This window comes from Sturnira hondurensis, unplaced genomic scaffold, assembly GCF_014824575.4.
Source record: "Sturnira hondurensis isolate 20B ecotype Veracruz unplaced genomic scaffold, ASM1482457v3 Scaffold0006413, whole genome shotgun sequence".
Classification (NCBI taxonomy): Eukaryota; Metazoa; Chordata; class Mammalia; order Chiroptera; family Phyllostomidae; genus Sturnira; species Sturnira hondurensis.
In genome coordinates, this window is record NW_028079044.1 from 22,523,743 (window position 1) to 22,595,831 (window position 72,089).

Below are 72,089 nucleotides of genomic sequence, written 5' to 3' on the forward strand. Positions count from 1 at the left end.
AGTCTGGAATATTCTGGTCAACACTGATGAGGTGTTCAATCTGTCAGGTGTGCCCTCTCCACGCCACCCATAGGCAGAGAGGCATCTGTACAATAAAATCTTTGCATTCCCTTCCACCTGCAAAAGAAGCTGTCATGGGCTAAAATAATTCCTTCCTTCCTCTGGAAATAGCTCCCTTGCTCTACCTTCTTCTGTAAAAGCCTTCCATTTTGTACAGCCCCCAGAGCCCGTCTATTGAAATAGTTGTTAGATGGGATGCTGCCCAGCTCATGAATTGTTTAATAAAGCCAATTAGGTCTTCAAATTTGCATGGTTGCATTTTGTTCTTTAACAGACTTCATGACATGTTGGGACCAAAGCAAACTTCCAACGGCATTCTGGACAAAGTGAAGCACAAGCATGACTCCCACAAACTCTGTCACGAAGTCACGGTGTTTCTAGCCATTTTGGAGAGCTGTGGGTAAATCCCTCTCAGTTTGGACCTTTCTGTCTCTTTTCATCAAAGCTCCCAATCTAACTGGCTCTACTTTACAGGCAAGTCAGCTGGACTTGGCAGATAGTTCCACCAGGAGCCAAGCCTTTAGCCTTTTGGACTGTAGTGCCCCCAGCAGAAAACGCAAGCTCTTAACTCTGTTCCTGGATTCCACATTAGGAAGAGATGATTGGCTAGTCTACAAGCTCCCATTTGCTTGGAATCAGCCCCCAGATTCCGTTTTGGGAACTGCTGGTGGCAGCTGAAGTTCTCCATTTTGTTTGGAATCTGTGTCCTTATTCTTTGGGTTTGTTGATTCAGTCCTTTTCTCAACCCAAACTTCCATAGGAATTGTCTGTGGTTATTGTCTGGGATTGAACTGGGGCTGGCAGGAGGCCTCAGGTGACTATTGAGAAATGGGATTTATTAGAGCCAAAGAATCGAGCATGCTACCTTCCGGCAGACCTGCTTACTTTATGTTTAAGGATGATAGATCTTTGAATCTGTAGAGATTTGCAAAGAAGGCAAAATTTGCTGGAGACAGCCTAGAGTTATAATGGCCATTATGAGGAACATTCCAATTAGGCAATAACATTAAAACAGTGCACTTGAAATTACAGGTTCCCAATTGAGCAAACAGAATGAGATACTTATTTATTTATTTTAAATGATTGATTTTTAGAGAGAGAAACATCAGTTTCATGTTCCACTTATTTACATTCACTGGCTGCTTCTTGTATGTGGTCTGACCAAAGATGGAACCCATAACCTTGGCATATCAGGGTAGGCAACACTCTAACCAACTGAGCTACCTGGCCAGGGAGAGACACTTATTTTAATCGGCATGTAGAAGCTTACAAAAGTTTTCGAAATTCCACAGTAGCTTCATTGAAAGATTTGTTGCAAAAGACCAATGAAAAATTACATTTTGACTGGAATGTCATGATTGAGAGAGATGTGCCTGGACTCTGGATGTCACCAGAAGGCTTTACTTTGAAGGCATTGAGAGTCCTGTTGAGAAAGAGCCTGGTACACTGCTTATTCACATGGTTCATGGCAGCCTTTCCAGGTAAGGAGTGAAGGTTGCTTTTCTGGGAGGTGGCAAAGAAAGGACCTCATGATATTTTGGGTACCTTGAGAACTTGAAGAACCCACCCGAATCTATAGTTATTGCAGGCAAAGCCAAATGACATCTATGTGGCTGGACTTCTTTTGCCCTGGGGGGGGGGCTAATTAAAACTCAATCTGATGATTATTCATGATACTCCAGCAAAGCAGACTTAAAAGAGCCTATATGATCAATTACTATTCTTGTGTTTATGCACATATCAGATCAAATCAAAACTGAATTTCATACAGTAAATGGTATTTAAAAAATATTTTTATTGATTATGTGTGAAGTTGTACCATCCCCGCCCCCGCTCCTTAGTTCATGTCCCTAGGTCATACACGTAAGTTCTTTGCCTTCTATATTTCCTATACTATTCTTAACTTCCCCCCTGTCTATTTTGTACCTACCATTATGTTTCTTATTTCCTGTACCTCTTCCCCTATTTTCCCCCTTCACCCTCCCTGCTGATAATCCTCCATGTCTTGATTTATCTATCTTTGATAAAAATGAGGGTGACTTTAAGGGAAAAATTGTGTTTCAATAGAATTTATAGTACGTGGTTATGGATATTAGACTCTAATTCAGTTCATTGTCTTCAAAATTTTATTTTTCACCTATAAACTAAACTGAATCCTGAATTTTTCTAGTTTCTTAAATATTTGGCTACAAGTCTCCAAACTAATGTCTCATTTTTCTTCCATCCTTTGACTTGGAATTATTGAAAACTACTGATGAAGTGTAAGCCATACTGAATTTACCTGAGCACCTGATAACATCACCAGAGATATTCAATTGCAGATAAAGAGCATCTATCAGACTGTTACTGTTTGCTTTTATTCCAGTAAGCGAAACTTAAAGCCTTCTTGACTGACAGTCTTACAGATTCAGAAACTGATTTATAATTTGCTGTGATCATTAACCTTTGTTTTTTCTTCTGTTCTCATAGAAACACTCCGTATTAAATACCTGATTGCTTGTTTACATAATATAGGTCTCACTCCGGAAGCCCGTCTGCATCCCTGCCTCCTCGCATGAGACTCAACCATTTAACTGAACTGACTTCTTTCAGGACTAAGTAATTGAGCCAACGATATGGAACACTCTATCACACTTTGCTTCTGGAGTAACACAACGCTAGCTTCTTGACCCTGTGGCTGGGGAAGGAGAAGCCTCTTGGCCATGTAGCAGCAGTGTGGGGTCTTGGCCATGTGGTTTGAAAGGATACAGGGGGACTCCCACTGGCTTGCCATGAAGAAGTGCCACGCAGCTTTGGATTAAGAAAAAGATGGCGCAAGAAGAACTCAAAGTCCCAGAGCTGATAACTCTAAGCGACCAAGAGATTGCCAGCCTCTCAGACGCACAGTTCAAGACACTGTTTATCAGGATGCTCACAGAACTGGTTGATTATAGTCACAAATTAGAGAAACATATGAAGGCTAAACTAATTGAAATGAAGGGAGATGCACAGGAAACCAATAGTGATGGAAAAGAAACTGGGACTCAAATCAATGGAATGGACCAGAAGGAAGAACAAAACATCCGACCAGAAAGGAATGAAGAAATGAGAATTCAAAAAAATGAGGAGAGGCTTAGGAACCTCCAAGACATCTTTAAACGTTCCAACATCCAGATTATAGGGGTACCAGAAGGGGGAAGGAAACAGCCACAAATGGAACACTTATTTGAACAAATAATAAAGGACAACTTCCCCCGTCTGGCAAAGGAAGTAGACTTCCAGGAAATCCAGGAAGCTCAGAGAGTGCCAAAGAAGTTGGACGGAAGAAGGAACGCACCAAGGCACATCATAATTACATTAGCCAAGATTAAAATGAAGGAGAGAATCCTAGAAACAGCAAGGGATAAGGGGACAGTCACCTACAAAGGAGTGCCCATCAGACTGTCAGCTGATTTCTCAAAAGCGACCTTACAGGCGAGAAGGGGCTGGAAAGAAGTATTCCAAGTCATGAAATCCAAAGACCTACAGCCAAGATTGCTTTATCCAACAAAGCTTTCATTTAGGATGGAAGGACAGATAAAGTGCTTCTCAGATAAGGTCAAGTTCAAGGAGTTCATCATCACCAAGCCCTTATTATATGAAATGCTAAAGGGACTTATATAAGAAAAAGAGGATGAAAAATATGAACAGTGAAAGGACAGCAAACTCACAGTTATTAACAACCACACCTAAAACAAAAGCAAAGCAAGAGGACAGCTAGATCAGGAGTGGAACCATAGAAATGAAGAACACATGGAGGGTTAGCAACAGGGGAGTGGGAGAAGAAGAAGGGGGGAGAAGGTACAGAAAATAGGATAGATGGTAGGTAGAAAATAGATAGGGGGGGCAAGAATAGTGGGGGAAAATATAGAATCTAAAGAACTTGAGACACGTGGTTATAAACTAAGGGGGGGAGAATGGTGGGGGAGGGAGTTTGCGGGTGGAAGGGAATGAAGGGGGGGAATAGAACAACTGTAATGGTATAATCAATAAAAACAAAACAAAACAAAACAAACAAACAAACAAAAGAATAGGAGCCGAGTTGAGCTATAGACTTCTATTTTCTTTTCCTGAGATACAGTACCCCTGACTGGCCTGGTTTGGCAAGGGGAGGCAGGATTGTGTGTGTGTGTATGTGTGCTTGTAGGTGTTTTAAAGGGACTTTGGGATTTATTGGCAACATTCTGCCATTATTCTGAACCTGTATAACTTTTGAATAAATAGTTCCTTTCCTTTTTACCAAGCTCTGGTTGAGAGCCACAATTCTTATCTGCGGTAGGCAGAAGGAACCACTGAGCAATTGACTCACAGGGGCGTTTCTGTAACAAAAGATCCCCCTCCCAGGAGCATGCCGTCCCTTTCCCGTCTCCTTTTTCTTCCCTCACAGGTGTGCGTCTCTGAAACTCTAAGGGACCCCATGAGACTAGCAACCGGGAAGAAATGGGCAGCAGCAGCTTGTCCCGAGCTAACCCCCTGACCCTGTCCCCAAGGCTCCCTTTTCTCTGACTTCTTAGTGAGCTAAACCAGACCGGCCAAGGCTCTTCTCTTTCCTATGACGTTTCCAGAGAGCCGAGGCAGCCTTGCTTTGACTCTTCAGTTGCTTCCAATGTACTAAGTCCTTCTTGGTCCCCAGCTTTAATAAACATCCTCTAAAAATAAAAAAAAGAGAAAAATTAGAGATAAAAGATACCTAAAATGAAAGACTGATCGACACAACCTCATTGCTCCCATCTATCCTCCTTTATTTCAGTATTCACCTTAGTAGTCCGCTGTCAAACTGCTTTTCCACCCCGAAAAGACTACGAGACAGTTACCATTTAAAGTAAAACTACCCAGCATTGCAGATGAACCCCTTTAGAGATCCCTCACCCTTGGTCACAGACTGAACCAAGAGTCATAGTTAAGGAATTTCCCAGACCCAGAGAGAAACCTCCAAAGTTTTTATTTTTAAAACAATTTTTTTTCCTAGAAAAAGAAGAATTCAGAGTTTTCATTGGAGCCTAAGACCACAGGCTTCCATATATTTGTAAAGACGTGTAGTTCAAAAACTATTGGTAAGACGTGAAGTTCAAAAAAATGGATGCAGAAAGTACTGTTGCTTCTGGAATTGCTTCAGCAATTCCGTACCAACAGGATGATGCTTTGGGGATTCCAGCCTATCCTTAGTTTGGAAGAATCAGCTAAGGCCTCTCTCTTCCGCTCTCAAATCCCATTCCCTTGTCTCCCTCCCTTAAGGGATCCTGGCCCAGAAGGGCTCACGAAATAGCAACTGATCTTTTACAAAAAATAGTCTGGGAGGCCACAGGCCTGATGAGCTCATACTACAGCTGACGGCACCCTGGAGGAAGATTACAAACAAAAATATACCAAGTTCACAGCTTTACAGCCACAACAGCTCAAGAGCCAGAGACCACCCCCGACCCCACCAAATAACACCTAGGCTTCTCCCATTATCCCCTTCATCATCAAAACACTGGCCCAGAAACTGATGTCTCAATGAGATCAACTGGGGCAATGGAAAGATGTTAGATGGGATGCTGCCCAACTCCTGCATTGCTTCATAAAGTCAATTGACGCTTCAGAGTTACTTGGCTGAATTTTGTTCTTTAACAGTAAGGAGCCTGAGAATTGAACCAACCCAGAGGGAGCAGAACCAAGAGATGGTTCCTAGTGACCAATATTTAAGCTCTGAATCAAGCTGTATCTAAAGCCAACTCTATCCTTGTACCTTTCGGTTATGAGAGCCAACCAATTCCCTTTTGAAACACAAACCCATTTCAGTTGGATTTGCTGTCAGTTGCAAATGAAATAATCTAAGCGAAAGCCTTGGGTTATGTTGTCTCCCTTTTGCCACGAACCCAGGGACTAACTACATCTATGTCCTCAGGGCCTGGTCAGTGCCTGCCCCGTAGGAATATTCAACAAATGGATCAACCAGTGAAGAGAGGGGTCTCAGAGCTTCTCCAGCTCCGCGACTTCTTCCTTTGAGACCTGGAAATGAGGCGGCTGGTTGTGGTTCTTCCTGGTGGTGTAGAGTCCCACTGGAACCAATTTTCTACAGAGCAGGAAACTTCAACTACATGGCAGCCACTTACAAGTCCTGACCAGGGGTCCTGGGAAGGACCTGCTGCTCCATGAGATGTTCAGAGTGCTTGAAGTTCTAGTGTTAGCAGGATTAGTGGAGTTCTGAGAACTCTTGAGAATTCTCTGTACATATATATCTGTATCTGCTTATAGGACTGTAAAGAAACTCTGACAAGATACACACAAAAAAAGTAATCACAAAATTGTTACTTTCACGAAGTTGGGGTGGGAACTGGTTCAATGGAAGGCCTACCAGCGTAGGAATGAGAATTTCTGTATTGTTTGAATTTTGAGCCATATGAATGTACTGCCTTTTTAAAAACTAAGTTTAAAAAAGAATACCCCATGGAAGTGCAGAACCGCTAGGAGCTATTATCAGCTCTTAACAGCTGGCACTGTGGGAAGACATTTATCAGCTCTGTTTTCAGCTGGGGGAGTTGGTTTCAGTGGGGGAGCCTCGATAGACTGAACAGGAGGAGCAGCTTGTCTTGGTTGAGGAAGGGGAGGTGAAAAGAAGGATGAAGAACCCTGGGTACCATCTGGAGAGGTCTGGCCTGGGCAGGTCACACTTGACGAGTTGAGATGGGGAAGGATTAGGCCAAAGGGAAGGGCAGGGCAACAAAGATATTCTTCCCCAGGGAACCACCTGCCTCTGGCTGGAGTGATAATTTCCAAGGCTCCTCTTATCTAAAAAAGTTCCTGACACCAGTGGTCCTGGTATCTGTGGGCATGTCCCTTCCACATTCCGAGCCCTTTAATTCATCTGTAAAACAAAAGGGCTGGATTAGTGATCCAGTCCAAAGTCCTTTCCTGTTCTGACACTCTCATTCTAAGATACTGTCTTTTCTCCTGGTGCCCCCTGTCCTAACGCCCTGCCCTATCCAGAAAAGACACAAGTGATAACCCGGGAGATACACGTGTACCTTCATGGCATGCCAAGCTTATACACCGGAGAGAACTTGGAGTCAGAGCATCCAGCAAGGGCATTGATAGTTCCTTCCTGTGTTGAACTGTCCCCATGAAGGTTAAGTGGATGTTAACTGGGTGAGCAGGCGACGAACTGGCCAACTTGCTTTGCTCACCCTGTACACTCTGAGGCTCCCTTAGCAGGCCTTCTGACGCCTACCTGATGCAGTGCATCCCCCCACTGGCCACTGAACTGCTGCAGAGCTGAAAACCTGCAGTGCCAGTGACCATGACCCTGGAAAGGCTGCTGCTGCCCTTCCCCTCTGAGAGAGCATCTGAGAACTTGGAGGGCTCCCACCTAGGGAACACAGCAGTGGCAGTTGCTGATACTGTGTCACCAGCTGGGTGGCAGCAGAAGGGGGACAAGCAGCACTTGGGGAGGACTAAAGGAACGCAGACCTGGAGTGGGGTGATGGCGGGGCACCCAGGGTGGACTGGGGGTGCTGGAGGGTGGGTGTGCACCCGTGGGTGCAGGTCTGTTGAGGAGCAGAAAGAAGGAGGCCCCTGTGGGGACGTTCAGCAAGGGTTCAGGCTTAGATTTTGGTATCACAGTGAATGCGACAGTAAGGACAGGCACAGAAATACAGTGACAGGATTGAAAGATGTTGATCACATCACCTAGAACTGTCAGCTCCTGGCATCCAGCTCTCACGGCAGGACTCTCAGGTGGGAGAACAGAGCAGGGGGTAAAGGCTCCATTCAAGCCCCGTAGGACTCATGGTCTACAGTGCACTGTAAAGGAAAAAGTGTGTGTAGTTCATATATTACATGTAACAATAATATGATATGGGATTAAACCTTCTAATTGTCTTGTTATATGGCCTGTACTTTTGTGTTAACATAGTCATTTGCACTCTGGCTGGTGTGGTTCAGTTGGTTGGAGCCTTATCCTGTAAACGGAAAGAGCGTGGGTTTGATTCTTGGTCATGGCACATGCGTAGGTTGCAGGTTTGGTCCCCAGTCAGCGTGCGTGGAAGAGGCAACCGATCGATGTTTCTCTCTCACATCGATGTTTCTCTTCCTCTCTCTCTCCCTCCCTACTTTTCTCTCTAAAATCAATAAGCATGTCCTCAGCTGGGGATAAAATGTATAGACTCATATATATATAATATTTATATATTTATACATTATATAAATATATCATATATCAAATATGTAACACATATATTATATGTAGTCATCTGCTCAATGTGGTACAGGTGCTCCTCAACTTATGCTGGGGTTACACCCCAATAAACCCACCGTGGGATGAAACCATCACTAAATCAAAAGTGCATTTAACACACCTGCCTACTGAACAGGATGGCTTAGCTTAACCCACCTTTGGTGTGCTCGGAGCGGTCCCACTGGCCTACAGCTGGGCAGAACCGTGTATCCTGATGACTGCTCTGTAGAGTGTGGCTGTTGACCCTTGTGGCACGTGCCTGACCGGGGCTAGGGCTTGATCAAATTCAAAATTCAAAGTATGGTCTTTACTGAATATGCATCACTTCTGCACTGTCGTAAATTAGAAAAATCTTAAGTGGACCACTGCAAACTGGGAACTGGATGTAATTTAAATGATATCAGAATTTTCGTGACTGTGTTTTGAGTCTTTGCTTTCTAACTGGGAGTCATGGCGTGTGCCAGGCTCTTCCCTGGGAGGCTCTGGGGCGGGGTGGGGGTGTCTGGGGGGTGCCGCTGGGCCTGCAGGGCCCTCTGTGGGAGGTGGGCTCCCTTTGCCCAGGCAGTCAGTGGGGAGTTGGCATGGCCGCTGTCTTCTGGCGTCGTGAGCACAGGGCTTGGACATTCATCTCTACCGCTATCACCTGCTCCAGGTGAGAACACCACTGCATACCAGGTGCACTCCACGCCAGGGGCGTCTGCACTGGGAGCTCCGTGGCCCTATCACCAGCTGGCTGGGAAAGGGTAGCCTAAACTCTCTGCCCACGGCTCCTCATTTATACCCCCACCACTTTTTGGAATATGATTTTGGTTCTTCTTCCTTTGCATTTCTCAAAATTATTCATTTCCCTGTTTCTCCAAATCTCCTCTCATTCTCGATCCCTGCCAACAGGAACCTCACAACAAAGTCATGTTCTCCGTCCTTTCCCCTTCTTCCGTGAAGCCGTTAGCAGAAGTCGCTGCTGATTGTGCGGTTAGGACTTACAAGCGTGGCGGTGCCAAGGCAAACAGGGACACCTTACGCTCTGCCAGGGACACAGGTGGACAGACGGGGCTGGCTAGTCTCTGTTCTTCTTTTCCCTTTCAGTTCTGTTCTTCAGCAGCTGCTCAGGCACTATGATCTGAAGTCGTAAGACTTGCACTACCATTTATCTACAATTTGAGTTACACAATATGAAAAGGGAAGTTGGTAAATGAAATGAGTTTGGGCTTTGAAGTTAAATTTGGATTGGGATCTCAGTTTAACAATTTAGCTGAAGTGGACAATTTTCTGGAGAACAACTATTAAATTTGACTCAAGNAACAAAGTCATGCTCTCCCTCCCTTCCCCTTCTTCCATGAAGCCGTTAGCAGAAGTCTCTGCTGATTGTGCAGTTAGGACTTACAAGCGTGGCGGTGCCAAGGCAAACAGAGACACCTTACGCTCTGCCAGGGACACAGGTGGACAGACGGGGCTGGCCAGTCTCTGTTCTTCTTTTCCCTTTCAGTTCTGTTCTTCAGCAGCTGCTCAGGCACTATGATCTGAAGTCGTAAGACTTGCATTACCATTTATCTACAATTTGAGTTACACAATATGAAAAGGGAAGTTGGTAAATGAAATGAGTTTGGGCTTTGAAGTTAAATTTGGATTGGGATCTCAGTTTAACAATTTAGCTGAAGTGGACAATTTTCTGGAGAACAACTATTAAATTTGACTCAAGAAGCCATAAAAATATGTATGAGCCAGTATTTTATCTTATTCTCTGCACTTTCCTGTATATTTGGAATATTTCATAATATATTTTATAAAGTCAATAATGCTCAACAAATATACTCTCATTCCATTCCTCTAGAGAAAAAAGAAGCTAGTCACTCTCACCCATAGTTGGCACTAATCGATAAAATCTTGTGAAAGGATAATTTGGCAGTATCGTCTAAATTACAAATGTACATGCTGTAAGGTTAGGCAATCCTAAATTTTTTTTGGCTTAAAACAATGACCACTTTATTACATCTCACCGTTTTATGGATCATAAATTCAGACAGGGCTTGCTTGGAGCAATTCTGACCTCGGCTGGACAACAGACGGCTGACCCGGAGGGTCTAAGACGGCTTCACTGACTTGGACCCTCTGAAAGCGGGTCCTCTGAAAGGCTGGCCTCTACTGGCACCGTCGCCCAGAGCAGTGCAGCCTGCACGCGGCCTCTTCTGCATGTGGGTCCATCTCAGGTTAGCTGGACTTGTTATGTGATGGACCACTCATGTGGCCTGGATGTTCAACATATGATCTGAAGGCCAGCAGTACAGGCATCACCTGCAAGCTTCTTAGCATGCACAATCTGGCCAGCAATCCCATCTCTTAATAACACCACCCACGGGAATATCTATGTACACAGATAGTCCCTAAACATTGTTCACAGCAGAAAAATATAAAACAGAAATTGCCGTAAAAATGAATAATTCAATAAATCATGGAACATCTGGCCTGGGAAGATGTCTATGATACACTCTTTAGTAAAAAAAAAAGAGCCAATGGCAGGTTAATGTACATAGCAGGACTCCATTTTTATTGGGAAAATAAATTCAGTAAATCTCTCAATCATCCATCCACCCATGCATCCAACCATCCCCAAACCCTGAAGGACGGGTACTGAGCAAACCCTGTGGGACAGTGAAGGGACAGTCACCCTTTTAGATACTGTATTTCGATGCACAAAAAGTGAGATACAAAATAATTTTCCATTTTCTCATTTTTCTGTATGTTTACATAAAAACCCCCCTTAAAAACGATACCAAATCATTGTATTCTGGGAATATTTGCGCTGAACAGTCATGTTCAAAGGTCAGGAAATACAGCTTCCCAGCCTCAGAAAGCCTGTCGGCACAAACTCACTCCCCCTGTCGTTTCCCTCGCCTCCCCTCTGCCAAGCCAGGCACCTAGATTTCTTATCTTTTGTTGTAGGTGAGAAGTTATTTCATCGTTCCTCTCTAACTTTAGATCCTTGAGGTGCTTAAGGAATTGATTTTTGAAGTGAATGAGTTAAAATATTTCAATTTCCTTCTCCAGGTGGGTCTACAAACTCAAGGTGACCAGTGCTTTTGTGTGAGCTTCCTGGGTGAGACTAACCTGATATTTGGGGCTTTTTCTTTAAAAACAGACATGCGGTTTAGCATAGGGAAGACTTCTATATTCAGCCAGATGAAAACATTGAATTCCACCACTGTAGGATATAGTTAACAACAGCAGGCAGATTTTGATGAAAAACAGAATGGAGGATGTTTTGGAAAAATGTTCTGGGCACTTTTCCTAGAGACGAGTGCCCATCAAGGAACTGAGATTGGGTCTTCAGTACTTGCCTGCCCCCTATGGGCTGGATTTTCAATTAGTCTCACCAAATCTGTATGGCTCAGGATGATGGGTCTTTTTAAGTCGCCAAGTCTCTGGAGCCAAATTTGTCCCTTTCTTCTTCAGTGTAACTAGCGAGAGCCCTGGAAAGGCTTCTTCTTCAGTTTTTTCCTTGGCTGAGTCCCTCATGCCCCAGTGATGGCCGACACTGAGTTCAGAATGTGTGACCTGATGACTCAACAGCTGACTTGAATTGCAGGAAGAGTTTTAGACTGTAAAAGGGGAAGTTTCAGCTTTCCTCTCTCCCTTCTGGAAACAATGTATGTTTCTAGCACAAGTATTGACCCACAGGCTAGCAGTTTCCATTTGGGTCACGTTACAATCAATGATGAGCAAGTAGGGGATGTCCAGTGTCGAATTTCACTAGGTTGTGAAATAGCCTCGATGTACCAGCTCTACCCACAGATGTCTGTATTTGGATGTCTGGTGTTGACGAGAATCAAAGACACTTAGGAAATGGTGATGTCTCCTGCCTGACAACTAGTGTCTTTGGGCCCCATCGCCACAAACCCAGCACAGTGCAGGTGGGCACTTTCTGTGAAATGCACCTGTGGTTTGAAGCTCCCTTTAAATGGATCATAAGGTGAAGGCTGGTGGCACTAGAATATGTTTACAGCAAAATAGGAAGAAAGCCGAAGGGGAAAACCTATCTAGAATCAGGGCAGAAGTTGTCTTTAAAGTATGCATTTTTATATTGACAGAGATCTTAGCCAAGAATTCACACTTACTAAATAAACACTTACTGTGAGCCGGGCACTGTGCTAAATGCTTTACATGTATTATTTTATTCACTTCCTCCCAACAATTCTTTGCAGTAAGCATTCTCAGAATCTCTGTTCCACCGGTTCCGGGAAGAGGCTCTGGGAAGATGTGGAACATGGTGTCCCGTCAGTTGTAGAGCCAGCAGCCAAGTCCAGGCAGCCCGACTCCAGGCCTTCGCTCCTACCCTCACCCACCACAGCAGCACGTCTAGGGCACGACTGCTGACTGACAGGAGCAAAGGCAGGAAAGGGCGCGGAGCTCCTGTGCGGAGCGTCACCAGTGCGCACGTCACCTGCGCCTTTCCTCCTCGCTCCCCCAGTGTGCCACTGGGCCTCGGACAGCGCAGGACGAATGTGTGCCAGTAATTAAATGGCAATTTAATTACTGATTTGGTAACGCTTCACACTGTCACCCATTATCTCAAGGCATTTGGGGAAAGTCAGCAAATAAGTTTATCAACCACATGTTTACCTGTCTATCTATATATCCCATACAATCTTTTAAAAGAGGGCACCAAATGGTACCATAAATCCAAATATATATAAAATGTTAAATCTCTAAAGAGATTGTGTATTTTGAATTTTTTTCTTTGCTTCAATAGCTATTTTAGATAATAGATAAAGCTGATTACTAGTAGTAATATGCTGGCTGACAGAGATTTTGTTAAAACACATCAACTGAGGATAATCAACTTTTGAAAGTTACTACTAAGCTTTATCAGAGTACTTACTGGATATAAAGAGTTTTTCAGTTCATCTTTTAAAATATCACATCAGTAAGAAGAGAAAAAGCAATTCGAAATCATAGTCAAATGCCCCTTTCTTTTGCCCAAGGAAAGGAGGACGCTTTCCCGCCCCACCAACATGGCTCGTTCTGTGGCACAAGACCCTGCTCTTCTTTTTTTAAAATAATTTTTAAATTTAATTCTTGTTCAAGTACAGCTTTCTGTCTTATATTCCCAACCCTGCCCGCCCCCCGCCCCATGCTCCCCACCTCCCTCCCATTTACGCCCCCCACCCTTAGTTATTGTCCATGTGTCCTTTATACTTGTTCATGTGAGTCCCTCCCCTTTTCCCCTATGATTCTCTCCCCTCTCCCCTCTGGGCCCTGACAGCCTGTTCCGTATTTGAGTGTCATTGGTCATATTTTGCTTGCTTGCTTGTTTTGTTTAGATTCCTGTTAATGGTGAGATCATATGGTATTTGTCTTTCAACGCCTGGCTTATTTCGCTCAGCATAATGCTTTCCAGTTCCATCCATGATGTTGCAAAGGGTAGTAGTTCCCTCTTCCTTTCTGCAGCATAGAATCCCATTGTGTAAATGTACCATAGTTTTTTGATCCAGTCATTGACCGATGGGCATCTAGGTTGCTTCCAACTCTTGGCTATCGTGAATTGTGCTGCTATGAACATTGGGGTGCACAGGTTCTTTTGGATTGGTGTTTCAGGATTCTTAGGATATACTCCTAAGAGTGGAATTGCTGAAGACCCTGCTCTTTTAAACACCCATGTTCTGCTATACATGCATGCACACACATGCGCACACACAAACATACGGTATGCTTCTCCTCCCCAGGGTAAATAAATTCTCTATTCAATTTGGTGTTTGGAAACATTTTGATATTTTAAAAGAAACGATCTCAGTAGACACAAGATGGCGGAGAAGTGGAAGCTACACCAACCTCCTCCAAGGACCAAACTGAAATTATAACTAAATTATAGAAAAACTGTCCTGAATAACTAACTGAACACTAGCTGGAGAGAAACCTTATAACCACGGACATACAGAAGAAGCCGCATCACCACAACGTGACTGGTAGGGAGTATGGAGGCGGCATGTGAGGGCTGGCTGGGATCCCATGGGCGGCAGCCGAAGTCTGGGAGGGATAGTAGCTGGGGGGTCCCTACCGAGAAGTGTGGGGTCTAAACTTCAATATGGGCTCCCTAGCCTACAGCATCAGAACTGGGAAAGGAACCCAAGTAACGAACAGCTGTGAAGAGCAGCGGGATTTCTGTCTGCCAGGGAGAGACAGCTGGAGACTCCGAGAGCCTCCTAAACGGCTAATGCACAAAATTCTGTTTGCAGCCACTTACCCTGGGCTCCAGGGTAGGGGAAGGGCAGGGTAGACTAGAGATGCTTGAGGAGAGTCTGGGGTTAGTGGCTCTGGGGAGAGAACTTAAAGGTCAGGTGCCAGAATCCTGTGCTGAGTCAACCCCATACTGCAGAGGCCATCCTTCTCCTCTCCAAGTGGCATCTGCCTGAGGGGAAGCAACAGCCCTGCTGGCAGGAATTACTCTGCCTCACCCTTGTTGGTGCTTAAATCCTGCTACTGAGGAGTACAACTGGAAGACTCACTCTTTAACCCTACAGAAAGTCTGCAGGCAGAGGTGGATCACTCGGAGTTCTGAGGCTTCAGATGATGCACCCCAGGACCTGGTGCTTGTAAAAGCAGTCCCTGGTGTGCAGCCTGGTTCTTTCTGCACAAACCCAGGCCCAGCAGAGGGAGCCATGTGCTGTGGATCACTGAGCTCCAAGCCAGTTACCCAGGGCCAGTCACAGGCAGGGTTTCACTTAGACGTGCAGCAGAGTCTTGCAGATCTACCTAATACATAGAAACAAATACTAAGAAGCAGCCAAAATGGGAAGACAAAGAAACAGACCCCAAATTAAAAAACAAGAGAACTCCAGAAGAACTAGATGAAATGGAGGCAAGCAATTGATTCAGATAGAGAGTTTAGAATATTGATACTCAGTATAAGGATACTCAACAGCATGCAAAAAGACGTAAAAAACATAAGAAAGGGCCAGTCAGAAATAAAGAACACAATATTTGAAATAATACACCAGAAGGAATAAACAGTAGATTAGATGAAGCAGAGGACAGAATCAGTGATTTGGAAGACAAGGTAGAAAAAAACACCCAGGCAGAGCAGCAAAAAAAAATGAGGAGAGCTTAAGAAACATTTTGGACAACATGGAACATAACAACATTTGCATATGGGAACATCAGAAGGAGAAGAGAGTAAGCAAGGGGTTGAGAACTTATTTGAAGAAATAATGACTGAAAACTTACCTAATCTGGTGAAGGAAAAAGACACACAAGTCCAGGAAGCTCAGAGAGTCCCAAACAAGTTGAGCCCAAAGAGGCCTACACCAAGACACATTATAATTAAAATGACAAGGCTTAAAGACAAGGAGAGAATCCTAAAAGTCACAAGAAAAAAGCAGGTGATTACATACAAGGGAGTGCCAATTAAGACTGTCATCTGGCCCTGGCTGGTATAGCTCAGTGGATTGAGCGTGGGCCTGTGAACCAGAGGATTGAGGTTCGAATCCCAGTCAGGGTACATGCCTGGGTTGCAGGCCGGTTCCCTGCAGGCCAACTCCCAGCAGGGGACACACGAGAGGCAACCATACATTGATATTCTCTCTCTCTCTCCTTCCCTTCCCCTCTAAATATAAATAAATAAAAAATCTAAAAAAAAAAAGACTGTCATCTGATTACTCAAGAGAAACATTTCAGGCCAAAAAGGTACTGGCATGAAATATTCAAAGTGATGAAAAGCAAGGAACTACAACCAAGACTACTTTACCCAGCAAGGCTATCAGTTAAAATTGAAAGAGAAATAAGGAGCTTCCCAGATGAGAAAAAGCTAAAGAAGTTTGTTAACACTAAACCAGTACTGCAACAAATATAAAAGGACTTGCTTTAAGAAGAAAAAGAGAAATAAAAAAGTCTAACAATAAAATGGCACTAAATATATATCGATCAATAATCACCTTAAATATAAATGGCTTAAACCCTCCCACCAAAAGACATAGGGCAGTTGAATGGATCGGAAAACAAGACCCATATATATGCTGCCTCCTAGAGACCCACCTCAGACCAAAAATACACTCAGACTAAATGTAAAAGGATGGAAAAAGTAATTTCATGCAAGTGGAAATTAAAAAAAAGATGAGCTAGCAATACTTACATACAACAAAATACCCTTTAAAGCAAGGCTATAGTAAGAGACAAGAAGCATACTACACAACGATAAAGGGACCAATCCAAGAAAAGGACCTAACCCTAGAAAACATGTATGTACCCCCAAAAGGAGCACCTAAATATGTAAAGCAAATCTCAATGGACATAAAGAGAGAGATTGACAGAAATACTGTTATAGTTGGGGATTTTAACACTGCTTTGACTTCAATGGATAGATCTTTCATACAGAAAATCAAGGAGACAGCAGCCTTCAATGACACACTAAATCAAATGGATTTAATTTGTATCTCTAGAGAATTTTGGCCTAAAGCAGAATATACATACTTTCAAGTGCACATAGAATGTTTTCTAGGATAGACTACATGTAAGGACACAAACAAGTCTCAATAAATTTAAGAAGACTGAAATTATTTTAAGTATCTTTTCTGACCACAATGTGATGAAACTAGAAATCAGTCACACAAGAACAGTGAAAAACACACAAAGATGTGGAAGGTAAATAACATGTTATTAAACAGTGAATGGGTCAACAATGAGGTCAAGGAAGAAATCAAAAGATACCTTGAAACAAATGAAAATGAGGACACAACAACACCCTACATTTGTGGGACACAGGGAAAGCAATCCTAAGAGGAAAATTCATGGCATTACAGGCCTACCTTACAACACAAGAAAAAGCTCAAATAAAAAATCTTACAGGATCTTGAAAAAGAACAACAAACAAAGCCCAAAGTCAGTAGAAGGAAGGAAATAATGAAGATAAGAACAGAAATAAATGAAATAGCGTCTTTTATGATACAAACAATCAATGAATCCAATAGCTGGTTCTTTGAAAAGATAAACAAGGTTGGCAAACCTTTAACCAGACTCATCAAGAAAAAAAGAGAGGATCTAAATAAATAAAATGAGAAATGAAAGAGGAGAAATAACAACTGACACCAAAGATATACAAAGGGTTGTAAGAAAACATTATGAACAACTTTATGCCAACAAATTGGACCATCTGGATGAAATGGAAAAATTCCTAAAAACATACAATCTTCCAAAACTAAATAAAAAAGAATCAGAGAATCTGAATAGACAGATTACACCTAGTGAATGGAAGCAGTAATTAAAAAACTACCAACAAAAAAAGCCCTGGACTGGATGGCTTCCGGGTGAATTTTATCAAACATTCTGAGAAGAACTAACACCTCTCCTCAAACTATTTCAAAAAATTCAAGACGGGGAAGGCTCCCAAACTCATTTTACGAGGCCTGCATTATCCTAATTCCAAAACCAGATAAAGACACTACAAAGAAAATTATAGGCCAATACTGCTAATGAACATAGATGCCAAAATCCTCAATAAAAAATTAGTAAACTAAATACAATGATACATCAAAAAGATCATACACCATGATCAAATAGGATTTATTCCAGGAATGCAAGGTTGGTACAACATTTGCAAATCAATAAATACGATTCACCACCTAAACAAAGTAAAAGATAAAAACCACATGATCATATCAGTAGATGCAGAAAAAGCCTTTGACAAAGTCCAGCACCCATTTATAATAAATACTCTCAGTAAAGTGGGAATAGAGGGAATGAACATACCCACACATAATAAAAGCCATATATGACAAATCCACTGCCAACATCATACTCAATGGGAGAAAACTCTAAGCATTCCCCTTATTCCCAATGGGAATAAGACAGGGATGTCTGCTTTTATACTCATTCACTATAGTACTGGAAGTCCTAGCCACAGCAATGAGACAAGAAGAAGAAATAAAAGGCATCCAGATTGGAAAGGAAGAAGTAAAACTTCCTGTAGATGACATGATACTGAACATAGAGAACCCCAAAGATTCCACCAAGCAACTACTAGAACTGATAAAAGAGTTCAGCAAAGTAGCAGGATACAAAACTAATATTCAGAAATAAGTTGCATTTTTATATGTCAATAACAAGCTAACAGAAAGGGAAATTAAGAAAACAATCCCATTCACAATTGCTTCAAAAAGAATAAAATACCTAGGAATAAACCTAACCAAGGATGTAACAGACCTGTACTTGGGAAATTATAAGACATTGAAGAAACTGAAGAAGATATGAGTAAGTGGAAGCACATGCCGTCTTCATGGATAGGACGAATTAACATCATTAAAATGTCCATACTATCCAAAGCAACCTATATATTCAATGCAATTCTTTGAAGATTCCAATGACGTATTTCACAGAACTAGAACAAATATTTCAAAAATTTATATGGGACCACAAAAGGCCCCTCATAGCAACAGCGATCCTGAGAAAGAAGAACAATGTTGGAGGAATCATGTTACCTAATATCAAACTATACTATAAGGCCATAGTAATTAAAACAGCATGTACAGGCATAGAAACATACCCATAAGTCAGTGAAACAGAATAGAGGACCCAGAAATAAATCCATACCTTTATAGTCAATTAATATTCAGCAAAGGCAGATCCATTTTTGGAAGTAAGTGTATACAATGGGCTAAAGATAGTTTATTCAATAAATGGTGTTGGGAAAATTTGACAGATAGGTACAGAAAAATGCAACTAGACCACTTTCTTATACCACACACAAGGATAAATACAATATGGATTAAAGACTTAAATGTTAAGCCGGAAACCATAAAAATCATAGAAGAAAACATAGGCAGCAAAATTTTGGATATAGCTCGTAGCAATATTTTATTAGATGTATCTTCCCAGACAAGAGAAACAAAAGAAAAAATAAATAAATGGGACTAAATCAAACTGAAAAGTCCTTGCACAGCAAAGGAAAATGTCAACAAAATACAAAGACAACCTACAGAATGAGAGAACATATTTGCTGGTACTTCTGATAAGGGGTTGATATCCAAAATTTATAAAGAACTTACAAAATTCAACATCAAACAAAACAAACAACTCAATTAAAAAATGGGCAAAGAACTTGAAAGGACACTTCTCCAAAGAGGACATACAGGTGGCCAACAGACATATGAAAAGATGTTCAACGTCACTGATCATCAGAGAAATGCAAATTAAAACCACAATGAGATAGCACCTCACACCTGTCAGGATGGCTATCATCAATAAAATCAACAAACAACAAGTGCTGACAAGGATGTGGAGAAAGGGGCACGCTTCTGCACTGCTGGTGGGGATGCAGATTTGTGCGCCCACTGTGGAAAGCAGTGCGGAGAAACCTCAAAAAATTAAAAATGGATCTGCCTTTTGACCCAGCAATCCTACTTCTGGGACTATATCCAAAGGAACCCAAAACAGTAATTCGAAAGGACGTAAGAACCCCTGTGTTCACTGTAGTGCTATTTACAATCTCCAAGATATGGAAGGAGCCCATGTGTCCATCAGTAGACAAGTGGATAAAACAATCATGGGGCAGTTACACAGTGGAATACTACTTGGCTGTAAAAAATAAGAAAGTTTTACCCTTTGTGACCATATGGATAGACCTGGAGAACACTATGCTAAGTGAAATAAGCCAGTCAGAGAAAGAGAAAGACCATATGCTTTCACTCATATATGGAATCTAATGAACAAACTGAACTAACAAGCAAAACAGAGACAGACTCATGGATAGATAACAGGGTGACAGCTCAGGGCAGGGAGGGTAGGGGGCAGAGCAAAAAAGGAAAAGGGACTCATGGACGACAGTGTGGTGATTGTTGGGGGGATAGTGGGGTATAAGGAAACTAAATGGTAATTAAAATATAATAAAAAGTATTAAACAAAAATAAAAATAAAAAAGAAATTATCAAAATTATTTCAAGTTAATCCCAGTATGAATATTTTACTATACAATAAAAATATAACTAAATACAGAATAAAGCTCTTCATTATTTATTCATTTCAAGGTAGGATAAGGGCAGAGAATATAATACAGTTCAAATAAAGTAGTTACCTGGCTTGACAAAAAATAGATTCTTGCTACAGGCATAAAATTATTACAGACATTGAAAACAAAAGGGCAAAACATCTCATAAGGTTTATAGATTTTGCATTTCAAAATTATAGTTCGTCAGAAACTATGCTTTTCTCCTACACTGATACTAAAGTAATTGCATTTTGGCTTAAATTATGACTGATAATAATTTATACCTCTGTGTACAAACAAAATATTCTTTCTATATTTTAGATTAGAAATTGTACAATATTAAAAAGCTTATAAGGAAAATTGCCCACAAAAATGTGAAGTCATATATACATTTCTGACATTGGGGAATTATTACAATTACTGTTATAAAGTGCCAAACATGGGCAACGTATCCAAGTTACAGGATAGTTATGATGAAATAATAAAAGTCTATATTCAAATTAATAATTCAGTAAATTTGTTCATTTGAATGAAAAACAAACATCACCCTATGACTATGTGCCAAATTCCATGGGGTTCAGAATGTGTGGATTTTGTTGCTGTGCTATTTTTAGGAAATAGGTGACTTCAATCCAAACCCTTCTCTGTTTCTGGAGACACTGCAGTGAGATACAATTTTTATTGGGATTAAACATTTTTATTGAAAGATATCTTCAAAACACATGTTCAATAAATACATTCTTAATCCAAAACAGATTTGTTCTGTTGCAATGCTAGAATTATTAGAGTAAATGTGCAAATGTATGTGTCATGGCTAGGAAAAAGGTTTCAATGACCAGATTTTTCTCCTTTGCTTAGGTGGCTGGATTCAGCATAAGCAGATCGGAACCCTGCTTCCATGACTGCCTTTCGGCATGCCTGTGTCACACCGCTGAACTGTGTATTAGACACATGCACTAAGGCACTTCTGGCAGATTGGGAAGCTCCCAGAATCTCGTGAAGGTGGCTGGGAGCTGGTAATTCTGAGGTAACTAATTTCCTGAGTGCGTTGGTTTGTGGGGTCCTCCAAGTCTCAGTGATGTCAGTGTCAAAAACGAGTCAACAGGTTGGTTCAGCTAAGTTTATTTCTTTTCATACACTCATTTAACAAACGGTAGATCAATCTGATCCTACCAGAAAAATCAACAGGCTGCCTGAGAAAATATCTTACTTGCTGTTCACTTTACTTGATTAGAGTTTTAGGCATTAAAGGCTGGAAAGTACTGAAAAAGCCAACAAATGACATCTGTATTAGGATCTTCCCTTGTGATTGCAGGTGCATCAAAAAAAATTTATATATAAATGGATATTTGCTAAAATTACAAACTAAGTAACTTTTGATATCGAAATGAACAAAGGGCGAGAAGCTAAAATCTGTAATACATACTTATTACTGTACATAGTATCACTTTAAGTGGTTGAGGTAAGATCAGATACGGGCAGTGGACTCACTGACGGGACACCCGCACTCCTGAAAACCCTCCTTCAGTGACTACTCACAGCTTCTGCCACGTCTGCATCAGCATCTTTCCAAGGGCTCTGACTGGACCTCAATGGCGTCTCTGCGCTGGGCGCTTCATCCCCTTACGAGGCATGTTTATGCTAAGTGTTTTGGCAGTCAGTAATACTGCAGTTGTTAATGAGTGGCCACAAACTGGCCTAAAACTGCTTACTTAAATTTCCACTAAACAGAGACAGGCTGTCAAAGAAGATTTGGCTAAGCTGTTACCTTACTTACAAAGTGCAATGTCCATATATCAAACAAGGACTAATTCCAAAACGTTAAATAAAGCACATTATCTTCTTAAGTCCATTTGGTCTTTGAAAATGGGTATAATCGTGAAGTTTCTTGTCTTTTCTGAAAGGGCATGATAGTGCTCCGTACCGTTACCTAGATATTACGATGACTAATGGATGCTGCTCTCATGGATGCACTGGCCTCTGGAAAGTCGTCACTCCTGATGTTTACCACAAACCCAGCGCAGCTGGTGATCCGCCTGGAGGTCAGTCAGTGCTTCGACAGCTCTCCAGCTACACTGGCAGGCATAGGCCCGTGTTCCTTTCTTCTTCACCAACTTTGTTTTCAATTTGTGGAATTCCGGCATGTTGTTCCTATTAGTAAAACATGAATGTTTTAAAATAGTGGCTTTGTCAGTGCTTAATGACTTAAAGAAAGTTCTAATTGCTTGAATTTCCCATCTTTGTCACATCTGAACACTAAACAAGCCTTGGTTCCCCACACACAAAAAACAGAAGATACGCTTCCATGTTCTTCTGGTGGTATTTCCTCAGTAACGAGTACATTTTCTTGGCAATTCACTAGGCCTGTTTACTAAGGCTGTTTAGAACACAATGACCTAAAAAGCTGAAGCATTATTGACTTGTCTTATCAGAGATGATACGACATGAGAATAGAATCAAAAGTATGGTGGTTATTGCCTACCTCACATACTCACTATACCATCTTCTAAAAGCCTATAATATGGCAAATGGAAGGGATATAAGAAGCATGCAAATAATAAGCTTCTGATAGGTTAACTACAGAAATTTTTCATTAATAGAGAAAATGTGCCTGTTATTTCTATATGTGGANTTAAATAAAGCACATTATCTCCTTAAGTCCATTTGGTCTTTGAAAATGGGTATAATCGTGAAGTTTCTTGTCTTTTCTGAAAGGGCATGATAGTGCTCCGTACCGTTACCTAGATATTACGATGACTAATGGATGCTGCTCTCATGGATGCACTGGCCTCTGGAAAGTCGTCACTCCTGATGTTTACCACAAACCCAGCGCAGCTGGTGATCCGCCTGGAGGTCAGTCAGTGCTTCGACAGCTCTCCAGCTACACTGGCAGGCATAGGCCCGTGTTCCTTTCTTCTTCACCAACTTTGTTTTCAATTTGTGGAATTCCGGCATGTTGTTCCTATTAGTAAAACATGAATGTTTTAAAATAGTGGCTTTGTCAGTGCTTAATGACTTAAAGAAAGTTCTAATTGCTTGAATTTCCCATCTTTGTCACATCTGAACACTAAACAAGCCTTGGTTCCCCACACACAAAAAACAGAAGATACGCTTCCATGTTCTTCTGGTGGTATTTTCTCAGTAACGAGTACATTTTCTTGGCAATTCACTAGGCCTGTTTACTAAGGCTGTTTAGAACACAATGACCTAAAAAGCTGAAGCATTATTGACTTGTCTTATCAGAGATGATATGACATGAGAATAGAATCAAAAGTATGGTGGTTATTGCCTACCTCACATACTCACTATACCATCTTCTAAAAGCCTATAATATGGCAAATGGAAGGGATATAAGAAGCATGCAAATAATAAGCTTCTGATAGGTTAACTACAGAAATTTTTCATTAATAGAGAAAATGTGCCTGTTATTTCTATATGTGGAACTGACATTATATCTTTCATTTTTTAAAAGATACTATTCATTTATTTTTAGAGAGAGGGGAAGGGAGGGGGAAAGAGAGAAACATTAATTAGTGGTTGCCTCTCATGCTCTCTGGCACTGGGGACCTGGCCCGTAACCTAGGCATGCGCCCTAGACTGGGAATTGAACTGGTGACGTTTCTGTCCATAGGCTGGCACTCAATCCACTGAGCCACACCAGTGGGGACTCTATCTTTCATTTGTTAAATGATATGTTACTTAATTAGAATATCAGCAACAAAATAAATGCCTATCCTACATTAAATGAAAATAATGTTAAAATAATTAAATCAATTGACAGACCATCATGAAAAATGATAACCATCTGACTTTTTTTAAAAAGATTTTATTTATTTATTTCTAGAGAGAAGAGAAGGGAAGGAGAAAGAGAGGGAGAGAAATATCAATGTGTAGTTGCATCTCACGTAACCTGTTGGAGACCTGGCCCGCAACCTTGGCTCGAACCAGTGACCCTTTGGTTCGCAGTCTGCACTCAATCCACTGAGCTATACCAGCCAGATGATAACCATTTGACTTGATGCAATTATAAAAAAAAGAGACTAGAGAAGTTTAATTAATTGAAATTCAATTATGATTTTCACAATAATTCGTGCCGAAATTTATGTAATTATTCTCTGGCAGAAGAAAAATGGAAAAAATAAAAATAAAAAAAAGAAAAATGTAAAGTGATGAAGTACAGTATAAATATTAAAAAAGAGAGATACAGTCCTATCTTGGCTTTTTATGTCACTCGACGGAAGGCAGGCTATAAAGCGCCCTCTGGTGGCCAATGGACATCACATTCAGTGCTGTGATGTACAAAATCCGGGCACAATTTAGAAGGTCAGAGCCTAACAAAACCTGAGAGATTTTCCAGGTCACTGTCTGATTTCAGGAAACTGAGACTGACTAGCTAACTGACTTAGCTCGGGTTACAGTGAGCCAGGGGAAGGCATGCATCATTGGAGTTGTATTAGAAAGAACCCCCTCCCCCAAACTAAATGTGTTTAATGAAGGCTAAATATTAAATACAAAAAATGTTCTTTCTTCACTATGTAATATATTTTGACAATTTTAACATCTGATATCTGATTGAATTCTTCATTAGAGATTTAGGAGTAAGGATCATGGATAGCCAGGAAACTAATGAATACATTTCAAATGCTTTTTTAAGAGCACGTGTATCTTAAAAACTCAGAAAGAAAAATAATCTCATTATTTCTCATACAGAAAATGATTTAATATAAAAATGAAAGCATGTTATTCAGGCACAATGACCAAATATAGATTATAGTTCTTTTAGAAAGTTCTAGAACTTGTCAAGGCTGGAATACATTTCTTTCCCTCATTTATAAAATAAGGACAATAAAATAAAGAGCAGCATGACGTTTCACTGTATCACCAATGCTCAGACTGATGCCACTAAAAATAAACTGTTCCCTATGCTGCTGAGATTTCAATCTGCAAGCCTCTAGCTTGCTTTCGGTCACTACCTACTTCTGGATTCCCTGCAACTACGCCTACCCTCCTCAAATATTTCACCTGCCCTGCACTACTTTCCTTCCAGCAGATCACGTCCAGAAAGGCAAGTGTCACTCACAAAGCCAGGCGTCAGACGTAAAAGCCTTCCATCTCCCAGCTTTCCCCATGAAATGTCTCTGTATCTTACCTCCTTCCACCTAGAGGGTGAGAACTCCTCTTCCTAGCCAAGGCTCACTTTCCATCTCAGCACCCCAAACCCCAAAGCCTCCAGGACCTCATTACTCACAAACCGCCCCCAACACCTCCCCTGCCCCTCACAATATCAAAGCACCTCCTGTCTTTGCTACATGATCCCTTAACTGCGTTTACTGACAGGCTTCCAAGTGGCCTTCCTGGGTCATCCAATCTCACAGTTTCAACTACCATGTTACAGACTACATTTCCTACCACAGTTTCAATAGTTCTCATAAATGAACATATAACATCTTTCTCCAAAATCTGTTCGTAGGTTTCCTCTAACAATAGGCAGTATTATCATCTAGTTTTGTAAACCAAGACAGAAACCTAGGACTCGTCCTTAGATGCCATTTATCACTTTTCACAGCCAGGCTACCTCTCAAATCTCTCTCAAATACATGTATTCCTCTCTACCCTCCTCACAGACATAATTCAGGTCCTTAGTGCTTTCCCACTGGATTATCATAACATCCTTCAATAATCTGCATGATTCTAAACCGGCCTGGTTCCCATCCATGCATACTCTATTTAGAGCTTCCCTGATTAAAAGCTTTCAGTGGTTGGCCACTGCCTAAAAATTTAGTCGAGATTCCCCCGTGTTCCTTTCCTGGCTCTGCTGTTTTCTCCCTCTCTCCTACTTCATTCACCTCTTCCTCTCTCCTGTTCTTGTCTACTCTCCACAGTCCAAACTACTTTAAAGTTCTCAAACATGCCACATGGTCGCACCTGTGTCTTTAACAATACCCTGTCCGTCTTGTTGGCTAGGCTGTCTCCTGATCATTCTTCAGGACTCTGAGGTTTTCCCTGATACCTCAGGATAAAGTATCTTCACCTTGTCCTGTGATGCTCTCTTCCAGCCTCTCTACACTGTCACATGCATCACACGATGCTATAAAGTGATGTTGGTCCCTCTCAAAAGCGCATTACTTGAGAGTAGAAACTGGGTGATACTCGTGAGCCCAGTGTTTAAGAATGCCACAGACCCGGTATTGAATAATGTCTGTTTGATAAAGAAACACTAATAAGCTCTACAAAATAAGAACATATCAATGATTTATATCCTGATGATGGTGACAGTCTTTTTCTTTATTTGTTCTATTCTCTTACCTCCCACGTATTTCTAAGTATCTGGAGGGCTGAGACAGTAATTGCTGCTGATATAAATAATAATTACTTATTATTTGCTATTTAAAAATATTGTATTTAGTATATTATAGAAAGACAAATAATAAATATACTTATTTTTAATAGTATAAGAAGTCATCTAGTTCTCACTGTTTTATCTAAACGTATGCATTTTTAAAGCTAGGATGCCACACTCAAGCCCCATTCAGGTGCATCCTTGGCTCTGGGGGCAGCTGTGGCCCCACTCCGAGGGCTGCTGCCGCCTGAGCTGCCGAGCTGCCACAGGTCCCACCGATGCTGGTGCCAGAGCACTGACTCCTGTGACAATGGCAGTGGTTAGCAGGCTGGGGGCTCCGGCTGCGGCTGCAGTTCTGGAGGCTGCTGCTGGCCTGGAATCTAATGCTGAACAGAATCCAAAAGAGGCCAGCAAAAGCCCCAGCAGGATGCAGCCTTCCCCAGACACCCCATTCTCGCTTTTCTGGTTTGAGCTGGGATGTTCTCAGGGAGGGTTCCGAGCTCTCCAGATGGTCTTCCAGTCTGATGTCCGAGGTCCCACACTCTCCTTCCCCCTGCACCTGACAATGACTGGCAGCACTTGTGCTTGACCCTGTGAAAGAATAAAGCTTCTCTTCCTCATTAGCAAAACAAACAAACTAACAAAACCAGGCTGCCACAGATCTAGAGTAAGCCAATTGATGTTCTTAATAATGCTGAGACACTACAAATTCCTCAAGTACCAAGTAGGTCAATAGAAAGCTTACTTAATGCCTGTGCTCACTCTATTATTCTATCAATTGTTTTGTAAAAATTGATGGATCATCTTGGTGACATACAGGGATTATTAATCACTCATTAGATTAACCAGAAGACAGTATCTAGCAGAGGATTTAAAAAAGTCAGAAAAGGCAAAACAGACATGACATTAAAAGTTAACTTTTTCTGCCCTGGCTGGTGTGGCTCAGTGGACTGAGCACTGGCCTGTGAACCAAAGGGTCACCCATTCGATTCCCAGTCAGGGCACATGTCTTGAGGTGTGGGCCAGGTCCCCAGTAGGGGTTGCATGAGAGGCAACCACACATTGATGTTTCTTTCCATCCCTTTTTCCCTCCTTACCCTTCTCTAAAAAGTATATAAATAAAATCTTTAATAAAAAATGGTTTAAAAAGTTAACTTTTCCAACTACGGGATTAAAAGTAGACTAATCTGAGCCCTGACTGGTGTGGCTCAGTGGACTGAGTGCTGGCCTGCAAACCAAAGGGTCACTGGTTGGATTCCCAGTCAGGGCACATGCCTGGGTTGTGGGCCAGGTCCCCATTTGGAGGGCATGGGAGAGGCAACCACGAAGTGATGCTTTTCTCCTCTTTCTCCCTCCCTTCCACTATCTCTAAAAAAAAAAAGTAGGCTAACCTGACTTAGGATTTTGGGATTACACTAGGCTTCTTAAAGTATAATTTTTCCACATATTTACTTATACATTTCAATTTTGTGTGTGTGTGTATGTGTGTGTGGAGAGGGTTTAAAATTTTAATGAGATTCTCAAAGCAGTGCTTGATGTGAAGAAGTTTAAAACCTATTAAATTAGAAGAGACTCTAGGGATCTACGTGGGAATCGGTGCCAGCAAAGGTGTGGACGACTCGTCCTTTCTTCGCGCTGTTGGACAGTGCTGTGATTATAGTCTGATTACCTGTACCTCAAAATATAGCTTTGGTCTAGGTACAGGATAGGGGAGCCAAAAATGCATGAATATGCTTTATTAATTTTTTAACTCTAAATTTTTATTAAAAAATGTGAATGCATAGTTTAAGAATATTTTGATAACATAACATCTTAAAAATATTAGGTAGTTACTCATGTATAAAGATGTATAAATTGCAAAAGTATGAGTAAGACTCTCCTGACCACAAGGAGGGAGGCAGACATATATGAACCAACCTAGGATTCTCGATCGTGTATCACAGTGAGTGCTATAACAGGTGCAAAGTGCTGTGGGCACACAGGAAAGGATGAGTCTACTTCCAAGCTGAGAATGGTGAGGGAATCATGCAAGAAGTATAATGATTCGTACCCTGAGGGACAGGCAGAGCTGAGGTAGATGAAGTGGGAGAGCTGCACAAAGTCATGGGGAATGGGAGCATGGAGTAATTCGATGTGACTAAACTCTTGTGAAGGGAAGACAAAGCTGGATGATGGACAGGGGCTGGATTGTGGAGGGTCTTGGATGCCATCCTGCTAAGGAATTTTGACATGATTCTGCAAGCAGAAAGATTTTAGGCAGGAGAATGGTTTGCTCTTTTTATGCTTTAGTCCTCAGCAAGGGAAAGGCAGTCGGAAAGAAGAGACTGTAGGCGGAAAAGTCAGAGAGGAGGCTCTGTGCAGGCATCCAGGAGTTACACGTCCTTACCCAGGCCGACAGCAAACAGAAAAAGGAGATGGACGAGAGAAAGATTGAAGAGGCAGAAGCTGTGCAGTCTGGCCAAGTCTATCAAGAGACATTATAGCAAAATAAGAAACACCAAGTTCCACTTGGTACATTTTCACAGCGCAAGTCTTTAGAAGCATACCTGAAAAACATATAATCGCATGATCTGTCCCACATATAGTCATCATAGCTTTCTACCTGGAAATCACATGCTGTACAGCGTAGACGGTCACATGCTCTGTTCAGAGAAAAAAATGCCCGTACATTAAAGATTACTGGTTCATTTAATGTAAAAATACGGTGATTTAGTTATAGGATATACCATATATTACAAATTACTTAGTAAACAACAAAAAAGTAAAGATTAAATTGATTACAAATTTTCATATAAAGGGCTGATCATATATCTAAACTTTCAGGTTAAATTCCTACACAAACTATCTGACTAAGATCTTATACACCAATACATACATGCACACATGTATACTGTAAAGATATAAAAGAAACAAACTGGATGTGCAGGTCTGTCAGGTCAATGGTTTTCAAATTGTACATGAGGTGATCTTCACTTAGGCTAACGACTTTACGTTGCTTCCTTTCCTATTGAAATTGTCAAGGACGCCTCTATCACACATTTGCCACCTTATATTGGAACGAATCTGTCTCTCCCATAAGCTACTTGAGTGCTGGGACACTATCTTATTTGTCTGTGTCCCCAGTAGTTGGCACTAACGCATTCATTCACGCATTTCAGAAACAGAGGATGAGGCAAAAGTAGGTTTACAGTTGTGAGTACACAAAACACAGAATTCATTCTTGTATTATTTATTGACTATTGTATTATTTTTCACACAAACAACTATAAACTTACTTTTGCCTCACTCTATATTTACTAAAAGCCTACTAGGTGCTAGTGAGATTTTTGTCCTTGTGGAGCTTAGATTCTAATGAGAAAACAATACTCATCACAATGTTAGAAGGCAAAAAATGCTTCAAATGAAACAGTAAGTAGAGCACAGAAAATAAAATTGAGTACTAGGACAGAGTGGGTTGCAATTTTGTTTATTTTTTATTGTCACTTGAGGAAATATTTCATTGCTTTTGTAAAAAAGAGAGAGGAAGGGCGGGAGAGAAATATTGCGAGAGAAGCATTCAATGGTTGTCTCCTATGAGTGCCCGAACCAGGGACTGAACCTGCAGCCCAGGCATGTGCCCTGAGTAGGAATAGAACTTGCAACCTTTTGGTTATAGGATGACACTCCAACCCACTGAACCACCCTGGCCAGGCTGCAGGTTGCAATTTTAGAGTGGTCTACAAGGCCTCTCTGGAAAGGTGTATCTGAGCAGTTTAAATGGAAGTGGTATCTGGTCAAGGAAGTGAGGTTAAGAGAACATTTTATTTAAGAAGGGAGGGATAGCCCTGGCTGGTGTAGCTCAGTGGACTGAGCATGAGCCTGTGAAAGCAAAGGGTTGCCGGTTCGATTCCCGGTCAGGGCATATGCCTGGGTTGCAGGCCAGGTCTCTAGTACCCCTATTAGTAATGGGGGCAACCACACATTGATGTTTCTCTCCCACTCTTTCTCCTCCCCTTCTCTCTCTAAAAATAAATAAAATATTTTAAAAAAGAAGGGAGGGATAAAGGCATGTTTGTATGTTGATGGCAGAGATGCAGTGAAGAGCAAAACACTGATGATGCAGGAAAAGGGGCAGAATTGCTAGAATTACGGTTTTAATTAGAATTAGCAGATAATGAGAACTTAGTGAATATCTAAGGAATTCAAATGGCAAGCAATTCTCAAACTCATGTACTAAATAGCAACTTTACAAGTAAAATGATAATATATAACAATATTTTGAATTGCTGCTGTAAACGATTTGAGTTGTATAATAATTGTTATTTACTTTAGAGAAACCTCCATTGTTTGAAGCATTTAAAAACTAGAATCAATATAGTTGCATTTGATCATTTAAAAATTAAAAGGAAATAAGAATTTTAAGATATCCAAAACAGTTTTCAAGATACCATAAACAAGTGAAAAACAGAGTGGAAGAAAACATTCAGCATGTAGTCCAATACTTTTGTTATACAAAGGGTGTTTACAAATGACTAACAAATAAAGAAAAAGCTTAAAACTATATTCAATCTCACTGAAACAGGTATTATAGAATCCTAGTTAAGAGGGCAGACTCGCAACACAGACTGCCTAGATCCAATTACTCACTCTACTATTTACTAGCTCTGTAACTGTAGTCCTGTAACTCCCCAGTGACTCAGTTCCCCCATATGTAAAATGGGATGCTAATAATTCTAATACATCTCCTAGAATTAGTATGAGGACCTAATGAGTTAATGCTGGTAAAGTGCTTCCACCAGTGCCCGGCACACAGTGTTTGTGAAAAGGTAAAATATAACAAACAACTAAAATTTAAAGCAACAACAAAATAAGTTTTTAACCAATTTAATTTAGCAAAAATTAGTACTCTCAGACATTCCTGGTGGGTATGTGAACTGCTTTAACCTTAGGGACTACTTTAAAGTGAAAATTATCCCCAGCTGTTGCACGCACTATCAATCCCTTTTGGGGGAAGCAACTGCGTACATAGAAGTACCGATATGTGCATACATCTCAAGAATTTTTGCTGCAGGACTGTTGAAGTGGCAAAAAACAAGATACCACTTAGATACCGACCCGAAAAGGAAAAAGCTGAAAAACACTCAGCATGTTTAGACTATGGAATATTAGACAGCTGATAGAGAATTAATTTATCCACTGACCTAGAGGGATTTCAAAAGCAAGGTGCACAGTAACATATACAGCATGGTCCAATTTTTGTAAAAACAACCAAAAAAATTCGTACACAGGCATTTACAGAGGTAAGAACATGGAGAAAAATGTGAAAGGTAATATACTACGTAGCCCACACCGGTTGTCTCAGGAATGGCAGGAATGGAGGGGAGGGAATGAAATTATATTTCTATTTACACATCTTTCAAGTTTGTTTTTAGCTTTTTTCAATAAGGATATAACCCTTCTGAAATTAAAAAATAATAAAAATAAAATCCATCATTAGATATTTTTCACTTATTTCCCTTAAAATTCAAATATGGTGACTTTAAAATTGCAAATATTTGCCCTAAAGATTCCTTTTAGAATGCTTTCGACTTCTAAATTATTTTTAATCAAAAATTATTATTAATCATAATAATAACTAAATGCAAAATTTATACAAGTTCAATAAGCAATTCCCTATTTTCTTTTAAATGGTTAGCGATTTATGAAGTTGTATTGGTACATGTAGAAATTCAACACAGGTACACTGGTACACATTTGAACTTGGATTATGAATGTACAAGTCAGGAAATGCAAAATGATGGTTCCCAAAGCTGCCGTAACTTGCTTTCTTATGCATATGTAGTTTATTATATGATTGCACAGAGTGTTAACTTTAATGCCTTAATACATGTGTGCAATTTGGCTGAATTATTGCTGTTGTGGGAACTATAATTTTGAATTTCCTGACATTTTGTATGTGTAAAATCTCAACCATAATGTTAAATACAGCTTTTTAATTTAATTTAAAATTTAGTAGTTTATTCAAATCTATTCACACCACTACATTTTCCTACAAACACTGTCCTTTGAGAAAAATAAAACTAACTAGCAGCTAAGAAATCATTCTGCTATTACGATTCACTGTTAGATCATAATTAGTACCAGTCTATGGAATAATCCAGTCTTGCAAGTAGTTTAAAAATAATTAGGAGTAAAATTCGATTTGGCTTGAAAATAAGGCCTTGGTTTTGTCTGCACCTTATTAATGCCACCGCGCTGTCTGCTGCTGCTCTTTCTCCTTCCCACCAATGGGTACAAGGCTCCAATCTTTACACTCTAAAATTGTTGAGTATTACCTCCAACCAGAATTCTACCCATAAATTAAACAAATAAAACACATGGAAAACAGGCAGAATAAACTCAGTTTCATCTATGCCCTGGGCATGTAAATCAGTGCTTATTTTCAGGGCTTAAAATTATTCCTCTTCCATAACTATGTATAACTGGAGCAGATCTAAAATAAAGTCATGATTCCAATGAAAGGTAAATCATCTAAAATGGGGCAGGAATAGAATATAAAGGTATCAACCAACACCTTTGTCCCTTTGTCCTGAATCTTTATTGTTTAAAAACATTTATTCTGGGAATGCCCCATACACAGCCCAGTACAGTCCTCTGCCCAGACCCTGTGGCTCTCAGCCCAACCTTGTCAGATCTACACAGTAGACCAGGGAGTTTTGATGTTTGGACAGCTGGAAAATCACAGCAGCTTCAGCAGCAAAAACAGTGAAGATTCTCCCTTGTTACATCATTACATGGCCTTCTTCAAACTGGTCTGCTAGAAAGCATAACGGAATGGGAACTTGCTTTGTAACACTTACTCTATGTGAACTTGGACAAGGCTCATTACTTGGGAATTATTCTTAACGAGTTCTCTCTTAGCCATTTATTTCACCAAATTTTGTCCATTCTAGATGCCAAACGGCTCAAACGTGCCACTTTTCCCAACAGCCACTGACACAATTCAGATCACAGCTGCCATTATCATCTCTTTCCTGGACCGCTCTAACAGTGCCTGCTGACTGGTCTCCCTGGGTCCTCTTCCTGTCCTGTCCTGTCCCTTTACCTTCCAATCCATTTGCCATTCAGCAGCAAAAATAACTTTCCGTAGAAACACAATCTGTTCAGGTGACTCCATCTGCTAAAACCCAGCCAACCAACCATCATCTACCAACAGCTTCCACTGCATATATGACAAAACTTTTTCTAAAATCTTCTAAAGGACTGCAGGACCACACACCAAATGTCCCTTGACTACCTCTCCAGCCCTGTCAGGAGCCATTCTGACCCCCACTCACTATGCTCCAGTTCACCTGGCTGCTCTCTGCTCCTCCAATGCTCCCTCCCAGCTCATGGTCATTTAACACGGCATACACTCTGGCTCCAATGGTCCTCTCGCTTTGCTTAATTCCTGTTTATTTTTCATATAAGACTCCGGTTCAATGTTATTTACTTAGGGAGGTATTTTCTTTGGTTTGAAGGCCGGTGCTTAATCCACTGAGCTACACCATCTTGGGCAGGGAAGTATTTTCTAACTCTTCATATTAGATGGGGTACTAATGATCTATGCTTATAGTATTGTTTACTTTCCCTCTGCATTACATGTTATATGAAAATTAAATGCTTGTTTGTAAAATTATCTGTTTAAAGTCTTCCTCCTCATCTAGACTGAACACTCACAAACACATGTGTGGTATTTGTATACCATGATGTTTTCACCCAAAACCTAGAACCTAGCAAGCAGGTGGTTAATTAATATGTGTTTGATAGCTTAACACAAGTGACTCAACTTCCTCATTTTTAAAATGGGGTTAAAAATTCTTGCTCTGTCTGCATCTTGTTTTCTTCCTGCGGAGCAGGTGAACCAATATGCGCATATAAAAAAGTGCTCTAGACAGTATAAAATTCTTCACACATAAAATGTCTTACATGCACATAAACAGGTATGTGCTTGTCTTTCTGTGGGTGCAGATCTGTGTCGTGAAAGGGGGTTTGACAACTGGTATCTTTTTAACAGGCGAGGAAGAAAAGATCTGTGAATATAAATATTTATTTGTGCATATATCACAAATGGTGTATGTTTTCTGCTCTTGTAGCTGTGCAGAAGTTAGGAATGGGGTTTGATGGGTTCTTCCATTCTTACGGATCAATATTATGTGATAGGATCCTCAAGCTATATAAAAACAGGCCATTCTTTTGTCTACTGAAATTCTATCTGGAACAAGACTCTTCTATGCTAGAACTAAATCAAAGGACATATAAAAATACTAATATAAAAGAAAATCTTAATGAAATGTTTACTTTTTGGAAGTAAAACAAAATATATTGTCTTAAAGACAATTTTTTAAATCAGAAGACACCAGTAAGTAGACACTGATACTTATTTCCTGAGATTGAATGGAAAGGTAAGAGCAGAATATGGGATTTCTGCTGCAAAATGTAACAATAATTGTCTCAGAAATAGAAATGACTGAGTCCCACTGAGTTGACAGGTAAGCCATGACTGATAACAAGCAGACTACACTCTTCTCCAAGGGCAGTCTGCACCTCCGACTCCCTGTACAGAGTCCGCACCGTGCGATTCCAGTGCTCTCAGTTCTCATTCACGACCTGCGGAGCGGGCAGCACCCCTGCAGACTGCTGTTGGCCTGTCTACTGCCTGGCGTCTCTGATGCAGGCTTCCCCAGACCGCCTCCCTTTGGTCCGACAGCCCTTCTTTCCAGCGCTCAACCAACAACGCTCCAACAATACATTTTTAGATCCCAGTTCTACTATTCGATATAACAGTTATCCCTTCTGAAATGTGGTCAACATGTGATCATACATCTTAGTCTTTTCTTTTTTAAGAAATTAACAGAAAATGAAGTGTTTTAACTAGACAGAAATGTAATAATCTAGGTAAGTAGGCTTTTGCAAAGATAAAACCAAAAGTATCGGAACAATAGAAAGAATTGCTTAAAATCAATGTCTCCCCACATTATGACAATGATAATGGGATGTGCCAGGAGTATGAGGCTGATAAGGGCTTGGTTTAGGTGGCATTATGGCCATAAGAAATGCCCTGTACTAAGAAGGGTCGGGGAAGAGATAAGGAAAGGAGTGTCTTTATTTAAATATGTAAAATAAGTGACTGTGAGAACTTTGGGGGTACTGCAGACCTGCAGTCTCTCCTGCTGACTGTTTGGCCAAGTCAGTGTGGGTAATACTTTATATAGCCACATGGCTGCCCTGCTTTGCCCCTGTCCTACCAAGTGGCTTCCACTGACCAGAGGAAAAAATGGCAAAGCAGAAGGCCCCTCTTCTGGTATTCCATGGAAACCACGCTGGAACTAGAGTGACCCAGGCACTTCAGTGGGGCTCAGAAAAAGGTGTCAACACAATGAACACCACAAACCCAACATCAAAGCTTTCAACGGCTATTGCCCAAGAATAACGAAGGTTTCAGTAAAGCACTCTTACGTTGGCTAATAAAATATACTACTCATTTTGAAACAGACTGATGCCACGCTAAGAACTATGTTTTAACAACAGGGTATCAGTTTGGAAAACCCAGTGAGGAAGGATCTTTCTGATGTCCTACCTCTGGGAAGTCCTGGTTCCAATACCACATGGGGCAGTGCTTCCACCCAGGTACACGGGGCTGCAGCTAGACGTGTTCAACAGACAGGAGAAAAAGAAAATTACAGCAAGAAAGGAATACGAGAAGTTCATTTGGCTGTGCTGACTCTATAGTTATAACCAAACTGTATATTTTCCTGACCACGCCAACTGTTTTAAAGAAGAGATATTTATTCTAGGGTCACTGCTCTAGTGGATATAACCTGTATATTCAGGAACACTCAAGGAGTTAAAATGAGTCACAGAAAAATATATTCACCAAATAATGTAAGGGACAAAGTAAATACTGAGGAATATAACAGAACATTAATTTTGAGAAACTGTTCACACTTTCTTTTCACATGGCAGAAAATTATTTATAATAGCAATAATCCCTCGGCCAAGTTCCTTTACACTAAGGGGCCACGGACCATAAGAACACTGAGGATACAGCTATTGGCCTTTCTCCTGAAAACCAATCAGTGCTTTGTTGTTTAATGTCGCTGTGGCTTAGATGGTAATAAAATCTACTAGCCTATGCTCATAGTGTCTGCTCACCAGTGTGTGTAATTTACCAGAGCCATCTCAACTTACCTCTTACCAAAGCCTTGAATGGAAGCTCTGACAGATGTGTTACCTGAAGATTTAGATTTTAATTTCTGTTAAAAAAATAAGACAATATAAGGCCAAGAGTAACCTTAGATAATTGTAACATGAAAACTAATATTCTTTATTTTATAACAAGAATATTTTTTAAATGACTTAACTAAAAAATCTGTATCATTTTAAAGTTCCTGAAATAAAAAGTGATCAAAACCTTTTTTTTTTTTTTTTTTAAGGCAAAAAGAAAGTAGGCCTCCCTGAGGAATTTGCAAATTACTCTGCTAACTTCCGGTCTAGGAAATTGATATATTGCCATTATTAGCATGCTAAGATTTAGAGTCACTTTATAACTCTTCAATTAATACTAGAGGTCAATGATTTAATACGAAGGACATTCTACTTAAAACCTCATCCTGGAAAAATTCAATTGAGGAGGAAAAAATCCTCAGACTCATTTTTAAAGGCTGTGAATGGTACTCACTTGAACTAAAAATAAACTGACCAAACTCCTGGGTAACTTCAGGAATATTAATTTTGACCAATTGGAAAGGTATGAACCAGTAGGCATTCAAGAAAAATGCAGACTACCTAGTCACAAGCATACAGTAGTTCCTATATGGTTACATAACATCGCCGTCATTAGCAGGCATTTATTAAGTGTTAACTGGTATATGGTACCCAACAACATAAACCAACTTACATACCAGGACCACCACCACCGAGAGGAAGTGAGGTGGAAAAAACACAATTTAAATTGTGCAGAGACATGCCTTCATTTTACCTAGTAGGTGAGGAAATTTAATGGAGGCAAAAATATTCCATTTTACTATTTCTCTTAACTCTTTCATTTGATGTTAAACAGAACTAGAAAAAAATTTGGGTGCATGTCTCCAAAATAATAATGTGCATGAGTCTCTATCCGTGTTTTGAAATATGTTTCATGTACCACCCAGGCTCATACTATGACTCGAAGTTGGTGTACTGTCACGTTTACTGTTGTTTCTGGGCTTTTCCGTGCGACTCCGAGAGCAGTGGGGGAAGGAGCAGTGCTCCCAGGAGCACCATCTGGCCTCTGAGGACAAGGTGGGCAGGGACTGGCTACTCAGACACCCCTTTTCCTCTTCCAGTCAATGCTTTACGTACATCTGCTCTCCTTCAGGAATTTATTTGGGTGTCTTTCTCCCTTGCAGGCTGGAAAACTGGACATAACAGCTTAAAAAAGGAGTATACAGAAGAAGTACCTAGAAGTTTATTTCTTCACGATTGTAAGAGTTACTTTGATTGCACATTTGTGTATCTTAAAGCCAAGGCAGAAATTAGGCTAAGATATTCCCTCTGCTTCTGAAATGCCCTGAACTGAAGAAACTGCCTCACACACAGATAAGGGCCGAATAAACAACGAATGGCTCCTCCGATGGTCAATGGATCACAAGAACATCATGTAGTTTTTTCCTACTATGAATTAAATAGCACTGTTACTTGACATTTATGATGCATTCTCGTTTGCAGGGTATTCAACACAATTGCTGCTGGGCTGGTATATTAATCAACCAGGCTGCCAGCTTAATAATGCCTCAGATGAACTGAAAATATTAAATTTAGAGAAATAAAGATCTTAAGATCTGTACTAGTCCATTTATTTTTCAGCTGGTTGACAAAAATGTAAGTGGCCCATATACATATCCTTACCACCACCCGTGCCTAGTGATTTCCAGCGCACTGTCTTGTTTTAATGTTCACTGCCTTTTCAAAAACCTCTCTGGTGTTATGTTTACTTCTTCGGTTTTTTTCTTTGCGGCCTTTGTAATTTAGACTTTCATCTTGTCTCTTTCTTTAAAAACTAAAGTACATAAATTCTCATATACTGATGGTAAGAAGGGCATAAATGATAGAGCACTTTAGAAAACATTTTGGCAATGGCTAAAAAAAAACTGAAAATGAGCATACCTCATAACCTAGCAATTCCTCTTCAAGGTTTATACCTGCTAGAGAAACTCCCATATATGGTTAAAAAAAGAATGCAAAGATATCGGATGAGCCATTGTTTGTAACAGCAACAACTGAACGTAATTTAAATGTGCGTCACCAGGGAAGTGGATAAATTCATTGTGGTAGAATTACATAACAAGATATTATATATCAATAAAAAGTGTTCATGGTTACATATAAATGTAATAAAAGTATGGACAGAAAGGGCAGTGGTATCTCCGGGAGGAAGGCAGTAGGGTAGGCTTTGGAGAGTCGTTAAACTATGTAATTTTTATTTAAAGTCCAGAAGAGCAAATGTGGTAAAACATTAATATATATTCAGTATGAGTGGTGTATAGGTGGCTATTATATCATTTAATGAGCTTTTCATAAAGTTTATATACATACATAAGCATTTAAATATTTAATATATTAGTAATTTACTCATGGGTCATAGGCTAACAGCAATGGCATTGCACCTGAGATGCTAATAAGCACATTCCTACAGGGAAGCTGTTTGTTTTTGTCTTTCCGAAAAGTGTTTTCATAGAGTCTATGAATAAATACAGGTAATCAAAGTCAACTACGAGTTGACTTTTGTCCTAACAACTTTTCTAATTTCACATTCTTGACGAGAGATGAACAGCAAAACACATACTGAGAGTTTCTAATATTTTATTTCTTCTACAACTCTAAGTGAAATGATTTATTTAGATGATAGCATTTCTCATAATGCAAAGAAATATAAATATTTGGTCATTCTATAAGTTTTCAGACTGTTCTAAACGTGCCATAAATAATAAAAAAATACTGCATATTTATAACACTTGACTTACAAAGGATTTTATATCAAAGCTGGGCTCCTCAAATATTTCATTAATAAGACTGTCAAGATCATCTTCCTTTTTAAATGTTTCTGTTGATCTAAAAAACAAAACAAAACAGTGGAAGCTTAAGAGCATATAAAGTCAGTGAGTAACAGAAGAGTTTTACTTAAATAAAGTCTATTATTAGAGTTGATAATAGAAAGATAAATGTGACATTAATTTTTTCCTGCTACAACATAGCTTAAGTTTGTTGAGAAAAAATGTAGTCTCAGTTACAAATTTATATACTTAATATACGACATTTAAAACTATACAGTATATTCAAGAAAAAGCTGGGCATGTACTTTTTAAACATCAATCACTCATTTAAGGAATATAAAACATACACAATTATAAGTAGAACCTGAGAATTAGAAACAAAGATAATTTTAATCAGTCTATTTTTTCCCCAAGGGTTTCATTTTAGGTCAAATAAATCTTTTTGGTAGGAATCAAAGGCTATACAATCAAAGGAGCAATACCCTCCCCAGCAAAAGAACAATATTTGGCAGAATATTTCAACTACCTTTCAACTCTGTGATGTAAAGCCATCACAGAATTATGGATACAAATTGTTACTGCATGAAACTTCAACAGCTAACATTTACTGAATACTTACTACATAAACGAAGAAATGGGGCCTGAGAGATTCAGAAACTCGCTCAAGGTCATACAAATAATGGAGGAGAGGCTTGGAACTGAATCTAAGGCAGTCTGTACACCCAACACTAAGCAAGATTAGAGACTTTACGTGTTACAAATGCTGTACATCGGCTTCTTCACTGGACCATTAGAATATTTTAGAAGATAGGTTTTTTAGCTGAATCCCAATTTTAGAAAAGTACTTACTCTGAAAAATTCTTAACATTAGGACTATAGCCCTTCGTTATTATTGCCTGTGGTAAAATAATTAATCTGATGTAAGGAAATCCAGAGACTACTGCCTATAGTGAACGCCTGATTCCATGTATTTTTAAGGCCTTGCCTCTTCAGTTGGTTTCCTTTGTAACTTTTATCCTCACTGTCTGCCACTCTGTACTGGCTTCTTCCTTGATTTCTAAGTGGGCTTAAGACTTTGCTTTTCAAAGAACCCAAAAACCCCTCTTGAAGCTGTTTGCTCTCTCTCTCTAATCCTTACCTAAAGGACACTTTTTTCATTGCTTTTAGAGAGAGAAACATTGATGCTTCCTGTATGCTCCCAGACTGGGGACTAGGGATCAAACCTGCAATGTAGGTTTGTGCCCTGAGCAGGAATTGAACCTGCAAACTTTCTGTTAGGGGATGAAGCTCCAACCAACTGAGCCACACTGGCCAGGGTGCCACCTTGTCTTACCCACTACTGAAGAACAGTCTGTATCCATTTTTCCTACTTCCTTATAAGTATATTGGACTTAGCATCAGCCGATGACCCATATGAGGATTTCTCAACCTTGAAACTACTGACATTTAGGGCCAGATAATTCTCTGGGGTGTGTGCTGAGGGGAGGTAAGGGAGGCTGCTGTGCATTGTATGATGCACATACAATGATGCACAATCTCTGACTTCCACCCACTAGATGCCAAAAGCACACCCTTCCCCAGTTGTGACAATCAAAATTTCAAGACTCACAAAATGCCTGTTGAGTGGTAAAGTTGTCACTGGTTGAGAATGACTGACCTAACTTAATTTATTTAATCTCGCTGACCGTCAAAGGCTAGATAGCTATTTAAAACTTCTTTCAAGTATAGTAATTCTATCTCTGGCCTTTACCTTCCTCAACTACAGTGAAACAATGATTTGGTCACAACGGCCCAAATCACTATACTCCACAGCCTCTCCCAGTTTCAATCCTTCCTAATCTTTCAGAAGTATCTGACATTGGTGGGTACCAATTCCTTCAGTTTCTTTAATTGTAAGACAGCAGGTTCCCAAGATGTCCTCTTGAAATTCTCTCCTTCTTTGGTTTTTATCATACACTCTCTGGGTTCTGTTCTCTCATGAAATTTCACAACTTCAGGAATCAGAAGCAGTCACATTCTACTACACTACTCAGTACTGTTAGGGATCCACACTGTCCACATAGGGTTCTGGTCTGTAATTAGAATACACAATTTCATGATGCCTACATTTGCCTGTGCTTTGCTACAAAAAAGAAAAAAAAAGCCATCATGTCATTGAGAACTCATACACATTTTAAAGAACAGTGTAACATACTTTTATCTTTTGGTGTTTTGATGCTACAATAATCTTAATTGAAGGCTAATAAACATTTATTGGTTCTTTCCCTAACTTTGCATCTTAGTCTAATCTTGATTTAAGATTGTTTCTGTCAAAAATAAAAGGTATATTCTAAATAAAAAATATAAACACTTGAAAACCAGAATTAAATATGAAAATCATACATAAAAGCATAAATCTTGATCTACAATGTCCTGGTAGAACTGAAAATATGGTCTTGGGCAAGTAATTCTTTTCCTAAGTCTTGACTTGGTCAATGAAATGGAGATGATGGTATTCACCTCATAAGGTTGCAGAGGTTAAATGAAATAACATATATAAGACACTCAGCATATAGAAAGAACTCAATAAATATTTGCTATTATAGCTGTTTTATTTAATAAAATAAATATAATAATAGTGGGCCGCATGTGGCCCAAGGTGGCTAGGAATGTGGCCTAACACAAGATGGTAAATTTACTTAAAACCTTTTTTCTTGCTTACCAGTTTTTTTAAAAGTATTTATTTATTTATCTTTAGAGGGGAAGGGAAGGACAGAGGAAGAGAAACATCAATGTATGGTTCCATCCCTTGCTGGGAACTGGCCCCTGCCAGGAACTGGCCTGCAACCCAGGCATGTGCCCTGACTGGGAATCGAACCGCGTTCGTGCGGTTTGCAGGCCCACACTCAATCCACTGAGCTACACCAGCCAGGGATTTCTTGCATATCAGTTTTCGTGTGTTTGTGTGTTTAATGTGCAGCCCAAGACAACTCTTCTCCCAGTGTGGCCCAGAAGCACCACAAGGTTGGACACCCTGATAGGAGGTTATGATATTATCTTTAAATATTCCCATTGGTATTATCCTGAACCACTTTATTACTATTGCAGTTTAACCTGCCTCTGTCTCTTTTATCATTTTGAACCCTTCAAAACATTGCGTATGTTTTGAACACTTACATTATTAGCACTTGTTTCTGGTATCCAGATGTAGCATGGTCAATTATTTTATTATTTGCAGAGCTATCATTTTAGGAGACAGTTTCAGTATTTTAACTCTTATAAGATAGGCTACATCACTATACAGTCAATAGGTGGTCTCCTGTTAATAAATTCATAATACAAATCAGTTCCTAACTTTCAAATATCAATCTTAGCTCAGGACAAAATTTTAACGTTTGATATTATATACCAGGTAGAGATTGTATTTAGTATTAGGTTTAGGGCCTTTGGTGCTGTTGCATAATTTACCTTTATAACTATTGCCACATGAAAAGTTTTAAGACATGACAACAGTACTGGTTTGCTACAGCTTTTATAAATGTTTATTATCTAACAATGTGATGTAGTAAGGTGGGATGGGGTGCTAGAAGCATTATAGATGGATTTTAGTTATACCATAACAGGCTACAGTGAGAGGCATACAAGGACCTGTGTTTGGAGAGCATCTATCTTAGCATCCCTATCCATTTTAAGCAGCTTGCCGCCAGACATCCTACCCCTCTGCATGCTAGCTCTTCTAAGGCCAGCAGGCTCTGGAAGGCTTTGATAAATTCTCTCCATTTCCTAAAGTAACAAATAAAAAGAACAAAAGAAATCGCAAGGAAACATTATTGTGAGATAGGGATATAGATAGGCTGGGAATGGGCACAAAAAGATGCCCATCTTTCAAGATGATAATATACAAATTAATGAGTGATATTTGCATAAACATCAAATCAAATGAGCATTAACCCATTTAAAGTAGCCATTTTGGTTGGCTTCACATTTATGTTTTTATAATGCTGCCCAGCATTCAACTAATTTTTAGAACTCGTTTTTAAAGTTTACAATCTTTTCAATGTATTTATCTTCCAAGGGTGAATTTTTGTAAACAAATAAATGTCATTATAGGTAAGTCTGGTAAATTCGGTAACAATGAAGTTGAGGAATACTTCTGGAGAATCCCACACATGTACACCAAAAAAAAAAAAGCCACGGATGCAGTCATAAACGAACAAGACTGCCTTTCTTGATTGTTCCAATTCCTGTTTGGAATTCCACAGCGTTTCCAACAGATTCTAGCAAGAGTTACTGCAGTCATCACTCTGAAGGGCAATTTCCACTTTGACGCAAAATTTTGTTTCGGGGATTGAGGGGGGAAATGAGACGAAGGAAGTCCTCTTATTTTATGATCATTCGGAAGAAAACAGACTGACAAATTCGAAAGGTAGTTTTTCGGATCAAACCCCGAAAGACTTAAACTGCCCCAAATTCTCCGAGCTAAAGAAAACAAAAATCAGCTAATGATAACAGAATTGAAGACTTTTTCCAGCAACTGGTCCAAGGATTACTCTACTTGGGGAAAGGTCAAAAGCAAAAGGTTGAGATTCTCAGTGCGGGCAACTCACCGGGGGATGAGAACCATTATCGGGGCACATGAGAGAGCTTCTAAGCAGCACCCCAAACCTCCATTAGAACTCCCAGAGCTCTGGGTGAAGCCGTGGGCCCTCGGAGGCGGGGCCAGCTCCCTGGTATACAGAGGGGGCGGAGTCAAGCCTTGATAAGAGATGCTAGAATCCTCAAGGAGGTGGGGTTGGGGTGTGCAAGGCCCCTGGGGTAGGGAACTGAGAATCTGGGCCCTAACGCGGAGAAGAGCTGGAGGGGCCGCTTCAGGGCTTGGAGCAGGCTTTACCAGAAAGGCCCACCCCTCCCGCCCATTAACCTGAGATTCTCTTTCGCCTCGGCTCGGTTCCGGTCGTTGCTGAGAATGCCGCCGCCGCCGCCGCCACAGCCTTCGGGCCGCCCAGCCGTGCCCAGTCTCAGTGGCTCTGGTCTGCAAAACTTGGACTCAACCTCATCCAGAAGCTTGTCCAAGTCTTTCGCCATCTTGAGTGGCTACGTCTTTCCCCTCTCACATAGCAGCAGCGCGGAGTGGTTTCCAGGGGCAACGCGAGGGCCCGCCGCGGGCACTCTCAGCCACGCCCACCCCGCGCAAGCGCGCGTCGAAGTAACCTGGGCGTTTGTGAAGCTTTAGCGTTAGACTCGGTCGCGCAGAAGTCAGCCGGGGGTCCGCGCGGCCTGGCGCAAGATCCGGAGCCGGGGGGCAGGCGGGCGGAGCTGTTCCTTCCCGCGCGACCTCACGACGCTCTGCTTTGACTCGTTCCAGGCTGTCTGGCACGTTTGGGTCCTATCTCCCCCTCCTGGGTCCAGGTTGACACTGCAATCACACGGCTTCCAAGCTCTTTTGTTTTCTCCTTTTCCCGTCCCATTGGGGTATGTGCAGTACTCCAGCCGTTCATGAAATCCTTAAATTATCTACGGAAAAGTCGAGGAGAGCCCTCTAAAAGGAAAACAAGCATTGAAAACAAGTATTTTTAAACAAAAATACTGGCTTCCCGTAGTCGGCAGGATTCGAACCTGCGCGGGGAGACCCCAATGGATTTCTAGTCCATCGCCTTAACCACTCGGCCACGACTACTACGAGTGTTTGTTTCGGCAATGAAATCTATATGGAATCTGCACAAGTAGCTGCTACAGTAATGTTGGGATCGGGTGAAAATATTGCAAAGCTGTTCTGTGAGAATGTCATGGCTCTAATAATTTTAGCTTTTTGGAAGAACTCTTGCAGCATATCCCCTCAAACTTTTTCCCTTCATCAGAAACACAGTTCTAGTAAATCTCTATAAAGTTAGAGTCAGAAAATAGGAGAGAGGGAGGAGAGCCCTCTGTCCAGCATGCAGAATGTTGGTGCCATTTCTTGGAGGGAACCCGGAATCTCTTCTCCCACCGAGGCAACCTCGGGTGGTTTCCAGGGCAACGCGTTGTCTCGCAATACTCGCGCTGAGTCGACCAGCCTTTGGGCTTCCTTGCCTTGGTCCCAGCTTCATTCCCCAACCTTGTTCTTAGACAAACAGCTCCCAGAACTCTTTCTTCTTCCACTACACACTAAAAAGCTGTTACTTACCGGTTTAAATTCGTTATGCCGGGTGAGACTGTTCCACCTTACCTTAAAAGACGACTTTGAAAAGTGTAATGCTCGATACAAATGTAAGGTATTGTCATTTAATGGTATTCTAGAAATACTATGCACGGTGTAAACTGGACTTTGAGTCTTTCTAAAGGGGGGTAGTAATGAGATTGGTACCCTAGGAAAATGGAAATAGCTTGATCCAGATGATTTAGTAGCTTCATTGAAATAAATGTCCAAGAAAGGCAACCTGCAGTGGTGGGCTGGAGCAAGGGGTGCCTGCTCATTAGCACCCATCTTTAAATTTTCACCAGTTTTGGGCGCCAGTTGTTAGATGCAATCATTATTAAAAATTAAATTATATAAACTTATAATTAACTAGGTTAAAGCCAAAAATAATACTCAAAATCATCATGGTCTAGTTACTTCACTACAGTTACTATAATTTATGCTGTTGAGGTTATTTACATCTATTGTACCTGAAATACTGTACAGTGCTTTGCTATTGTGAATCTCTTCGTAATTTCCCATTTAGTGATGTACTTAGTTAACTTGAAATCAGGCTTGACTAGAATTCTGGTGTATTGTATGACTTCCCACTCAATTTTTCAAGGTTCCCCCCCACCAAGTTGCCTTGTAGGGTGATTTTTTTTGGATTTGTCCTTTACCTGAAAACATAAATAAGCCACTTGATATTGAAGTTGCCCTCACAACATGGTTCCAGGGGGGAATAATGCATAGTTGCCATCCTGTTTAACAGGCTTAAGTTAATGATTTGATTTTTCTTAGAAAAAATGAAATCTGAGGTGGTATATGTCAGTATAATTGACATATGGCTCTATATTTTTGACAGCTTCTGGTCAGGATGGTGGAGAAGGTAAATGAGGTACTCACATCTTCCCTTGACAACATCAAAGTTACCACTGGCAACTGCCTGAAGTCTAGTTGAACGGAATTCCTATAAATAAGGATAGAAAAGCCATGTTGAGATTGGTAGGAGGGTGGAGGCTCGAAATGAGCAGGTCCCACACCCACATGTGGTGGTTAAAAATTTGGAGGACCATCTCATCTGGGGAGGTCCCCTCCCTGAGGAGCTAGCTGTTTCTGCCCCTCCTGAGGCTCCCCAGCCCAGGGTTCTAGTATTGGGGAGTCATAACTTCTGGCTGTGAAAAACTGGAGATTAAGGCTGAGTGAGACAGAGGGCTTCTGGAGTTCTAGAAATTCTTCTTAAAGGGCCCGGGAATGGACTTACTTGCTGACAAACTCACTTGCTTTGAGTTCCAGTGCTGGGGCAGCAGCTTGAAAAGCCTCAGGGACATATGGGGAGGAACTGAATTTTCTGGCTCCAGGTAGAGGGCTGGAGGGGCAGCTTTCTCCTACACTGAAGTGCTGGCAGGAGCCATTGTCCCTTTGCTGAGTTCTCCCCTATAGGCACAGGTAGGGGCCATATCTGAGTCTCCATCAACTTGACTACCGCTGTGTACACCACCCTGGTGATTCCCTGAGACCTCACTCAACCAACTCTGAGGCCCACCCAAGCTGCTTCCAGTGGCTATTCCATACAAATAGCCTCTCTTGGCCCATGGGACTTTCCTAAAATTTTACAAAGGTTCACAAACACCAAACAATCGGCATCTGGCCTCAGTGTGCTCCACACCTCTTGCTAAATGATCCCAAGCCAGCCACTAGTGGCAACCAGCCTTGGTTTGCAACCTGGCCTCTCCCAGGCACTTCCAAGCCCAGCCCAAGTGGCAACCATCTGCATATCATGGGTTATCTCATGCTGGCGGGCCCAGTCAGGGCACAGGCAGCAGCTGATCTTGGCCTGCATTTTCCTGGGAGGCTCTGCAGCCAGCACACCCAGTGTAAAGCTTCATACCACACCATACCACAGCACCTACCAGCCACCACCATGAGCAACACACTTAAGGGGAAGACTTGGTGTGCACCAGAGCCCCACGTAAGTGAGTCCTGTTCCATGGGGTTAGCCAGGGCACAGCAGCTCCACTGCTGTAGTTGTGGCTGGTCTTGTAATCAGTTGACCTCAGGGTCAATCCCTCCCATTTGATGTGCCTGCAGTGATTCAGGCTCAACTACAACCGGAGGGTGCATGTAACCTGGGAGGCTGTGTCACTGGGCTCCACGAGACATCTACTACATAAGGCCACTCTACCCAAACTGGGAGATGTAGCACCTCTAGTTAATACATAGAAATAAACACAGGGAGTCGGCCAAAAATAAAGAGGCAAAAAAAAAAATATGTTCCCAAATGAAAGAACAGGATAAAACTCCAGAGAAAGAACTGAACAAAATGGAGACAAACAATCTACCAGACACAGAGTTCAAAACACTGCTTTTAAGGATGCTCAAGGAACCTCAAAGAATAGGTTAACTCAGTAAGAACTAAAATATAGGAAAGATAAAAGTGGAGATATAAAACAGAAAAAAAGAACCAGACAGAATGAGGAATGCAATAACTGAAATGAAGAATACACTAGAGGGAATCAGTAGATGAGGCAGAGGATCATAGAGGAAATTGGGAAGGTAGGGTAGTGGAAAACAACCAATCAGAAAAGCAAAAAGAAAAAAAAATTCCAAAAAATGAGGGTAGTTGAAGTGGTCTCTGGGACAACTTCAAGCACAGCAACATTTGCATCATTGGGGTGCCAGAAGGAGGAGAGAGGAATTGAAAACCTATTTGAAAAAATAATGACAGATTTTTTTGTTCTTTTTTTAAATGTAGTTTATTGATTATGCCATTACAGTTGTCCCATTTCCCCCCTTCATTCCCCTCCACCCTGCACACTCTCTCCCACCCACATTCCCCCCTTTAATTTATGTCCATGTGTCATAAGTTCTTTAGCTTCTACATTTCCCTTACTATTCTTTCCCTCCCCTTGTCTATTTTCTGCCTACCACCTATGCTACTTATTCTGAACCTTTTCCCCCTCTCTCCTCCTCCCACTCCCCTGTTGCTAACCCTCCATGTGATCTCCATTTCTGTGGTTCTGTTTCTGTTCTAGTTGTTTGCTTAGTTTGTGTTTGTTTTTGTTATTTTAGGTGTGGTTGTTAATAATTGTGAGTTTGCTGTCCTTTTACTATACATGTTTTTTATCTTCTTTTTCTTAGATAAGTCCCTTTAACATTCCATGTAATAAGAGCCTGGTGATGATGAACTTCTTTAACTTGACCTTATCTGAGAAGCACTTTATCTGTCCTTCCATTCTAAATGAAAGCTTTGCTGGATAAAGCAATCTTGGCTATAGGTCTTTGGATTTCATGACTTGGAATACTTCTTTCCAGCCCCTTCTTGCCTGTAAGGTCGCTTTTGAGAAATCAGCTGACAGTCTGATGGGAGCTCCTTTGTAGGTGACTGTCCCCTTATCTCTTGATGCTTCTAGGATTCTCTCCTTCATTTTAATACTGGCTAATGTAATTACGATGTACCTTGGTGTGTTCCTCCTTTGGTCTAACTTGTTTGGGACTCTCAGAGCTTCCTGGACTTCATGGAAGTCTGTTTCCTTTGCCAGACTGGGGAAGTTCTTTATTATTTGTTCAAATAAGTTTTCCACTTGTTGCTCTTCCTCTTTCCCTTCTGGTACCCTTATAATGTGGATGTTGGAATGTTTAAAGATGTCCTGGAGGCTCCTAAGCCTCTCCTCATTTTTTCGAATTCTTGTTTCATCATTCTTTTCTGTTTGGTTGTTTCTTTCTTCCTTCTGGTCCACTCCATTGATTTGAGTCCCAGTTTTCTTCCCATCACTGTTGGTCCCCTGTGCATTTTCCTTCATTTCACTTAGTGTAGCCTTCATTTTTTCATCTAATTTGTGACCAAATTCAAGCAATTCTGTGAGCATCCTGATCATCAGTGCTTTGAACTGTGCATCTGATAGGTTGGCTATCTGTTCATTGCTTAGTTGTATTTGCTGTGGAGCTTTGATCTGTTCTTCCATTTGGGCCATTTTTTTTGTCTTGTCTCACCTGTTCTGTACAAGGTGCAAAGCCTTAGGTGTTCACCAGGATGGGCCAACCCAGTTGCTATTGCTGTATGTGGGGGCGGGGCCCCAGAGGGAACAATGGCTCTTGCTCCACTCTCTGTTGGGTTTCAGTCTCTTCCTCACTCCCCTCAAGCAAACTGGGCCTTTTTGGTGCTGATTCCTGTGTGGGTGGACTTGTGTATATTTTAGGACCCTGTGGGTCTCTCCAATGAACTCTTCTGTGAGGCTGGGAGTCTCTCCCTGCACCTCAACCCCCACAGGTGTTTTCAATCAGTGTTTTGAGGCTTTATTTCTATACACTGGGACCCTAGGTTGCATGGTCTATCTCTCTTCCTAGTTTCACCTGGTTCATCTGTGAGCGAATGTGGGACCTCCTGGTCAGACAACCTTCTTCGCATAGTGCCTCGCTTCACAACTGCCGCCTCACTGGGTCTGCCTGTTACCACCCTGTGCCTGGGATCTGCCAGCTGCCGCCCACACACCCAGGGTCTGTCCGCTGCTGTCTTGCACGCCCGGGGTGCCTTGCGTGCCTGGTGCCACCGATTTTTGCGCTGAGACCCCTCTCCACCCGGTGCCCTACTCCGCCCCGCCTACTGGTCTGGATGAATGTGTCTTGGTTTTAACTGCTTGGTTGTTGGACTTCCATACAGTTCAATTTTCTGTCAGTTCTGGTTGTTATTTTGTTTTTAAATTGTTGTTGTCCTTATTTGGGTTGTGCGAGGAGGCGCAGTGTGTCTATCTATGCCTCCATCTTGGCCAAGGCATCAGAACTTTCTTAACTTGGTGAAATAGACCCACAAGAAAAAAGAGTCCCAAACAAGGTGAACCTAAGGAGGCCCACAGCAAGATGCATCATAATTTAAATGCAGAATTTTAAAGAAAAAGTGATAATCTTAAAAGCAGCAAGAGAAAAACAGTTACCTGCAAGGGAACTTCCAGAAGACTATCAGCTGACTTTTCTACAGAAGCTTTTCAGACCTGAAGGGGATGGTGCAAAATATGCAAAGTGATGAAAAGTAAGGACCTACAACTAAAACTACTCTACCCAGCAAAGCTATTATTCAGAATTGAAGGACAGATAAAAGTGCTTCCCAGATAAAAAGAAGCTAATGGAGTTCATTACTATCAAATCAGAATAATAAAAAATGTTACAAGGACTTTTTTAAGAAGAGGAAGAGAAAAAGATAAAAATATGAATAATAGCCCTGGCTGGTGTAGCTCAGTGGATTGAGCGCGGGCCTGCGAACCAAACGATTGCGGTTCGATTCCCAGTCAGGGCACATGCCTGGGTTGCAGGCCAGTTCCCAGCAGGGGACGCACGAGAGGCAACCATACATTGATGTTTCTCTTCTCTCCTTCCCTTCCCCTCTAAAGACAAATAAATAAAATATTAAAAAAAAATAAAAAAATATGAATAATAAAATGGCAATAAATACATATCTGTCAACAATTACTTTATTTAAAAACATTTTTATTTATTTTTAGACAGAGGGAAAGGGAGGGAGGGAGAAAGAAAGGAAGAGAAACATCAATGTATGTTTGCCTCTCATGTGCCCCCCATTGGGGACCTTGCCTGTAACCCAGGCACGTGCCCTGATTGGGAATCAAACCAGCGACCGTTCAAAGGTGGGCACTTGATCCACTGAGCCACACCAGCCGGGGCAACAATTACTTTAAATGCAAATGGATTAAATGGTTCCAAAAGACATAAGTTGACTGAATGGATAAGAGAACAAGACCCATAAATATGCTGTCTACAATAGACTCACTTGAGGTGGAAAGAAGTTAAGTAAATAATAAATAAAGGGATTAAAAGATACTTCATGAAAATAGAAACAAAGAAACAAACAAACAAGCGGGGGGTGGGGCAGCAACACTTATACCAGACAAAATTTTGAAACAATGGCTATAATAGGAAACAAAGAAGGACCCACCCATTCCACTTCTGGGTGTTTATTTAAAAAAACTCAAAACACTCATTTTAAAAGACATGCATTTATCTATTCATTGCAGCATTGTTTATAATAGCTCAGATATAGAAGCAACTTAATAGCAAATGGTGCATATATGCTATGGAATATTACGTGGTCACAAAAAAGAATGAAATATTACATTTTGTGACAACATATATGGACCTAGAGGACATTTATTACACTGAGTGAAATAAGTCAGGGAGAGAGACAAATACCATATTATTTCACTTATATGTGGAATTTAAGAATCAAAAGAAAGGAACAAAGAAAACAAACCAACTCATAAGTTTTGACGGTTGCCAGAGGGGTGGGAGTATTGGGGAGGCTGCGTAAAAAGGTGAAGGGCTGAAGAAGCACAAATTGGTAGTTACAAAATACTCATGGGGATGCAAAATACAGCATAGGGAATACCTCAATAATGTTGTGATAATTGTGCAGGGAGCCAGATGGGCACTAGATTTGTCAGGCTGATCACTTTGTAAGTTATAGAATGTCTAGTCGCTGGATTGTACACCTGAAACACATATAATATTGTATGTCAGCTGTAATTGAAAAATAAAATACTTACTAAAAAAGGAAAGATCTTCCTTTATAACTTTTGACTTCTCAAAAACTTAGCTGTCTTTTCATGTCCACAGAGGATTTATTCAGGACTCCCACAGGTACCAAAATCCATGGGTGTTCAAGTTTCCAAATGTGAAATGCTGGGTCCATGCGCACAGTTAACACTGCATCCACAGACTCCCAGATCTTGATGGGAAACCATTCAGGTGTTTATTGAAAAAAAAAATCCCCAATTATGTGGACCTGTTTGGTTCAAACCTGTGTTGATCAAGGGTCAGCTCTAGCTGAAAGAATCTATTAGCACATAGAAGGTTAGCATGCAGGACTGGGAAATGATAAAAGAGGAAGTGTGTCTAGTTGTGTGTGTTGTTTGTGTGAGTCTGACCATTGCAGCGTGTGCTCTTCCTCCACCTCTACCTTCCCATTTTAATGCATCATCTAGAAGCTAGTGTCTTCAGAATGTTGTTTATAGCTCACTCAGCTCTCCACTGAGACTCTCGACTTCAGTCGTGTTGTATTTCTACTGTGCCTCAGAGAGAGAGAGAAGTCTGTTTACAAGGAGAAATGCCACATATCGCATATGCATATGACTGTGATAAACTGTAAAATGATAGTGCACCATTCAAAATCTCCAAATGTCAGGAGTTGTACCTGGTGTGGTTCAGTGGACTCTGGACAATGGAAGCGAGTGTACATGATTGATTATATATAATCCATATAAAGCTATATATGTTATATATAGCTTTAGAATGTTCTGCATTCATAGAAATCATATTAGAAGATAATAGAAAAAACCGTAGTCCCATTTTATCTGTGGGGATATATTCAAGACCCCCAGTGTATGTCTGAAACCACAGATAGTACAGAACCTTATATATACTATGTTTTTCCTTATGCATCCATACCTATACATAGTTTAATTTATAAATTAGGCACAACAAGATTTAACAACACCAACTAACAATACATTAGTTATATAATTATAATGATATACTGTGATAAAAGTTAGCTGAATGCAGTTCTCTTTCTGAAAACATCTTATTGTACTGTGCTCACCCTTCTTTTCGTGGTGATGTGAGATGACACAACACCCTATTAAAAACCTTACCTGTTCATTTAAAGGAAGCACCTTACAGCTCCTCTTTGGCATGTCAGAATCGCCAGTATCACTACTCTGGTGCCTTATTAAGTAAAATGAAAGTTGCTTGAACGCAAGCACTGCGATACCTTGACAGTCATCTGATAACCGAGACCACTGCTAAGTGGCTAATGGGTGGTAGGCAAGCAGCGTGGACGCACGGGACAAGGGGATGATTCATATCCCTGGGGGTGGGGGACGGAGCGGATTGGTATGAGATCCCATCACACTGCTCAGACGGTATGCAATTTAAAACATGGGAATCATTTATTTTTGAGATTTTCCACTTAACGTTTTTGAATCACAGTGGACGACAAGTAACTGAGACCAAGGAAAGTGAAATCATGGATAAGGGAAAAATACTGTACATATATATATTTTTGGTATTTTCCCTTTGCTTCTCAAAGTGAGGAGTCTTATTTATTACCCCTATAATTGTTAATATGTATAGACAATGACGGGAGAACTTTCCCCCTAATTCTTTACCAGTCATGGAAAGCATGCCGAGTGTCAGATGTTTGGAAGGAGTTTAGCCAGGCGTCTTCAGATGACTCAATCGTCCAATGCAGTAAGAGAGGCATGGCATGCATTATTACACTTACTTAGTATTCCAAGGACGCATGTTAGGGTCAAGGTGTCCAAATAAGAAACAAAGGCCTGCTGGCTCTTCCAAGGAGCTGAAGAGTGCTCTGAGCCCGCCTGCCTGCTAGCACCTGAGCGAGTTAGACGTGGTGATACAGCTGGTCCTGTTGTTCCACACAACTTCAGGCCAACCCCTTCAGTTAGAAGGTGTTTTATAATCCTCCTGGCTCTTCACGTAATAAATTGCAAGGCCTCTTTGAATTCCCATGTACTTGGGTTTAATTTTCCCAGCCCTGCTTTTCTCCCCACACGTTGCAGACCTTCTATATAAACACCCACTGCTGAGCAGTGACAGTGGTGTGAGGGGAGGCGTCTTCCCCGCACAGTTGCCAGCCCCCAAGCAGCTGATGCTACGAAAGAAATGGAGTAGCACTGAGGCAGCTCTGGTTCTTCCAAGTGGTCCCTGAGTTAGGCCTCGATGTCATGTAGGTAAATGCAGTCCAGAACACGCGGAATCTTTATTGGAATTTGTACATTCATCTTTCACAGCTGTGGGGAGTTTAGACTAATCACAACTCTCGCTGGGATACTATCGTCTTCATAATTTGAAAAAGGATCGGGAGCCTGCAGGCTTGGAACATCTTGAGAAAACCCTGGCCCTGAAATACATCATCACACGTGGGGGACAGCACTTGTAGCCTCATCGCAGAGCTTGAGAATGCTGAAATCAAGTCTTTCTCTGGCGTGGTTTCAAGCGGCCTGAGAAATCTGAGAACTGTTTTTTTTTTTTTTAAACTGCAAAACAGATTCTTTCCTCTTCCATCAACCCTGTTGCTGTCAATGTGTCCAGTGTTAGGTGCCAGAAATGAGCATAGCCTCTTAATGATAACAATGCCAAGGTTAACATGGCCACCAGGGGCTCTCTCAAGAATCTCCTAGAGTGTATTTTGATCCACAGACACGTTCCAAAGGCGTGCAACTCCTTAGGCTTTCTATCCTCAGTACATTTCTCTTCAGCAGCCTGGATAAAACCTGTCACTTTTTGCCAGACTGCCTCATGCTTTGGGGCCCTCGGACATGATTTTTCATTGACCCCATGTGTCCATATGGTAGGGCTAGGTTCAAAGTTGGTATTTGGGAAACAGCCTCTGACAGCAGAGGCCTAGTGAACTGCGGTCGTTTGTTTGAAAGTCCGGTATTCACAGATGTGCTGTGAGGGTGTAATATAATTTTTGACCCCACCCAAAAGGATATTTTATCACCATCCACGTAGCAACCAACAAACAGATCAGATTGTGGAGGCAGGTGCTAATGTATGTCACTCAAGCCAGTCGACTCTCTGAGGAGTTAGTAATCCAGACTTTTTTTGGAGGCTTTAACATTATAATGGTTTTTTCCCAGTTCTACAGTTCTGTGAGTGTACAGCTCCCTTCTACTCCTTTTTGTTTTACATTATCTTATGCTTTATGATTTTCAACCTTCAGAAAGTTAAACCTCTACATGGATGACAACTGAGAAGGGTGGAAATGGGAGGGGGCGGAGTAGGGGGGTGGGATGGGATGGGAGTAATAGACAGAAAACTGTACTTGAAAAATAATGAAATAAATTAAAAAATACAAAAAAAGAAGAAGAAGAAAAAAGAAAGTTAAACCTCATTGAGAAAAAGAGGACCGGTCGGGGGATTGTGGGGGGGAGTGTAGGAGTTTCATCTAGGCGTTACAGTGAAAGCAGAGTGAGGCCCAAATTGGTGGAGGTGATGGGAAACGTCTCACAGCTCTGGGCTTAGGCTTGTTGCCGTTCAGCCTTCCATTTCCAGCAGTTGGCCATATTCCTCTTAGGGAGGAACCCTAAGGTTCCTTAGGGTTTTAAGCAGACAAGTTTGCTCGGTTTCCTTAGTCACATTTTTCACACGTCAATCAATCTTTATGGCCTGTAGGTTTCTGAAATCCAAAAGCTTTCCACCTACATGAAAAGCTCATGGAAGGATAAAGCCAACAGAGAACTCTTAAAATGAACTTCCCAAAGAATATTTGGGGCTGGAAAGGACTTTAGTGATTGCATGTAAACGTCCTTCATTTTAAAGCTGAAGCAATCATGGCCAGAAAAGTGAAACAAATGAGAAATTCTTTGATTATTAGGAAATTGTCATTGCACCCATTTTTTACATTGTCTTATTTCATAATTATGCTGGTTATTCTGGATAAGACTAATTGTAGAGGCCCTAGGTTGATAATACATATTTAATATCAGATTGCCACATTTTGGAATCCTTTCATGCCTGGACTGACATTTCAAGTTTTAAAAAATTTCTGATTTTCTATGTTACTCTAATAAACCCACTGCTCTGTAGTCACTGCTAGTGACTCTGTCTAGACCTTATACTAAACATGAGGATAGGGACTGTAGCTGAGGTGTATTTTTTCTCTGATAGGACCAGGAGGGAGAAATGTATCTTCTGAGAACATCTATAATGAAATCCTATTATAATACTGCTTTTGGGGGCCAGGGAACCTCACTATTTTGTAACAGTGAGACTGATTCTCTGACCTGTGAGTTGGAAGCCTAAAGAAATGGTACATTTTAAATAACAGCATGCAGAATGGTCTGTTCAAGCCAAAGAAACTGTTGGCTGAAGGACGATACGTCTCATTGAGCACACAGAGAGGTCTCAGATCTAGGAGACGCTGTGGGCATTACAGAGGAGAGCCAAAGAAAACCATGGACTCTGGGAGGGCAGGGCCTGGGCTCACCTCTGCACCCTCGGTGCTGGCATGTGCCTGGTCTGTGAATGGAAGGACAGATTCCCTCCACAGTAGGAACAGCATATCTTCTGGCCTTTTGTTTTTTGGTTCTGAAACCAGCATCATCTCAGACCACATATGGCCAGGTTCTACAAGACATTATCATTTATTGGCAGAACGTCACTGATGGCTGTGTCAGTGGCTGTTTGCCCTGTGTGACTGTGTGTACTGCATCTGTAGGATAAACCCACCAGCCCATGAATCAGCCTAAGATTTCCTTGTTCTTCCCCATCACGGTTAGATCTAGACTGGTCTGGACAGTCCAAGTCTTGTAGACAGTGAGCAACATGCCACACTGCTGTCTTCCCCATGAAACCCTGTGAGGGACTTCTACTTTACCTTTAGAGTGAACTTGACTTCTATTCTTGGGCTGAAACTGTGTCCAAATCCCAAACCCTGGTTCAGGGCTGTAGTAGTTTCTGAAAGCTGCCAACAAACCACCAAACTTCATGGCTTAAGGCAGCATAAATTTATTCTCTCTGATGTGGAGGCCAGAATTATGAAATGAAGATGCAGGCAGGGCCACATTCTCTCTGGAAGTTCTGAGGAACAGTCTATCCCTTACCTCTGGTGGCTATCAGCATTCCTGGGCTTGTAGCCTCATCACTCTAATCTCTGCCTCCATCTTCACCTTGCCTGCTCCTCTGTGGATCTTCTCTCTGTGTTTATTTTATAGGGATACAATTTATCATTGTTTTTAGGGCTCACCCAGATTATCCAAGATATGCTTCTCCATTTGAGATCCTTAATCACACCTGCAAAGACCCCTTTCCCAAATAACGTAACATTCCAGGGAGTTGACATGGATATCTTATTGGAGGGTCTTTTTTTTAGCTTATCACAAGGGCCCTGACAAACTCCTGGCCCATGCTGACCCCCTTCTTCCTGCAACATTGCCCCCTGTCTCCCTTGGTTCTGCCCAAGGATATGTTTCAACATGAATGAGTGTCTGGAATCTGATCAGTTACCCACTTCACTATGAGTATATCCATAGTTCACACATTTTTACTGCCTTTCCAAGCCTCCAGTTCCAGCCATTTGGGTATAAGTTTCAGGCTGGATCAGATCCAAGCTTGCCTTTAAATACTGTGATTTTGCCTGATGGATTCCTTTCCCACAAATGAGCACAAGGTTAGGTCAGTTCTCTTAGACTGAGCCATCCCAGAATGATTTCCATCTTCTTGTGCCTGGCATTGAGGTCTCAGCATGCCTCATGGCAGTAATTGTGCCATTGGGTATAGAGTTATCCTGTCTACAATATTGGACAATTACCATATTCTGAGCTCTTTATATAACTTATTTTAGTTAATGTCATAACTGAAGAAATAGGGACAGAGAGGGAAAGTTACTTGTGTAAGAGCACACAGTGCGGGTTTTGAAATTGGGTCTAAGTACAAAACTCATGTTCATTTTATTGTGCCATGCTATATTTTACATGTTTTCATGATTTATTTCAAGGTTGTCTTTTCTTCTCTTCATTAAAAAAACAAAACAAAAAAACTAATGTGAGGGTAGCAATTTGCTTTAATTTGATTTTCTCATTTCTTACAAGGATTTGGCAGATGAATTTACTCGACCAGGCAACTTAATTCTTAAATTCTTGTCTGTGGGGGATCTTTCCAGATCAGGGTCTTTGAGTGTACATAAGTTTACACTACTCTTGCCAGTTCACATTATTCTACAGTTATTGCAATTCCCCACTGTGTGTAGAATATGTCTGTACTCTTTTAACATTCTCCAGCAACCATCCCTTATTCACAGAGAAGATGAGATGCAAGTGCGAAGGAAAATGCCAAGTTCAATTAACCAGGAAAAGCTGAAAAGTCCACATTCCAAAGAAGAAGTCGTGCAATGAATTTACACACTGGCCCCTCACTGAAATCCAGACCACTATCCACACTCCTAAGTCGTTAGATTAGAATTTCCAGAGCCAACAGACATTTGTCACTTGGCCTTGCTAGCCTTGGTTTTGTTCTTGCTCTGTTACTGTGTTATGATCTTGGACGAGACATTGACCCTTCTTGTTTTTCAGTCTTCTCATGCTGTGACAAGTAAGTACTTGCACTTTCCATACTTTCTATGGTATAACAAACTGAAATACATTAAAAAAAATAACTTTTTTAATTTAAAAGAAACATAATTTAAGGAAAGGCTGCGTACTCACGGTGGTGACCACATGGCTTTAGAAATCACATGGGCCTGGGTTTTAATCTCACTTGCCACATTTACTAGCTGAAGGTGGTGGGGAGGTACTTGAAGGCATTGTTTATCTTCTCTGACTGTCGGTTTCTTCATCTATTAAAAAACGGGGTTAGTAATACAGTATTTACCTGGCAGTGATATTGTGAGGGCTGCATGCCCAGGTTGGAGGCAAAATGATTTTGGAGGCAGAGCTACTGGGAGACCCGGGTTGGCTTCTTACAGTGACCCTAAGAGGAAAAAACCACCCTCCACTGCCTCTCGAATCTCTGGGCTTGCCTAATGTTTTCTCTCCAATGCCAGGACACTGCTTTGTAATAGACAGATTACTGGACCAAGCAGATGAGGAGTTAGTTTCATTACTTTGAAACAAACCCACATATCAAAGCCCATTTTGCCCGAGCCCTCGGGAAGGGTTCCAGATGGAAGTTAAGCCTCCTAATAGTGAAGAAGTAGGCAGGTAAGTTACAGGGGCTTCTGGGGGTTTCCACTCGAGGGCAGAAATAACAGGTGAATGATGTTCCAGTGTAGATCAAGCCAGAGAAAACATGCATTTTTTGCACAAAACCCTTTTTGTTAAATCCTGCCACCACCCCAGTTCACACTCTGGTCCTTTACAGATATCTGCAAATGCCCTCTAACTGGTTTCCTTGCCCCTAGACACTTTCCCTCTAATCAGACCTCTATGCCTGTGCTCCTGGCAACCTTCTTACAGCTGTGGCTTTCACACTTTCATCCATGAATCACAATAAGAAATATATTGTAGATTATGGGACAGTATACACATATTTCTCCCTGCTTGCTATCTACCTATCCACCTGTCTACATATCTATTTACCTGTATGTTATCTGTCTAAAATGAGACAAAAGTTTTATAAAATTGTATTTACATTCGGATATTTTCTATTTTATTCTATTCTATCCTTTTATTTGAAAAAATATTAATCAAGGTGGGAAAACACAGCTTGCCTTTTTGCACAACAACAGCAAAAGTTACAACCAAACTACAAAACAACTCTCACCTCGCATTGTCAGAAAATCAAGTTGTATGAAAGTCTGACAACAACAGAATTTAAGAAGTCATGTTCATCCAGATGGGTAGGAGGGGTGGAGATGTGGAGATGTGTGGAGATGTGAAATGGTGGTCCCACAGCTGTGTGTGGTAGATAAAAATTGGGCGGATGCCTCAGGAGCAAGAGATCCCAGCCCCACGCCAGACCAACCAGCCCAGGTTGCAGTGCCAGGAAGATCAGTCCCCATAACTTTTGGCTGTAAAAACCAGTGGGGGTTCGAGAGAAACTGTGGGTGACAGGAGAAGCTGTGGAATTCTCAGGTTTCTCCTCTTAAATGGCCTGCAACGGACTTAAGACTTATGCAGTTTCACTCCCTCTGAGCTCCAGCACTGGGGCAGCAGCTGGAAGGGCACCAATGGCATTGGGAGAAACGGAAGTGTCTGGCATCAGGGCAAGTGCCAGGGGAAAACTTCCTGCTGGACAAAACTTCAAGGCCCTGGCAGCCATTGTCCCCTTTCTGAGTCATCCCTCTCACAGAGCCACGGAGCAGTGACACCATATCTGAGACTCCAACAGCAGTTCACACAAGGCTGCCTTGCCCTGGTAATTACCTAAGGCTCTGCCCCATCCAACTTACCTGCGTGCTCTTCTACAATAGGTCATGGTACTAAGACAGGGCATCAAAGTGGCTCTACCTAATACTTAGAAACAAATACAGAGAGGCTGCCAAAATGAGAAGACAAAGAAATGTGGCCCAAATGAAAGAACAGAACAAAACTTCAGAAAAAGAACCAAACAAAATGAAGATAAGCAATCAATCTATCAGATGCAGAGTTCAAAACACTGATTATTAGGATGCTCAAGGAACTCACTGGGCACTTAAAGAGCATAAAAAATATAGGCAGAAATGAAGGTTACACTAAGTGAAATAAAAATTTACAGGGAATTAACAGTGGAGTGAATGAAGCTGAGAATCATATCAATGATTTGGAACATAAGGAAGAAAAAACATTCAATCAGAACAACAAGAAGAAAAAAGAAAGAAGAAAAAAGACCCCCCGACCCCAACTGCCCAGACAAGGATTGGCTTAGGAACTTCTGGGACAATTTCAATTGTACCAACATTTGAATCATAGGAATGCTGAAGGAGAAGAGAAAGAACCAAAAATTGAAAAATTATTTGGAAAAATAATAAAAGAAAACTTCCCTAATTGGTGAAGGAAATAGCCATACAAGTTCAGGAAGCACAGAGTCCCAAATAAGATGGACACAAGAGGACCACACCGAGACACATCATGATTAAAATACCAAAGGTAAAAGATAAAAAGAGAATCTTAAAAGTAGCAAGAGGAAAGCAGATAGTACAAAGGAGCTCCTATATGACTGTCAGCTGGTTTCTCAAAAGAAGCTTTGCAGGCAAGGAGGGACTGGCAAGAAGTATTCAAAGTGATGAAAAGCAGGGACCTACAACCTAGATTACTCTATCCAGCAGAGTTGTCATTTAGAAGAGAAGAGCAGATAAAATGCTTCCCAGACAAGATAAAGCTAAGCTTAGCCACCACCAAGCCATTATTACATGAAATGTTAAAGGAACTTATTTAAGAAAAAGAAGAAGATCAAAACTAGGAACGTTAAAATGGCAATAAATTTACAACCATGAATAATTGAATCTAAATAAGAAACTAAGCAAACAAGCAGAACAGAAGCATAAGTATGGAGATCATTTAGAGGGTTATCAGTTGGGAAGGGAAATAGGGAGAATTGGGGAAAAGATACAGGGATTAAGAAATACAAATTGGTAGGTACAACATAGAGAGGGAGATGCTAAGGAGAGTATAGGAAATAGAGTAGCCAAAGAATGTGTACACATGACCAACCGACATGAACTGGGCGGGAGTGGATTGCCAGAAGAAATGGGGGCTGCCAGGTGGAGGGGGGAAAAAGGGGAAAAATTAGGACAACTGTAATAGCATAATCAATAAAATATATTAAAATATATAAAATGTAAAGTATATTGTATATGTGAAATATAAGATATATAAAATTAAAATATATAAAACATAAAAATATATTTTAAAAAAGAAAGAGTACTAATCAAAACCTACTTAAATAACCCTGGCTGGTGTGGCTCAGTGGATTAAGTGCGGTCCTGCGGACCAGAGGATCGTGGCTCGATTCCCAGTCAGGGCACATCCCTGGGTTGCAGGCCAATTCCCGATAGGGGATGCATGAGAGGCAACTATACATTGATATTTCTCTCTCTCTCTCCTTCCCTTCCCCTCTAAAGATAAATAAATAAAATCTTAAACAAACAAACAAACCCCTACTTAAATAGATTCCAAGAGAAGGAGAAGGGGGAACGGAGAGTGAAGAGGAGGAGCAGGGGTACACAGTTCGAAATATTCTGTTCTCAGAACATTGCTCTGATTATGTGCTTAGTTTCTTTCTAAATCTCTTATGGCCATAACTGTTTTCCACGTGAAATCTAAATTCCTTGGCTTGAAAGGCTCCTTGTTCCCCCTCAGATCCATTTCCCATTACCCTGGCAGGATGTAGCAAACCGAAGTGGGAATTTTGGAGCCAGGTGGGCCAGACCTGAAGGCTGCTCTGTGGCACTTCGCAGTGCTGTGGCCTTGGACAGGGTAACTTAATTGTTTACAGCCCTGTACCCGCACCCGTGACAGGCAATAATGGTGTCCATCTCACTGGGCTCTCTTGAGAGTGGGATGAGAGTGCACACAGTAAGTACATAGTAAACATTAGCAGTGAGGTTGTTCTGCCCGGGACGTGCTCTGGTTTCTAATATATTCCAGTACTGGTTCTTTTCCAGAGAACTTGGTGCCCTCCTGTATCTATCCATTTGCTCATTCCATCACTCCTTTCTTGATCCTCCTGACTTTTTGGAGAAATCTTGTTTTTCTTTTGTGACAGTCAAAATGCCACCACTACTTTAGTCTTCCCTGACCAATCGATTACAAGGTGTTCACTCCCTCCTTGAGTAACTGTAGCCCCGTAAACAGGTTGTGGTGCTTGGTTGTTGTCTGTCATAGTTATTTCTAATGTCCCAGATAAGAAGGTGAGATCCAGGAGGATGGGGAATGTATTCACTCCATGTGTACTTTCCCAGTGTGCATTCCTCAAACTACCGAGCACAAATAATATGTTGAATGAGTCAGTGTATAAGATTACCACTTGCTATAGGAAGCTGGGATAAATATGGTTCCAAGTTTTCCAGTTAAAATACAATGTATGATTCTGTGTATCTAACAGAATATCTTGCCTATCATATATTTTTAATTTCATCAGAAATAAAATAAAAATAATCCTTGGTTGATCTGAACTTTTCATATATGCACAAACTGCTCATGCACATAACCAACTGGTTTTACAGCAATAGCAATGCCGTTAATGGTTGTCGTTTCCAGAACTACCTTGTGAGTAGGTGCATACGTGTTTGTGTGTGTGTGTACCCACGCTATGGTAGGGGGAAATGAATGAATGACACATTTCTAGAATGAAACCAGGCTTATACATGGTGGGTAAATGCACAGGCTCTGGATTTAAACCTCTTTAATTTAAACCCATTTAAATATAATTTATTTATTTACTGGTCGTGCTATTAAATCTCTCTTTGCCTCCATTTCCTCATACGTGAAAATGAGGAAATAATAGTACCTACATTATTAGGAATATGGTGAAGATTAAAGAGTTAACACAGGTGTAACACTAGTATCTGTGTTACAGCATCTGTCAGTGGGACACCGTCCGTACTCTATGTCCTGGCGGTTCCACTTCCAGGTACATACCCAATAGATAGGAGCATGTATATTTACCAGAAGACATGGACTAGAAAGTTTATGGTGGTAGAATTTATAATAGACTCAGACTAGGAGCTGCCCAAATGCCCATGAACAGTAGAATGTGTGCAGATTTAAAAAAGAGTAAACCTCATTTGAACTGGAGTTGGGAGGGCCTGTACCAGGGGCTCTTACACACTGTCACTAATCACCAACTACCCCAAACAGGAAAAGATGTACTTTCCACCTCCAACTTGTTAATTAGGATGTTATTCTGTTCTGGTAGCTGTTATTCTATTTTACTCCCACGGGGAGGAGGCGGATCTTTTCTGTGCCTGGCAGCCATTCAACCAATGAAAGACTGTTAGAACTCAGCCAATGAAAGGCCATTATACTTTGAATCCCAGGTTCCTCCAACGGACTCTTTGTTTACAACAACCTCTCTGAACTCCCCCTTTTCTTTATAAAAAAATTCTCTTCTTTGTTCTCCATTTTGCTAGAGAAGTAAACACCTGGCTCTCTTATTTGTTTAAGGTGAGAGAATGATTAAATTGCCGTGAATTTACATAATAGAATATTATACCACAACAAAATGAATAAATTATGTATATGCAACAACATGGATGAATCTCACAGACATAACGTAGAGTGAAAGAAGCCAGATACAGAGTAAATACTATATAGTTCCACCATATACAATTCAAAAACAGGCAAAACCAGAAAACAGAGTAAATTACCTAGTCGGGGAGAATGACTAGCTTCTAGCACGAGAAGTGTCTCTGATATCCCGGAAGTGTGTATCTNAATGAAAGACTGTTAGAACTCAGCCAATGAAAGGCCATTATACTTTGAATCCCAGGTTCCTCCAACAGACTCTTTGTTTACAACAACCTCTCTGAACTCCCCCTTTTCTTTATAAAAAAATTCTCTTCTTTGTTCTCTGGTCTTGTGTGTGGTTTGTCATTAGACTGCCATAATTGCAATTCTTTGTTGTTCCCTAGCAAATCCATTTTGCTAGAGAAGTAAACACCTGGCTCTCTTATTTGTTTAAGGTGAGAGAATGATTAAATTGCCATGAATTTACATAATAGAATATTATACCACAACAAAATGAATAAATTATGTATATGCAACAACATGGATGAATCTCACAGACATAACGTAGAGTGAAAGAAGCCAGATACAGAGTAAATACTGTATAGTTCCACCATATACAATTCAAAAACAGGCAAAACCAGAAAACAGAGTAATAATTACCTAGTCGGAGAGAATGACTAGCTTCTAGCACGAGAAGTGTCTCTGATATCCCGGAAATGTGTATCTTTTTGTCGGTGAGTTCAGTTTGTAAACATTCACCAAACTGCATACTTGTGATTTGTGAACTTTATGCAAATTATTTTTAAAATGTTATTAAAAAGTATATGATGAATGAAAAGTTTCATATGAAAGTTAGTTATTATTATTATCATTAGCCTGAAAGACCGGATTTTGAATCCTGCCCCTGTGGTCACTGAGACTAGGGTGTCTCTTAAACTCTCATGTCTAAGATGATAAAGAGATAATGCTACTTGCATTGAAGATAACCAGTGAGTTGAGATTTTTTAAATGGCATCAGCCTATTTAATATCTAGCAGAGAGCTTTGGAGCAGAGTTTCATTACAATAGGAAAAATCACTTGAGTGCATTTGAGAGTTGTAAAAATGTAAGGCCAGTAGACACCCCTTACTTTTGGGATAATACTATTAAGGGACTTTTGTTTATGGTCTGACATTGGAAGCCCCATCACCATAGCTTTTGGTATGTAGAAATGGTCCTGAACAGGAAGTGGTTATTTTGCCATGAGGCCAAGGAGCCTACTGGGGGGAAAGAGATAAAGTCCTTGACCTTGTTCTTTTTAGGGTTAATCTTATTAAACACTGATGGACTAGACTGAAATTTGTTGGAGAGAGAGATCACCAATGGCCCTAGAATGGAATTCACCGGGTCATGTGTGGCCTGGCGATCTAGGGCAAGACCCCATGGTGAAGGGTAGTTTGTTTACAGCAGAGGGCCGAAGCAGGGCCTTTTTATACCCAGCTAGCCTCCGTTTCGTGCTTCAGGATGGTGGCTGAGCAGATGCATTTGACATAAAAATATGAATGGGGGCTCACCTGGGAGCATGAGAAGCAAGGAATTCTTCATGGCAGGAATAATTAATCATTGGATTGGATGGGACCAGTGTTTGGTATGTGCACAGGCAGCTGCCAATGCAATGGTACAGGTGTGCTAATTGAAATTTCTTGTTATGTCTCTCATCTGGCATTTGGAATTGTGATTGACTTTTTAGAAATGAGAAAGGCTGTAGGACATTGAACCATGTTGGGATGAAGGAGTAGAGAGGGCCTCCTGGGAGGAATTTCAGGTTTGTTGCTGGTAAGGTGTTTGGACCTCAAACAATTCACTAGAAGAGTAAAATAAATAAAACACTATTTGCATTCTAAGCTAGTAAAGCGTGCATCTAATTAATAACAATAGCTATCATTTATTGGGCACTTACTCTCTGTCTAGCATGGAGACTGATGTTTGTTCACCAAAATTTGTTCTCCCCTTCTTCCTAGGTATGTGACTAGACTATCTTTCCCAGCATCCTTTTAGCTAGCGGTGGCCCCATGACTAAATTCAGAGCAGAAACATCACACAGCACTTTTGGCTTTAGGCCTTAGGGCAATCGGAGGGTCTCCTTTAATGCTCTCTTCCCCTCTGCTGGTTGAACCCACAGCAATCCAACTTTGGCCAGGCAGATAATAGCAACACCCTAGAAATGACAGCAACATAAAGCCTGCACGTGCGGATAACCGCATGGGGCTTCCCTGCTACCCTGGACTTTTGCCCTGGAAGTTACATGGGGAAAATAAGCTTCTTTGTTCTTGGAGCTTGCATTTCTCAAACTTTAATGGACACAAGAATCTCCTGGAGAGCTTGTTAAAATGCAAATCATGACTCAGTAAGTCTTGCGTGGGGCTTGAGATTCTGCATTTTGAACAAGTTTCTTAGTGATGCTAAAGATGTTGGTTCAGGATCTATACATGAAGTCCCTCCCATTGCCCAGGAATTCTAATTTAATTGAGACATCATACAAAAAACAAAAACAAAACAAAATCTCCTCAGGTGATTCCAATCTACAGGCAGGGTTGAGGCCCACTGGATAGAAGGAACTTTTTCTGAGGGTCAGGAGTCTGGTTGCTTCCCTGGAGTCCTTCAGAGGAGGAGACAACACCTCCTAGCTCTTCTAAACAGCCTCGTCGTTCTATCTTCTCGTTAGCCCCTCACGGATGACGTTCCTGGTTGCCTTTCTGCAACTGCTGGGAGCACTTGTCTTTTGAAACTTCCTTTCAGCCAGAAACTTCTTTTTCTGACAATCTCTTGTTTGACATCTTCTTTTGGATGCTGAGCTTTGAACAAAGTAATTCAAGATGGTGCTGTAGGGAGAAGCTGAACATTGCCTCATCCCCAAACCTGACTTTGGGGACCACATACTGAACATTTAAGCTTTAAACACTGCAGCAGCAGCCTGAGTCGAGGTTTCAGCCCTAAGACAGACAGACAATTGCTATTACTGAGACGCATGATGTGATAATTAAACTACTGTTTTGTACAACCAGTTTCACTCGAAGGTTCTAAAGCCTTAAGAACATCTGCTGGCAATTTGTAGTTAACACAACATTATTTTGCACTTACTAAGTGTTGATAATGCACTAGGTGTTGTAGAGACCACAACCCCTGTTCAGAGGTCAAGGGAGAGGGCAAATGTGTCCCTAAAGGAAGAAGGTGAGTCTTAACATAGTTGAGAATTTTTCCTAAAAACCTCTTTTATCTTAGTTGAAACTTTATGATTTTGTAAAAACCGTCAGTTTTATGAAACTCCTTCAGTTTACAAAATGTTTTTATGTAGATTCCCTAATTTAACCTTCACTTTAGCCTTGCTGTGTTGTGATTTAGTTAGCAGCAAGCAACAGAAAACCGGACTCAAACTGCATTCAACGATAAGGAAAGTTACAACGGTCTTAACTCCACACCCTGAAGTGCCATGGTCTCAGGGTTGTTCGCCTGCAGTGTGGTGAGGAATCAGGTAATTCCCACTTTCTTTCTTTTCTTTTTTTCAAAGACATTAAATTTTTTAAAAAAGATTTTATTTATTTATCTTTAGAGAGGAAAGGAAGGAGAGAAGGAGAGAAACATCAGTGTGTGGTTGCCTCTCACGAGTCCCCTGCTGGGAACTGGCCCGCAACCCAGGCATGTGCCCTAACTAGGAATCGAACCGCGATTGTGTGGTTTATAGGCCCATGCTCAATCCACTGAGCTACACCAGCCAGGGCTAATTCCCACTTTCCACTCTGTCATCTAGGGCTTCAGCTACAGACAAGGCTATTTTCCGTCAGAGTAGTAAGAATTCTATCAGTAGCAACTAGGGCTACCCATCTCATGATTCATGTCTAGTTCAAAAGAAGAAAAATCTCTCACTCAACCATGGAAGAATAGTTTTTCTCTTCTGATTTAGGCAATGTGTCCATTTCACAGGGGGGTGGGGGGTGGAGGGTGGGGAGGGGTGGGATGGTGACCTAGTGACTGGCGTGGGTTCCTGAACTGAGTACTGGCAAGGAGAGCTGGGGTTACTGTGATTGGCATAGACCAATCAGGATTCACTCCTGGAGCTGGGCATGGAGCTGAATACTCTGGGTCACATGGAGCGGGTGGGTGCATGAAACAACAAAGTCTATTCTGTTAGGAACTAAGAAGAGGGGAAGGGAATGGATACTGGTGGCCCTCAACAGGGTTTACTCCAAGTATTTGGTTCTAATTTACAGAAAAAAAACTGGGGCTTATGGAAATTGAATGACTGTTCAAAATCTCAGTTAGGTGGTGGTCAAATGGAGACTTCCAACTACAAATCTGTTGTTTACCTTAGCAGAAGGACCAACCCAAGTTAATACTCAAAGCAGAGGTTTATCTGCATTATCTCCCTCTCCTCTTCCTCCTTTCCCTTGTCCTGATTCCTTTGTAATTTAGAAAAAAAAAAACACTCACTAATGTGGTTGTGTCTCCTGGACTATTAACAGTGATGCTCTTGACTAGGAATGCCTGAGGTCCCATCAGTGTCACTCGTAGGGAGCCCCACAGACCTTTACCCAAGAGGGGCCAGCGTTGCGGCTGGACTGGTCCTTGTTCTTATTGTGATCGCAGGATGCACTTCAGCAAAATTATTAGGAAACTTTGAGAATCAAGACTTATTTCTTATGAGACCTGGAGGGTACATGGCACACCCAAAGGGCACACAATGAGGTCAAGGGAGTGGGGGAGAAGGAGAGAAAGAGAAGGAGAGGAAGAGAGGGAGAGAGGAGTCATTGGGGCTCTGCCTTTGTTAGGGTCCGAGGGTGGTGTGCCTGTCTAGGGTTTTGCAAGTTCACTCCTTACTGGCTGATTTAAAACATAAGAGTGGGAATTTGAAGGTGGGAAGGGAGAAGCAGGGTCACTCAAGAGTTCAGTTAGTAGGCTACCCTGGGCTTTCTTTACCCAGTTCCATAAAGGGGGAACTTTATGGGTGGAGACAACTTTATTTCTTACCTGGTTTTGCTAGTAGCTTGTGTTTAGCAAGATGTTTATTCAAGATGGATGTCTTTTGAAATTGATGCCTTGACAATCAAAAAGTTTAATGTCAGGCACTCACACTACAGGCACGAACACTCCAGTTTCTGTCATGGGCACATCTGCCTTGGGCACATTATTTTGTTTCTTTGGGCTTCAATTTTTCATTCAGGGAGGGTGTTAGAACTGTTTCATTGGTTACAAACACTAATTTTCATGAATTTTACAAATCTTTCCTCTTCTCCTGGTTGCCCTTAAGCCTCTGCTTATCAGTGGATTCCTACCTTTTTGGTTAACACACCTTGTAAGAAGTGTATTTTATATAATTACCCTGTGCACAGATGGGCAACCTGCCTCCCACCAAATCAAGGTTCATTGAACAATATTTATCCTTAGTACATAATGAAATGCACTTTTCTAGTATAGTCTACTGTAGTTTGTTTCATATCTTATTTCAACTAGCCCTATCCTATCTTATTTTTAAAAAATTCTGGAGCAAAATGGGCTATATTGATTTTCTGGCCCTTCCATGGATTTCAACCATTAGCGGAGCTTTCAGGTCAACCTTCAAGTGACATTTTGGGCCTTAGACTCTGCAACTTCCTGGTCCCCCTCATCCATACCTGACACCCAGTAAAGTTTCTCAATCTTAACACTTCATCACCTTGGGATCCTGGCTTCTGCTTTCCCTTGTGAGAATCCGTCAGTTAGATACACTGACGTTGGGCTCACTTGTGTGCTAACATCGTTATTCAGCGCAACCTGCTCTGGCTCAAGCTGTTATGAAACCCACTGGTTAGATCTGATTGGGTCCTCACAGGGTCTTGGTCACAGCTGGGTCTCTCTTGACTTCTGATACCCATAAGTCACAAACGGAGAAACTATTCTTTTCTAGAAGAGAGATGAAAGGCTGGACCAGAGCATTGAAGAAAGTGAGTCATTCCCCACCCCACCTCTCAGATTTCTGTGCAGTTTGCTTTTTTTGTTCTTCTATTTCTACTTTCCTGCCTTCCTCCTCTTGTCTATCTTTTCCTCTTTTCAGGGTGAGGTGCTCGAGTCTAAGACACAGTCATGGTTTGTCCCACTTAAATACTCAACCTCATCACCACGAACATTTGATGCTGGCCCTGCCTGGAGAAATGTACCTCTGCCCAGAACTCCTGCAGAAATGCTAGATTCGTGCAGGTTCACCAGCAACTTTCACCCCCAGAAATCTAGTCCAGTCTAGCTATTCATAAGTACATAAATCATTTTAGGGAAGGTGAAAGTTCATCTGGCCCAAATTTCTCCTCTGTTTTTGGTTTACCTTAATTCCATTTTACTATTTTTTCACCACACCCTCAATCTTCTCTGTCTCCAAAAGAAGCATAACTGCCCCTCCTCAACTTTTATAAACTCTGTTAGAGCCCCTTTCTTCAATAACTTGTTCCATATGTTGCATACGTGAGCTCCACCAGGATCCCCCCACCCTGCTTTCTCATGTTTGCATGGCTTCCCCTCCGTGTTTGAATCATTACAAGTAAAAGGAGAAAATACTCTCCAGTCTTCCACCAGCAAGGCCTTCTCTTTGGTGTGTTCCATCGTCTAAAAGGTTTTGTGCAAGTTTTATCAACCCTGTGAGAAACAGTGGTCTGTCTTCAGTGTCCTGCTCCTTCTTCCCTTGAAAGCTCCATTGGTCTGGGTCATGGTGCCCTTCCCAGCTCAGGACACTGCTCTTCCTGGGATAAAGGACAGAAAAGGCCCCTCAAAGGAGGGGTCCAATAACAACTCTGAGCAGACAGATGATACCTCTCTGGTTTTCCAGTCAGTTCCCTCAGCAAACATATGCTCAGATTTCAGTTGTTTTTAACCACAGCTGGCATGGGGCTGATGAGTTTTAAAAATATATATATTTTCTTTTTTCTAGGTATCTGCACTTATCTCCATTCTGGTTCTTTTTGGACCTGTGCCCAGATGTGACTGTGCCATGAGGGACATACTGTGTTGTTGGTTCTCTGCTCCCAGACTGTTCAACTTCTCACTAATAAGAGCTACTTTTCCTTTTCAGGTGAATATAGTTTCTCCTTGTGATGAGATCTTTTCTTTTCTGTGCACGAGCAGGCTTTATCACCCTTTACTTCCTTTCACATCTCTCTGAAGTAGGAGAGGGGGCCTCGCGTCTGCCTTGCCATGGACCAGAGCCCCACAGGTCCTGGAAGAGCTGCGTGGGGAGGTGGACCTGTGGGATTTTATTGTTGGTTTAGAAGTCTGACCTTTCTTATATGCTTCCAGGAAGCTGCTTTTGAGTGTTTTGCCATGCCTCACAGGCATGGCACCCCATGGATAGCGTCAGTGTACAGAGGCTGTGCCAAGGTTCATGAAAGAGTGAGTGATATATGGGGAGTATTTATTTCTTTTCTTTTTAAACATTTAAATAATTTTTTATTTTTCAATTACAGTTGACATACAATATTATACTACTTTCAGGTGTACACCTTTGTGATTAGACATCATATAACTAAGTGATCTCCCTGATAAATTTCCTATCAATATAACATCATACATAGGTATTAGGATATTACTGGCTACATTCCTTATGCTGTACTTTACATCCCCATGACTATG

The 72,089-nt window shown here is 41.1% G+C and overlaps 1 protein-coding gene, 3 long non-coding RNA genes and 1 other non-coding gene across 6 annotated transcripts in view; 3 read left to right on the forward strand and 2 right to left on the reverse strand.

The window, feature by feature from the left end:
• The window catches only part of LOC118988527 (uncharacterized), a 12,264-nt gene extending 9,406 nt beyond the window's left edge, over positions 1-2,858 (forward strand). Inside the window, exons 2-4 of one of the 2 annotated variants that reach the window (XR_005066795.1) lie at positions 335-460; positions 1,353-1,541; positions 2,575-2,858. This is a non-coding gene — a long non-coding RNA (uncharacterized LOC118988527). Of the gene's footprint in view, positions 1-334; positions 461-1,352; positions 1,871-2,574 lie in introns of those variants that run through there. The other variant, XR_005066794.1, reaches the window with a different exon arrangement.
• A 17,412-nt stretch (positions 2,859-20,270) lies between these two features.
• Positions 20,271-21,516, forward strand: LOC118988529 (uncharacterized). Its single transcript, XR_005066796.1, has 2 exons — positions 20,271-21,277; positions 21,332-21,516. It is a non-coding gene; the product is annotated as an uncharacterized LOC118988529 (long non-coding RNA).
• A 1,377-nt stretch (positions 21,517-22,893) lies between these two features.
• CFAP418 (cilia and flagella associated protein 418) lies at positions 22,894-44,984 on the reverse strand. Its single transcript, XM_037048234.1, has 6 exons — positions 44,554-44,984; positions 39,624-39,711; positions 36,811-36,875; positions 36,200-36,265; positions 29,148-29,243; positions 22,894-23,223 (listed from the first exon to the last, which is right to left on the reverse strand). The coding sequence occupies exons 1-6, from the start codon at positions 44,715-44,717 to the stop codon at positions 23,064-23,066; spliced, it is 639 nt and encodes a 212-aa protein (XP_036904129.1). The 5' UTR covers positions 44,718-44,984; the 3' UTR covers positions 22,894-23,063.
• Positions 36,301-38,302, forward strand: LOC118988530 (uncharacterized). The gene is made up of 2 exons (XR_005066797.1): positions 36,301-37,902; positions 38,010-38,302. It is a non-coding gene; the product is annotated as an uncharacterized LOC118988530 (long non-coding RNA).
• Positions 44,985-45,227: 243 nt separating the features above from the next.
• TRNAS-AGA (transfer RNA serine (anticodon AGA)) lies at positions 45,228-45,309 on the reverse strand. Its single transcript has one exon. It is a non-coding gene; the product is annotated as a tRNA-Ser (tRNA).
• Positions 45,310-72,089: the final 26,780 nt, after the last annotated feature.

Bases quoted from the DNA above. Each gene is read 5' to 3' on its own strand.
- CFAP418 (XM_037048234.1), bottom strand. From the start codon at position 44,717: ATGGCGAAAGACTTGGACAAGCTTCTGGATGAGGTTGAGTCCAAGTTT. The intron at 36,266-36,810 runs GTAAGTTGAGAT...GAACACGTCTAG, and splicing joins ATTCAAGGCTTTGGTAAGAG to CTGCAGCCCCGTGTACCTGG. The intron at 23,224-29,147 runs GTATGCTTCTAA...TTTTACTAATAG, and splicing joins TGCGATTATATGTTTTTCAG to GAACAACATGCCGGAATTCC.